General features: G+C 47.8%; 1 protein-coding gene across 5 annotated transcripts; it reads left to right on the top strand.

The window, feature by feature from the left end:
* The first annotated feature begins 15,198 nt into the window (after positions 1–15,198).
* Positions 15,199–69,021, top strand: PDGFRA (platelet derived growth factor receptor alpha). Of its 5 annotated transcripts, none has more exons than XM_043572626.1 (23): positions 15,199–17,921; positions 27,925–27,985; positions 29,705–30,022; positions 34,219–34,479; positions 35,529–35,659; positions 37,497–37,668; positions 37,761–37,950; positions 41,788–41,903; positions 43,242–43,368; positions 45,288–45,481; positions 46,243–46,337; positions 46,543–46,675; positions 49,080–49,184; positions 49,570–49,680; positions 50,529–50,682; positions 51,452–51,618; positions 53,923–54,038; positions 54,382–54,504; positions 56,589–56,700; positions 57,960–58,059; positions 58,176–58,281; positions 59,820–60,061; positions 65,910–69,021. In XM_043572626.1, exons 2-23 carry the CDS (start codon positions 27,937–27,939, stop codon positions 66,055–66,057), a joined length of 3,270 nt encoding a protein of 1,089 aa, XP_043428561.1. In that variant the 5' UTR covers positions 15,199–17,921; positions 27,925–27,936; the 3' UTR covers positions 66,058–69,021. The 5 variants fall into 5 exon arrangements, with proteins under 5 accessions (XP_043428561.1, XP_043428563.1, XP_043428562.1 ...); XM_043572628.1 differs by lacking the exon at positions 15,199–17,921 and adding an exon at positions 18,256–19,110; XM_043572627.1 differs by lacking the exon at positions 15,199–17,921 and adding an exon at positions 20,552–20,786.
* The last annotated feature ends 1,943 nt before the right edge of the window (positions 69,022–70,964 follow it).

The raw sequence follows: 70,964 nt of genomic DNA, 5'->3' as shown, positions 1-70,964 counted from the left end.
TTGGGAAGGCCTCTCCAAAGACTGGCTTCTGAGTTGAATTTTTGAAAGACTGGGGGAAAGAAATGTCGAGCAAGAGAGAACAGTGTCCTAGAGCCTTTGACAGCCCCCACCACACCCTGTAATTCTGGAGCGAATGCCTCCCGTGGCTCCTACATCAGCTATATAGTCCCCCGCCCTGCTGTAACCCTTACTACGCTTGGCTGCCCTTGCCTGCTTACCCGTCTCTTCCCCCATGAAACATACACGCTGGAAGTCTCTGTATCCCGAGCACCTAAGAGACCCTCAAGGGTTTACTGCTAGGATCTACCACTGATTACTCATTTTCTGAAATTAGATGTTTTACATAGCAAAATGACTACATTGAACTTAAAATACCAGTGCCCCGCAGAAATGCACATTTATATGGTGCTAAGATACACTGAACACACAGCTCATTATTTGAAACATACTTCTGCAGCTAAATCAGTAGGATTATTGGAGCCAAAGTAAACCTTTTAAATGCATATGTCACGGAGGATGAATGCCTTCCAATTATCTGGAAGTTAATATGGCATTTTAAATGAAAATGACAATAAATCCTACTCTTGTTCTCATCTGAATACTCTGTATTTTTCTATTCTACTCACACACAGAGAATGCTTAGCCTCGCCAGTCCAGTAGGGAAGGCACAGCACCGGTTGTCAGATGGGTGCTATTTGATGGAATAGACTATCGAGGAAAATCAGGTGTGCACAAGGGAGGCTGCACACATTTAAGAAATACACATTACCAACTTATAATAATTAGTGCATTTTCTCTCTTTTTTTTTTTTTTAGTGTTTATTTATTTTTGAGAGAGATAGAGACACAATGCAAGTCGGGGAGGAGCAGACAGACAGGGAGACACAGAATCCGAAGCAGGCTCCTGGCTCTGAGCTGTCAGCACAGAGCCCGATGCGGGGCTCGAACCCAGGGAACAGGAGATCATGACCTGAGCTGAAGACAGATGCTTAACCAACTGAGCCACCAGGCGCCCCAATCAACACATTTTCAAAATTCTTGCCAGAAATATTATTTTTCACATTATTAAATTCTGTCCCTATTGTTATTGAAACAGTAGAACATTTGCAGCTTATTTCTCCCTACCCTAAAGCTACTGGCTTTGAGATCTGAGCCAGCTGAGCCCCCAATTCCTATACTGCTCTGTAGGAATAATTAAGTCCCTTAATAATTTAATGTCCCTCTTGGGAGACATTAGGGTGCTTCCTGGGCATATGGAAGGCTATTTGATTTTGAAAAAAAAATTTACTTCCTAGAAAACCCAGACCTTCCCCCAGGGACTAAGTCATTTCTTCCTTTAGAAAACCTCTTTGGATGAACTTCAGCTCTGCTTTTTTTTTCCCCAGAGCCTTCCTGCTCATGAATAAGCTCTGGGCTGCTTGTCTAAGAGTTGCTGGTTCATCCCTCAGGTCCCTCTGCCTGTCCACTTCTGGCTAAGCTTGTCCAGGCACCCAAGTAAAGGCACCTTCCTTCAGTGGATGTCAAAACTCCACATTCAAGGATGATATTAAACATTATTTCACTCATAGTCTAAAACGGACTGGATTTATTCACTTGTTCTTTCAATAAACATTTGTTGAGTGCCCAGCCTATGCCAAGCACTGTCTCCCAGGTGCAGGGACTAGAGTAGTTTTCAAAGGAGACAGAGTCCTCGTCTTCATGACCTTTACAGTCTAATGGGACAGACAGAACAAAACCCAAAAAAACCCCACAGGGAAACAGAAATATGTAACTATAAACTGTGATAAGTGCTGTGTGATTAGTTCTGTGAAGGGAAGCACAGGAGGGAGTGGTCAGAGATCTCCACAGGACAGACTTTAAATAAGCGACAGGAAGGGTGGGAGAGAGGGTGGGACAGAAGGAACTTTTCCCAGGCTAAGGAAGAGGAGTGTGCTGGTCCAGAGGTGGGAAAGGGCTTGACAGATTTGAGAAGATCACTGTAGAAACAGGAAGAGAGTGATATCGGGTGACATTGGAGGGGTAGGCAGGGCCACTTTAAGGAATCTGGGTTTTCTTTTAAATTCATCGAGAAGCCTTGAAGGTCATTAAGTAGGAAGTGATATTGGTCAGATTTATGACAGCCCACTGTCCATGAAAATGACTAAAATGAAAAGACAGACAAACATCAAGAGTTGGAAAGGATACAAAGTGAATGGAACACTCATACTTTGCTAGTGGGGGCAGTGTCCCAACACATTGGGACATTGGCAGTATCTACTAAAGCATGTACATTTCATGACCCAGCAATTCCACTCCCAGGTATATTCCCAACAGAAATGGGTTCATAGGCTCACCAAAAGATAGGCATGAGAAGGTTTATAGCAGTATTATTCTTTTTTTTTTTTTAATTTTTTTTTTCAACGTTTATTTATTTTTGGGACAGAGAGAGACAGAGCATGAACGGGGGAGGGGCAGAGAGAGAGGGAGACACAGAATCGGAAACAGGCTCCAAGCCATCAGCCCAGAGCCTGACGCGGGGCTCGAACTCACGGACCGCGAGATCGTGACCTGGCTGAAGTCGGACGCTCAACCGACTGCGCCACCGAGGCGCCCCGATATAGCAGTATTATTCTTGATAGCTAAAAGCTGGAAACTATTCAAGTATCCAACAACAATGGGATGGTTAAATAAATGGTGAATTCATACAACAGAACACTTTCCAGAAATTAAAATAAACAAATTACGGGGCGCCTGGGTGGCGCAGTCGGTTAAGCGTCCGACTTCAGCCAGGTCACGATCTTGCGGTCCGTGAGTTCGAGCCCCGCGTCAGGCTCTGGGCTGATGGCTCAGAGCCTGGAGCCTGTTTCCAATTCTGTCTCCCTCTCTCTCTGCCCTTCCCCCGTTCATGCTCTGTCTCTCTCTGTCCCAAAAATAAATAAACGTTGAAAAAAAAATTAAAAAAAAAAAGAATAAACAAATTACAAGTACAAGCAACAACATGGATGAATTTCATTAACAAAATGTTTACTGAAAGGAGTCAAACACAGAAGAGTACACCCTGTATGATTCTATTTATCTATGATTCATATAGAATCTGTAATTCTGTGACAACGTTTTCAAGCAGGTGAAAACCAACCAATGGTGTTGGAAGTTAGGACAATGGGTACCCTTGGAAGAGGCTAGTGTAGAAATAGCAGAAGAGGACGTCTGGGATACCAGTCATGAGTGTGTTCATTGTATATAAAATCACTGAGTTATACACTATGGTTTGTGTTCTTTTTGTATATATGTTACATTTCAACAATATATATTTGACTTACATAAAAAAAATAAGAGTTTACATTTTAGAAAGAGTACCCTGACTGCTGTGTGGAGAATGGATTGACAGTTGGCAACAGAAGATGTAGAGAAACAACTGGAGGGTGAGTCCCGATGAGAGGAATCTCTTGGCACTAGTGGGGTGCAGTGGAGAGGGAGAAGAAGGGACAGATTTTAGATATTCGTGGAAGGTAAAATCGATAAAACTTGTTAATAGCCTGCATATGGGGAGTCAGGGAGAAGGAAAAACAAAGGAAACACCTGTCTTTGAAGCTTGGGCAACTGAGAAGATGGTGGTCTCGTTACCCGGGATAGGAAAGACTAGAGGAGAACCAAGCTTGGCTGAAAACCCATAGTTTGTAAATCAAGGCTTCCCAGCAGCTCCACTGGGTACAAGGCTGATCTCAGGGGAAGTGAAGAAGGTCAAAATGACTCAGAACACCTATAGCCTCGGGGTGCCTGGCTGGCTCAGTTGGTAGGCTGGGTAGGATGTGCAACTCTTGATCTCACGATCTTGGTTTCTAGCCCCATGTTGGATGTGGAGCAAAAAAATAAAAATTAAAAAAAAATAAAAATAAAAATAAAAACAACCTAAAAAACCCATCTACGGCCTTGTCAGACCTAAGAGATTCTGTGAAGAGAAAAAATGGGGAACATTCTCATTCACAATGAGATCATTTCTTCCCGGGATTTTACTGTCTGTTTCCAATCGCTCCCCACTCCCTTAGTTCTGGATCTAACATGCAAACTTCTGCCCCCGGGGAGGCCACAGGGATATCCCTATATTCCTCTCTCAGCCAGAAAGTAGAAAGTTCCCTTCTCTTCCCCTTTAGTCATAGCTAGCCGCAATGGAAGAAAAGACTTTTACCAGAAATAAAAGGAAAGGAACCCAAATGTCAGCCAGAGAACATGAAGACGGGAGGAAAGCAACAGTGTATTCTGAGTTGTCTAGGGTCTGGCTCAGACAACGGGGCGCTGGGTGTCTGTCATGCTGAAAGTGCTGGGTGCAGACAGAGATGTCATACCAGGCGAAGCTGGGGGGGGGGGTGGGCAGCTAGGACCCTTTATGGTGGGTTTTGCAGGCTGTGCCAAAGGTTCTGGAACTTGATCTTATTGGAGTTGGGACAGGCAGTTGGGATGCTGTGATCAGTCTAGAGGAGAGATGGGGAGACGGGCTAGTCAAGGATAATGCCCAGGCTGGAGGGACCTTTTGGACTGTGATATCAACAAGTGAGGGAATGCAGGTCAAGGAGCAGGTTTAGAGAAGTAGCTTGAATTGGGTCAGTTGAATCCTGACCTGGTGCCAGCTTACATCTTGCTTCCCACAAAAATCCCCATGGCTCCGACCACATCCAAGCCCCAACCCCGGGGACTTGAATGAATGACCCACCGCATTTGTTCATACGCTAATGTGTGCTTCTTAACACATCGATTTTAAACTTCTGGGGATAGCGTTCTATTTCTTGAAATTTCTTTGGTGTCTCTTCCTGGCCGCCTAACACCCAGCTTTGCACATAGAACGTCTTCAAAATGCCTCTAGAAGTTTGTGGCATTTATATAGTGTGAACCATAATAATAGGAAAAAGGCCCAGGAACATGAAAACCTACCCCACTCAGATTCCAGGAGGAAAAAAACACTTTACTTCTGAGTTTCTTGATTCGCAACTCTACCCCTGTTATGTCCACATAGACTCTTTCTTTTTTTTTTAATTTTTTTTCAACGTTTATTTATTTTTGGGACAGAGAGAGACAGAGCATGAACGGGGGAGGGGCAGAGAGAGAGGGAGACACAGAATCGGAAACAGGCTCCAGGCTCCGAGCCATCAGCCCAGAGCCTGACGCGGGGCTCGAACTCACGGACTGCGAGATCGTGACCTGGCTGAAGTCGGACGCCCAACCGACTGCGCCACCCAGGCGCCCCCACATAGACTCTTTCTAACTGCAAAGAGCATAATGGTGGTGGGGAGACCACTGCTGGGACCCGGGAGGGTGTCCGTTCTTCCCCTACCTGGGAATGACGGCTTGTATAAATCAGCAACCTCTCCTACTCAGTGTCTGTGTCACTGTTCCTTTTGCCCATGGCTGTGAGGGACATCGGATGAGCTCGCAGATTCAGGAACACTTTTGGAAGGTGGAAAATGGCATGGGAGCATGGGGGTCGCAACAGTGGAATAGAAAAACTGAACTGAAAGTGACCTGTACCTCTAGCGTCTGGATTTGAGAGTATCCGAAACACTGAAATGTTTTTCATCCACCCTTCAGGTAATATGTAGACACCGCTGGCCTTCATCCTCTGGATGGTAGGCGTGATGGTGGGGTAAGGATGAGCTATTTGCCACACAGCTTTAGAATGAAACTTATCAATGGTTGTGGACAGGGCTGTGCACTTTAGCCGAGCATCTTGGCAAGATCGCGGTGCCCAAAGACCAAATAGTAGGCAATACCCACAGTACCCATCAGACCGGCTCTTCCTCAGTCATCCTGGTGGGGGGGGGGGGGCAGGGAACTCTTGAATGGCCAATTCCACTTTCTCAGGTTTTATTGGTGGCTTGAGGGAAAGCAGACAGCACTCAGATAGGCAGATAAGATAACCACTATCTGAAGTGTGAGTCTGCACTTTTAAGTTGTCTTTTATTTGGAAATACATTCAATCTCATTTAAATAGTGGATCAAAACTTAAAGATTCAACTCTATACAGCTATAGACAACTCATTTTTTTAAGTGGGCAGAATAACATGTGAATTTAAAAGAAACTTTTTAATGTTTATTTTTGAGAGAGACGGAGAGAGAGACAGAGAGAGAGAGAGAGAGAGAGCGGAGGAGGAACAGAGAGAGAGGGAGACACAGAATCCGAAGCAGGCTCCAGGCTCTGAGCTGTCAGCACAGAGTCCGACGCGGGGCTCGAACTCACGGACCTCCAGATCATGACCTGAGCTGAAGCCGGATGCTCAACCAACTGAGCCACCAGGCGCCCCTATAATGGGAATTTTTACCTGCAATAATAGTTTAGTAGGCTAGGTATTAGGTTACACCATCAGAATTGTTGATGCATAACCAGTTTGGGACCCACAGAGACAGTAGTTAATTATGCCAGAGTTGTCAAATTTACCCCAGCTTCTGTCACTGGGAAATTCAGGTGACTCAGGGATCTTCATTTATAGAAGTCATTCTTTACCTTTCGTGTGACAGTCTGGCGTGTCTCTGATTACCACAAGGAGTACTGAAATACATCTGAAATCAAATTTACAATCATGCTACTGTGCCCTGAATTTGGTAGAAGATGGGTTTGGGGCAGAGTATTGAGTGCAAAGACCTGAAGTCATCCCAATCTTGCCTGAACTCAACTAAATTGGAAATAGGTATTGGATCTCAACGATCAAAATTCTTCTTAGAGATAAGTGTGTCTGTTGTTATCTGTGTCTGTAGTAACATGACTCAGCCATAAAAGCATGAGTGTTTTTTAATCGGATAAATCACTCTTGTTCAACTGGCCTGTTTCCCAAGCGAACAACGGGGCTCACCCACAGTAATAATATCAGGGTTTTCACAGGGCTGCCGTGGAAAACTATTGGATCAGAGATCTTTTCCTCGATGCCTGCCCCTTTCAGAGGGCCATTTCCATAGGAGAACCTCGGAAAATTAAATCTTTTAGCTCCGCAGTGCAGGACAGTCTGTCCAAACACTGTTCTTGTGGTAATACGTGCAAAATGTACTACGATATTCCTCACCGGCAGGTAAAATTGTTTCAGTGTCTGAGAATTCCAACAGTCAATGCAGACTAAATGTGATGGGGCACTGATATTTGTTACAGGTGCCAATTTTAGACCTTTTAATTTTTTTTCAACGTTTATTTATTTTTGGGACAGAGAGAGAGGGAGCATGAACCGGGGAGGGGCAGAGAGAGAGGGAGACACAGAATCGGAAGCAGGTTCCAGGCTCTGAGCCATCAGCCCAGAGCCTGACGCGGGGCTCGAACTCACGGACCGCGAGATCGTGACCTGGCTGAAGTCGGACGCTTAACTGACTGCGCCACCCAGGCGCCCCTAGACCTTTTAATTTGAGCTGAACTTAAGCGCAGGTCCTGAGTTAGCTCTCTGAAGTCCTCAGGCGCGGGATGGAAACTGGCTGTAGTGCTCCTTGCATCCTGTGCCCTCCCCCCCTCCCCCTTGTACTGACACACAAACCTTAGTGTTCTGAGGATGAGCCCAGACGGGGTCAGACCTTCGAGACGAATCTCCGGCTTGCTGAGGGCTGGCCTGGAACTGAACCAGTTTCTAGGGGTGACCGGGCAGTCTTAGGGAAGGGAGAGGCCCTGAGCTGGTTCCTCTCCAGAGTATTCGGGAACCCTTGGCTTCTTTTTCCGGCACTCACGTGGACTTGCGGAGTGGACTTGGATTCTGAGCCGGCCTCTTGCGCCCTCTAGTGGCGCAAAGTCACAGTCGGGCAGAGGTAGAACTCCGCCAGGGGTCTGGCTTTTCTTGCTTTCATTGGAGTTAACGACTTAGACGTCTACCAGTCAGTGAAGTCATTTCATAAATACACTCAGGGAGCAATGCAATAATTAACCAAATGCACACACAATAAGGGAACTGGTAACATTTTGTATTATCCTCGATGGGCCTTGGGTTCTCTGTTTTGTAACGCAAACTCTATCTAATAGGCTGTATGTACCCAGTGGATAATTGAAAACGTGCTTTAATCAAAGGCAATCATTCTGTCATTGTCAGCCTGTGAAACATTAGCTCAGGGAGTTGGATGACAGCACGCCTTCCTCTTATCTCCGCAAGACAGCCCCACCCTCAGGATGATAGAAGAACCAGGTTTGGCTTTGTCACGAATCTCCGTTATATTCAAATTTCATGATAGCCAATCTCAAGGGAGCGGAAGGGTCTCTTTTGAACAAGGACAATCCCCTAGATGAGTGTGTTCAATCATTCTGTGATTTGGTATCAGAAAGTTACCGTTCCTCGGGGCACCAAGAACTGCCATTTCCAGAAACAGCAGAATACGTTTTGTTGTCTTTCTACCTGCCCCAAACAAAACATTTCTCGTGGGACCTAACTTACTGAATGACTTAAAAATAATAGCAGAACATAGCCACTTTCCTCAAAACTGCATGCAGCTTTAAATAGCACCTCCTCAGGGGCGCCTCAGTTGGTTGAGCATCAGACTTTGGCTCAAGTCAAGATCTCACAGTTCGTGGGTTCGAGCCCCGCACCTGGCTCTGTGCTGACAGCTCAGAGCCTGGAGCCTGCTTCGGATCCTCTGTCTCCCTCTCTCTCTGCCCCTCCCCTGCTTGTCTCTCTCTCTCTCTCTCTCAAAAATAAATAAACATTTAAAAATAAATAAATATCACCTCCTCAGGGATGATTCCTTGAGGTATGGAACCAACTCTGGCTTCCTGTGATAGGCTCGTGGGTCACCAGATGACAGCAGAGCTCTTGTCACATCTGCCATTTAATCAGGGCCTGGTTTGTTTTCTGTCTGTCTCCCCCCAGCCCCCCAGAAGCCGAGCCCAGAGAGCAGAGGTCTTGTTTGTTTCTCTACCACAGCATCCCAGAGTCTCGCACCATGCGTGGCACAGGGTTGCTGAATAAACATTTGTCAACTGACAATGTCCTGAATGCTAAGGAGACAGGCCACAGAAGAAAGCTGGTTTCCATTCTTCTCTTAGGGCTATGAGGGACCCCTTCACTCATTATGAGCTGGAAGAATATATGCTTAAAGACTCAGCGATACCTGCTTGGAGGGTCGGGAACAGCCCTAATACCTTGGCACATTTGCAGCTATGGATATAGAGCAGGGCGAGGAGAAACTCAAGTTCTCTTATTAAATTCCGGAGTTAATCAGAAATCATCATCTCCTTGCCTCGTGGGGCTGCATCTCTGCCAAGGAAGGGCCTGGTGGTGGAAGTTGACCTAAACTCCGTGGCTGTTTACCTGCAGGATCGTTTTATTACCTCAAAATGTGGGCGTGAAGTTTACCTCTCGGCGAGGGCATCTTTAAAGCGGTTAAAAACCCGAACAAGGACGTAAGTATGTTAAGGATCTGGAGGCAGCAAAGAGAGAAGGCCAGAAGTGTGCAGACTGTAAGAATGTAATTAAGGGTAAGAACAGGACCCTAATGAGGAATGAAAATAGGAGACCAGGAGAAAGGGTGGGGGAGGAGAACTCATGCCTACTTCCTGTTGTTTCTTTCAGAGTCCTTTTTCTAGAAGCGCTGACTTTCCAAAGACAAATTGAGTGGGTAGCATGTCTGAATCGCGTGTTGTAAAACACACACACTCAGGTCCCACAGGAATGTTGTTAATGTCAGCACGTCAGCGGGGACACGTCCAGGTCTTGGTAGGCTTAATGGGGATGTCATACAGCTGTGTATGTGCTTCAGCCCTTCTATCCCCAGACAGTTTTCAGTTTTGAGTGAAGGTGATTGTAGCTAGAAGGAACAAACGCTTTCTGATTTTGTTAGTTAGCCTCAAGCTGGGCTGCCGGTAACAGAAAAATTCAAAATAAGAGGCGTAATGAGCTAGAATTTTGTTTTGCCTACATTTTCAAGAAGATAGTAGGGAGTCTCTCAGGGTTTGTTTGGAGCTTCACAGGTTGCAGACCTTCCATGTACTACACCATAGTGCATGGTTTCCATTTTCAAGGTTGCCTCATAGTCCAAAATGGCTGCTGAAGCGCCGGTCATACATCTGCTTTCCATTCAGCAAAAAGACCAGATTGAGAAGAACGTGCCCTCTACTATTAGGGACATTTGTTGGCAGTTGGACCCACAGCTTCAGCTCATCTGCCGTTGGCCAGAGCTTTTCTTCATGACCACATCTAGCTGCAAGAGAGACATGAAAGAAAGGTTTTGTCCCAGGAAACAAAAAAAATCAGTCTCAATTACTGAGAAGGAAGAGACATTGATTACTAGGGGACAGTATGTAATCTTTGTCACTGAAATCATATATATATATATATATATATATATATACATATACATATATATACATATATGTATATATGTGTGTGTGTGTATATATATATATACATATATATATATATATATATACATATATATATATATATATATTTTTTTTTTGTCCCTGGAAATGAGCTCTACTTCAGTCTCTCCAGTGCCTGGTAAGGGCTGGGGGTGAATGATAGAGGGCTAGTACCTGAGGATCTTTTGGACAAGAATCCGGCTTCAACCACGCTCGGGTCTTTTGGTGATTCAAATCCAAATGTGGATACAAAGGTACATCTAAGAGTGTGAATGATGGAAACAAGAATCTAGTATTGCCATTCATCTCATAATTAAAGCTCTCATGGTTTCATAGAATGTTTATCCCCATTCAAATACAAAGCCAGCAGATATGTTCGGCCACAATTGATACTGTTGGACTTAGATGGTAAGTGTAGCTGGTTCTTTTAATTCAATCAACTCCCATACAATCCATTGTCTGGATTCAGAGCTGAGAGCCGAATATTCAAGAGATAAAGATTGCCGGCTGTTCCTTCTCAGCTGCTTCTTTGCCCACCAGAAAATGTTGGGAGTTACCCAACACTTCGTTCTGGATTTTCGGCTCATTTGACTCTTGCCTTCCTCAAGTTTTGAAATGTATCATCTTTAGGAGTGGGCTCAATGTTTTCCTTCCCAAATTTGGTTCCTTTTGTTCCCCAACTGAGTCAACAACACCAGCTATGGCCTAAACCAGAGGCTTCACTACCCCCCCTTCCCCCCTCCACCCCAGCTGGGGGGGATGTGCATTCTATTTGTCCCTTTCACATTCACTTTCTTCAAACCCCTGCTGTTAACCCTGGGGCAAGGGAAGCATCCTCTCTTTGCCAGATTACAGCAGTAGCCTCCCTGCCTTCTGGCTTTATTCAGTCTGATCTTGCCTAAAATTCAGCTCTGTTCCAGTCTTGTCCTTCCGGAAACCAATTCTGGTACTTCCCTAACATTAAGTCCAGACTCAACGGGACCTGGAAGGCCCCAGGATCTGCCCTCCTTCTTGCTCCTCCCCATCTGGCCTTTTCCAAGTTCTGGCCATTCCAAACTTCTTTCCCTTCTGATTACCTTGTGCTGTCTCTCACCTCCAAGTCCCTGCGCATGAGACTCCTCCCCAGCTAGATTATCATTTCTCTTAGGTTCAAAGAGCAGATGTCCCTTCTCTCTAAGAAGTCCTCACTGGCCCCCAAGTTGGGTTAAGCTCCTCGTATGTGCTCCACATCGCTGTGCTCCTCTAAAATTTGCTAACAGCACTGTGGTGCAACTGTATGTTGAATTGTTTGTTCAACTAGCGTATAAACTCCATGAAGGCAGGGCTGTGTCCTTACCACTTGGCACAGAGTCTTAGGCATCTTAGGCTCAGTAAGAATAGGGGCGCCTGGGTGGCGCAGTCGGTTAAGCGTCCGACTTCAGCCAGGTCACGATCTCGCGGTCCGTGAGTTCGAGCCCCGCGTCGGGCTCTGGGCTGATGGCTCAGAGCCTGGAGCCTGTTTCCGATTCTGTGTCTCCCTCTGTCTCTGCCCCTCCCCCGTTCATGCTCTGTCTCTCTCTGTCCCAAAAATAAATAAACGTTGAAAAAAAATATTTTAAAAAAGAATATATTGCGTTGCATTGGAGCTCCTCCCAGCCCAGGCTGGAGATCCCAGTTGTACACAGGCTGGAGAGTTTGGGAAGGTTCTGTGGCCCAAGATTCAAAACTACTGGCTTCCCTAGCCGTCTGAGTCTCACAGAGAAATGAGTGTTGGTCCAGTGAGTGCTCTCTCGATACTCAGCAGGGAGGCTGCAATGGAGGAAACTTTGGTGGCGAGACAAGAATATTCTAGCAACTTCCCTGAAGGCAAGGACCCTATCCGTTCTGCTTACTACTGTATCCCCAGTGCCTAACAGAGTCAGACACAAGGCAGATGTTCAACAAATGCATCTTGAATCAATGAACCAACTCTCCAAAGCTGAGAAGAAATTCTGATTAGTGGACACCATGAAATTTTGATGAATTAAAAAATGAGAAAGTGGGGCACCTGGATGGCTCAGTCGGTAGAACATGCCACTCTTGATCTCTGGGTCATGAGTTCAAGCCCCATGTTGGGTGCAGAGCTTACTTTTAAAAAAAAAATGGAAAAAGAAACTCTTCCAAAACCAAGGTTAGGGGGAAGTCTGCTGGGGGAGGGTAGCCACGAGAGGTGCGTGCACGGGACACTTGGCCCTCCCAGGGGCATCCTCTCCAAGTGAGGGCAGGGCGTCAGGTGCAGAGCCCCACAAGACACCCAGAGGGTTCCCTCACGGATCCTTACCTCAAGGTCCCCATGCCAAGGCCTCCGCTTTCCTGCAGACCCTCTGGTTGGCGATGCCAGGCCTGTCTCCCATTTTTGGTCGCTCCCTTTATCCTTCCTGCCTCCCCCTCCTTCTGCCCTACCGCCCGGGACCCCCTTTTTTGGGGAGGACCTCAGACACTGGGGAGTAACAGCTGAGAATCCAGATGTGCCTCGCCCCCCCTTGAGGATACGAAATAGAAAACTAGACTGGCTTTCGCCCGGCTTTTGAGGCCAATCCAAGGGACCTGGCAACGGGCGCGACCGTCATTAGGTCTGTGAAAAAGCCCGAAGAAGGAGAACAGGGACATAATGCAGACCTTATGCCTATGTGTGCAAGTGAGGAAACTGAGGCTCAGAAACATGACCAGTCTTCACCAGATTACACAGTACCTGGAACTGGGACGGGGCCAGGCAGATTCTGGCAGGGCCGTGTGCAAATTGCTTACCCCCTCTGACTTTGTTTGCTCCTCTGCTAAACGGGGGTAATCTCGCACACCCCCCAGGGTTGCCTCAGGGATTAAATAGAATAATGCCTCGATTAAATAACGTTGCCCTTGGGGCGCCTGGGTGGCGCAGTCGGTTAAGCGTCCGACTTCAGCCAGCTCACGATCTCGCGGTCCGGGAGTTCGAGCCCCGCGTCGGGCTCTGGGCTGATGGCTTGGAGCCTGCTTCGGATTCTGTGTCTCCCTCTCTCTCTGCCCCTCCCCCGTTCATGCTCTGTCTCTCTCTGTCCCAATAATAAATAAACGTTGAAAAAAAATTAAATCCTTTAAAAAAAAATAATAACGTTGCCCTTATTGAAACTTATGTACCACACTTAATGTCCCTGTGGGACACGGGTCCCTGTGGCTTTCCACTATCACAACGCCTCTGCTGGATTTTTTTTTTTTTTTTTTTAACATCACAGGGTCTTGCTCTACTCCTGGGACTCCCAGAGGACAAGGCCCTTTCTTCAGTCAGCCTGACCTAAACGCAGCTGTGTGTTGGAAAGCTGGACACTCAGGCCCCTAATAAAGAGCAGACCTCCCAATCGCTTCAATGCCTCTCCCTCCCCTCACGTAGGGTTTCAAATTAAAAGTAACTAAAAGCTAAATCCTAAGGAGCAGAGGCAAGGGGGCGGGGAGGGAAGCCAAAAATATCCCGAGATGAAGGAAGTGGGGGTCTCTCCCTAGGAAAGGGTACTCTAAAATCCAGATCCAGGGAGGGGTTCAGTCCTACCACATCTTTCCCAGCTCTCAGGAGCGGAGGCCCGCCTGGGCTGGGCCACAAAGGGGATCGCACAGTCCAGGGGCCTCAGGTCCCAAAGCAGGCTGCCTGGTGGTCGTCAGCCACAGGGAACTGCTTTCCATTTCTCCCTGGACACAAATCTTCAGAGAGAGAGAAAGAGAGAGACCCAAGGAACCCAGAAGAGACGCTGCACCCTTAGCTAGCCAGCAACCGCCAAGGAGAGGAGGTGCGCCGGGGGTCCTGGACGGAGAACTGTCACCCCAAGTTATACACGCCAGTCTGAACCTTTTTGGAGAACTGTTCCTCCTCCTTTTCCGAGACCTGGGCCTCTCTGCATCCTGAGCGTGCAAGGACGCTGGCAGCAAGCTTCCAAGCCTCAGCTGGGGCGGACCCGAGGCAAGGGCGGAGTCCTTGCCCGGTCTCCCCGTGGGGACCCCGCAACTGTGCGCCACGTCCGCACGCCTCCCCTGAGCGGTCCCTTCGCGGGGCCCTGGGAGGCGGCTTTTCCAGGCGCTGGCAAGTATTGATGGCGGGGTGGGGTGGGGTGGGGGGGAAGGGGCAGTTAGCGCCGTTTTCTTTTTCAAACCACCAAACGGCCCTTCATTTTCAAACTACGAAGCTAGAAATGTGCCCCCGTCCCGTCGACTTCATTGGGGGGGGGGGGGTGGGGGATCATAAGTTTGTTTAACTGTGATTTGCACAACTTAACGGCTTTGATAACTACTACAACCCCAAGTCTTCTAAAGCAAAAGGGCCCTCTGAATTCCCGGAGGAAAGCAGAATTGGGGGTGGGGCTGGAGGGCGGGGGAGTAGAGGGGAAACAAAAAACCAGCTCAGCGGGGAAACGCCCCCGAGAGCCGAAGGTGTGCCTCCCGGCGTGGAGGCCGAGGCTGCGGAGGGGTGGGGGCCGCAGGAGCGAGCCCCGGGGCAGGGCAGGTGGGTGGGTGGGGGCGATTTTTGTTTCTTTTCAGGACCATTTTGGTTTGGTTGTGCGAAGTTTGCGGGGCCTTCTTTTTGATGGCTGGTTCTACTTCACCCCTTTTACACCCTTGCACCCAATTTTATGTCGCCTGCGGGCCTAGACGCGCGAGGCCACGCCAGAACGGCCATGCTCTCTGCCCCCCCCCCCACCCCCTCCCACCGGCTTTCCCCAAACTTCTCGACCCAGCTCAACTCCGAGTTAGGCCTCCTTCCCAGAAGGTTTCAGCAACCCCCCACCCCCAACCCCGGACTCCCGGTTTGGGGAGAAAATTCTCATTTTTAACCCCATGATGATCCCACAAGGAAGAGACACGAGAGGTTAAAATAAAAACCCGGGGGCGGGCTGGGACCTTCGCACAGCTGCCCACGTCCGCGAAAGTCACTGCTAGGCGCGCGCCGGGTGGCCTGGTGCCCCGCGGTGCCCGGGGCAGGAGCCGGGGGAGAGGAGAAAGGACCTCGTCGTCCGCCTTGGCCGGCGGCACTTCTGGCCCGCGGCCGCTCCAGGACCACCCAGGACCCCGGGCGCCCAGGGAGCAATCTGGAAGGATCTTAGAACAACAAGGGTAGAGTGCGGCTCGCCGCCCCCCCCCCCCGCCCCGCCCCACCCCACCGCACCGCCCGGGCTGACTACGCGGCAGACCCGTCCTCTCCCGAAAGCTCGGAGCCGCGGCAGAGGGCGGACGGCAAGATTCAAACCCGCCTATGAGCCGTGGGAGGCGCGGGTGGGTGGTGGCTGCAAGGGCAGGACGCGTTTTAAGGCACGAACCGCCTCTTTGGTTCCTCCCGACCACTGGGTTTATTTTGCTTTTGCAGGGGAAGCAGATGTTGACCTCTCTCCGTCTTTGCTCGGCCCAGACTCGGCGAAGTGATGCCCCAACCATTTGCTTCCCTGCGCCACCCCCCACCGGTGCGCTATCCCGGGAGTCAGCCTCCCAGGCCTTTAAACCTTCTGGAATGTCACACATGGAAACCTTTAGCAAATGTTTGTTAATGATCATAACAAAGGCATCATTCAAATTAGGCAGGTAATTACTACCAGAAGGACAACTGGGTGCTTGCTCACTTGCTCATGCGTTCTCCATGCTTCAAACTCGCGAGGAGTTACGACCCGAAGACACTCCCGCCCAGCCTGCTTTTCGGGCTCCTTGAAGCATCTCTGAAATGAACTGTGAAGTTACCATTTGTGGGCGGGGAGCCCTGTGTTCAGGAGACCCCGACGCGACCGGGCGGGCCCTTTCGCAGAGCCTAACGGGCCTTCCCGGGCAGCCTCCCTACTTTGTCTCCTATTCATTTGGGTAGTCGCTATAAAAACTTCGACTTCACTTGTTTTTATTAATGAGATGAAAGCCAGCACCCGCCTTGTCCATTATTCCGCACTCTGATTTTTTGGGGGTCGTGCGTCCCGGTTCATTATCTACAAACATTACGGTATCCTGTTAGCATTCCGAACAAGGGGCCGTTCATATATTTGCCTTCAATGATTTCCTGAAGGAACATGTGGAAGTAATAGTGTGCAGTGCAGTCGCCCGAACTGAAGATGCACGAGAGGCGGGCGCGCAGAAGAGCTGGGGGAATGGGGCCCCTAGCCCAGCCCCAGGCGTCTTCCCGAGCCTGACACCCCAGGACCCCGTCCCAGTTAAGCGCGAGATCCCTCGGAGCCCTTTTCGGTGACCCTTTCCTGCCGGCTGTTCCCTGTCCACCTTCCCGATGAAGGAGGTGATGCCTGTCCGACGTTCCAGGCTCAAGCTGGCCGCCCTAGCCGCTCCGAGAGTGTAGGTGGAGTGGGGGTGGGGATAAAAAACGACCCCCTCAATCCTACGGGAGGATTCAAAATTAGAGAAGGCGGGGAAGGTGAGCGCGCTCCCCTCCCCCCTCCGTCACTTGGAAGCCCCACTCGGCCCGGTCTGGTTCCTGGAGCGTCAGCGCCCCCTTTCCTTCGCGAGCAGAATCGTTCTCTCCCAGTACCTTCTCTTGCCTCGCGCCTTGGGCACAGGATTTGAGGCCCCGCTCAACCCCAGGGCGGCAGTAAGGGCAGCCCAAAGCGGCAGGAGGGAACCCGCGGAGGTGAACCTTCCCTGAACGCGGAGGTGGCAGGTTTTTTGCAAGTGATTCCTCGAACCGCCAAGCCCGAGCCTTTTTGTGTGCGTGATAGAAGCCAGGGCAACCTCGCCTAGATAACCCCCAAAACAAAGGCACGACAAGATAAGTGCTTCCGCGGGAGTAAAGGTCGTTCTGTCGGAGAAAGTTCCAAACCTACGCAGACCCTCGATTCTTTGTACCTTCTTTCAAACCCGTTTTCAAAGCAAAGCAAAACAAAAACAAAGACCATCATCTTCATATTGGACTCCACAGTTTGCCTGCATCCCATTTAAGGACTGGCAGCTACCCGGGATTTGCCCTAAAAGACCCCAGGTTCTAAGGACGCCACCGCTGGGAGACCTCTCTCGACAGCCCCCCTATGCAGTTGGGCTAGGAATTTCTACAGAAGGCACATTCTCCATTCCAGATGTATACTCTTTCTGGGCATTAACTGCAATTTCACGAGTTCTTTTTTTCTCTTTCAAAGAGAATGCAAAGCAGTATAGCAACATAGGAAAATATCCCCCTAAGTCAGGAGGCAAACTCATTCTGGAATTGATGGGCAGTTTGTATTTTCACGAACCTCTTTCCCGGCAGAACATCAACACCTCCCCCTTCCACCACCCCCACCCCATCTGGTCTGCCTCTCTCCGCCCCCCAGTTGTTGTCGAAGTCTGGGGGTTGGGGCTGGACCCCCTGATTGCGTAAGAGCAAAAGAGAGAAGGCGCAATCTGGCTGCGTGGAGAGTCAGAGCGCACGGAGTTCGAGAGAAACTTTTATTTTGAAGAGGCCAAAGAAGGGGGGGGGGGGTGCTTCATTTCCTGACAGCTATTTACTTAGAGCAAATGATTAGTTTTAGAAGGATGGACTATAACATTGAATCAATTACAAAACGCGGTTTTTGAGCCCATTACAGTTGGAGCTAGAGGGAGAAAAACAGGAGGGGACTACGGGAGAGGACGGCAAGCCGTGGACATACTTTTTACTCCATATGTAGGATTTTCATTACGCATTGACATAGGAGGAGAAGGTAAGAAAGGAGAAAAAAAAAATTATTTTTGTTTCTAGGAGAAGTACTTGATCAGGCCCTTTGGGCTAGCAGTGAAGTAACTTCACTCAAACTTTAGGCGATGAGGAAAAAAAAAAATGGAGTTGAATTCCAACTGTGTGTCCAGAGTCATTTATTTTGAATAAATTTACTTGGAGGAAAGATAACCATAGAGTTCGAAAGTCTAGGGATTAAAAAAAAAACAAAACACATTTTCCAGACCTATTTTTAAAAAGCAGTGTTTTTCTAACAACTCTACAGTCTCCCAAAGAAATTGTTATGCTTACATTTTTGAGGTTTCTTTTGGGGCTGGGGGGTGGTATCCGTGTATACCGGGACGAGCACCAAGTAATGCTGGGAGTGGGGGCAGAGGTGTTTGCCCTCTTCTTGGCAGTAGGTCCTGGAAGGCGACAGGTTTTTAATGAGTATTTTCATTCCTCGCCCGCGGTTTGGCGGGACAGCGCTGCAGCGGGTGGTGTGGAGCGCGGCAGGAGGACTGGGGGAGGTGGGGGGAGAAGAGCGTCGAGTGGGGCGCGTAAGGGGTTGCGAGGAGGGGAGGCGTGAAGGGCTCCGCAGGAGAGGGCCGGACCTTGGGTGGCAGCCGGGGGCACATGGCGCCGGCCGAGGGCGCGTAATTGCTGGACGGCGCAGCGCCGGGTGCGAGCCGGGGCCAGACTCAGCACAACCGTGGCGGCTGCGAGAGGAGTAGAGGGGGCGCGGACGTGGGCGAGGGTTTGGGAGACTCCCCAGCTGTTTGCAGGATCGGTGAAGTGAGAAGGAGAGAGGGCGCCAGCCCCGCAGTGCTCTGGCGTTGCGCGCCCTAGCGCGGGGGCGAAGGCGGCGCGGGCGGGCGGGCGGGCGGGCAGACGGTCTGGAGTAATGACAAACACATTTGGCCCCGAGTGAAGAAGTCGTCGTCGCCTCGCATTCCAGCAAGTGGGATTTGAGGAATTTAGAACTGCGCTCCAAGGGGCCCTCCTTGTGCGCTGTGGTCCCCACCCCCACTCGTCTCTGCGCGCCCCCTTTCCTCGGTGGAATCATTTTTGCAAAGCCCGGGGCTCTGCTGCTGCCCAGTCCCAGCCACAGGAAGGAAAAAAGGAAGATTGCCAGAGAAGTGCAGAACTTCTGGGGAAGTTAGGGACGACTTGGAAGGGAGAGATTTGGTTCCCAGGTAAGAGAAAGATCGTACGGGAACCGCCCTCGCCACCTCTCTCCAGGCACCTGAGCTCTGGACCCCCCTCGCGGGTCCCTTGCCTCGCGGGGATGCGTGGCACTCGCCGCCTGCACTCGCCCTGCGCTGCTTCATCCTCTCCAGTGCCTGTGTCTATTCCAGTCCTTGCGCCGGCCTCCTTGCCAGCCTCGGAGCCGGCTCCTCGCGCCCCTCCCTCCTCCTCCGTCTGTCCCCTTGGAAATCGGCTTTTACTTGTGAGACTAACTTCCCCCGGCAGCGCCGGGGGAACGGGCGGCATACATTTAGCTCGGAAACAACTGGGATCAGCGGTTCTGTTCGAAAAGGGTCGCAGCCAGCTCAGAGCAAGAGGGACCCGAGCACGGCTGCCCTAGGGGCGAGAAACCGGGTTGCCTGGCCAGGTGTGCGGGAGCTGCCAGTGCTCTGGCCAGGCGTCTCCGACGGGAAGCAGTGCTGGGCTGCCTGAATGTCGGCTGTGCGTCTTTCCAGCAGCCGGAGCGCCCGTCCCTCTCTTTGCTTCCTTAGCCCTGCTAAGACCTCGGGATTTCGGGAGGCTTGCCTGGAAGAACGTGCCACTCACTCCATCTCTCAGGGTGAGAGGCAAATCCGGGCTGGAGAGGGAGCGTGGATTGCCTTTATCAGGTCCGGACTGCCCAGAGCCCGGCCCAGCTGCCTGGAAAAGCCCTGGGCTGTGCCGTGTGGGAAATGGCTTTTTGGCTCCGCCGCCGAATTGCTCAACGTTTTGGACCGACTCGTCTCGCCGCAGTCGCTCCCAACCAGAACTAGGCAGCTTTTTAGAGCAGAGTGACATCGGGCAAACGGGGGAGACAATCGGCCGCACCGCTCTAGGGACTAACACCCCCCGGAGCCCAGCGGGCGTCTGGGCAGCTGGAGGGGAGAGGTACTGCGGGTTTGCGCACTTCATCCGCAGTCGTGCTGGCTCGGGTTTTAACATCCCTCACCTTTACCCGCATCTGCCCCACTAGGATCCTAGCGCTGCGGCTTTGTGTCCCTTCCCTGTTGTTTTCCTTCGCTCTTGGTTTCCTTCTTGCCACAATCCCATGATAAAGGGGGCCCTTCCACTGCTCCCGGACAGGCTAGGGCCCGTCCATCGTCGCTTTGACACCCTGGCTAGTCCCTGCTTCAAGGCTCTTGCACAGTCTCGCGTTTGGTTTGACCCAAATGTAGCTTGGGTGAGTCCCCAGAGCGGGTACGGGGGTGGGAGTGGGGGGGCTGAGAGAGGAGGTAGAGGCGGGAGGCACCGGGAAGGAGCGGGGAGCTGACCCTCGGCCCCTGCGCCAGTCCTTAGGTGGACCGAGAGGGACTCGAAGCAGAACGCTGGCTCCCGGCCCCAGGTCTGCTTTCCTCCCGGGGCGCGGACTGGGGAGGGGAACAGGGGGAGGGGCATCGATCGGGCCGGGCTTTCCAGCTGCAAACGCGTCTGGCGCCGAGGCGGGCCCGTTTTGTGCCTCCTGGGGACCGGCCGTGGGCGGCGCGCAGCGCCTGGACGCGTCCTGCGGACGTGGTGGCCAGCGCCTTCCTGCAGACTCCAGCGGGTGGGACTCCGTCTGGCCTCCGGGGAGCTGCGACAGGGTTACATGTTGCTGATGGACGAGTGGCAATTCTGGGGGAAAAGCTAAAAGCTCGGTGACTGAAAGGTGGGGCTCTCAACGTCCCTTGAATCTGGCTTCAAGGGGCCCACGCACAGCATCAGTCGTCGGGGTGTGAGGGGGGAGGTCCCGCGCGGGATGCAAGCTCTGGGCAAATTGCTTTGCCCCATTGCGCTCTAGTCCAGGCTCTGCCGGTCCATGTCTTTTGCTGAAGTGGCTCTGTGGCATTTCCTTTTGTTTTAAACTGAACAGTAAGCCAGGAATCGGCTCGAAAAATAGATTGGAGTAGCTAAAGAGGACCTTAGACTTGGGGCGCTCCCTCCCAGCCAACCGCAGTCTTCCCTTTCCCCTAGAAAGGGAAGCGAGGGGCGCAGGCGGGCGCGAGTGTGTGCTGGGCAGCGGGGACAGAGGCGACCATCGGGCAGGGGGGCGCAGGGGAAGCTGGGTTCTTGAAAGACGAGGGGTCGCAGTTTCAGCGCACCGCGGCCTTCTCCGAGAGCAGCTGCCCGCGGCCGTGCCGCTTTTGGGCCCATAGGAGGCGCTGGCGCGCGACTGTAACCCTAAACCCCCGGCCCCTCTCTCTCCACCCCGCCCGGCCCCTCTCCCTCCACCCCGACCGGCCCCCTCTCAGGTCTCAGCCGAAAACAATGCAAACGCCTAGCGTCGTGCCTAGGGCGCCGAGGCCGCTGCAGCTCTGAGGCCAGGAGCGCGACCGACAGGGACGCTAAACTCCGAGCGGGCGGTCGTCGCCACCAGCTCCGGGGCGACAGAGCGGCCCAGGGCGTGGGGGCGGCGGGAGGAGGAGCTGCGGGCGCCAGTTGCGGGGGCGGAGGGGCAGGAGGCTGGACGGTGCGGAACGTCCGCCGAAGGTGGTGGAGCTGCGGGGCAGGCTGCGCTGTCCGGGGACCGCGAGCCGGAGCCGCCGGCGGGCGGGCGGCCGCGCGGCCCAACCGGGTAAGATTCTCGGGGCTGCTGCGCCCTCTAGCGGCCTTCCGGAGCGCGCGCCGTCCCGCTCTCCGCCAGCCTCGCGCGCTCCGCGCCGCGGCCGCGTCGGAGTTTCAGCGCTGAGCCCGAGGGCCGCGGGCCGACTGACCTGGTCACCCTTCCCGGTGCCGGGGGCCTCGGATAGACGCCTGCAACACGGTGGGGGCTCGGGAGGCTCGGGGTGGGGGGAGACTCAGGAGGGGCGGGAGGGGGCAGGGGCAGGGTTTGGGGATAGGCTGGGGGCGTCGTAATGAATTAAGCGTGGGACAAGCGGAGGGAATGGAGGGGATAGGGTTCCGGGCGCTGTTAGGGGGTAGCCGCCGACTTTTGTTTTGAGGCCCCTCGCAAGGTCCGCTGCCGCGCGGGCGGCCCCTGGCTGTTTAGTCTTACAACTCTGCGCTATTGAGCCACGGGAACAGTCGTTTCCAATCAGCCGAGGTTCCCGGCCGCGCGGTTTCCCCGCCGGGCTGGTTTACGAGGGGTGACAATGGCCTGCGGACAAATCGGGCTGCGCGGCCCGGGCTACGGCGTCGCGGTCCCCACCCGGCGCGGCCCAGGTGGTGTCGCTTCTGCGGGTGGGTGCCATCCCCGGGGCGGGGACAGAGTGGGGGAAACAAAGCCCTGGATCACCCGAACTCCTCTCCAGTGGCTTCTTCTGCCGAGCCCTCTGAACCTGTGCCGCCTGGGATGGCAGCGCTGTTTTCCGGGGCTCCCGAGGCCCCGCTGCCCCAGCGGATTCGTTCGCAGCGACGGTGCTGGTGCCTGTCCCTCACCGAATTTCTCCTGGGGCCCCGCGGACAATTAAGCTTTTTCGGCCGCAGTTTCCCTATTCCTGTTTCTATTCTGTGGGCTCCGAACTGAGGTCACCACGAAACCTAAAAGTATAACCCAAGAAAGGAAGAGATTGGAAGTTAAGATTTGGTATATTTTAGCACAGAACTTGTAGCCGCATCTGTCTCCGTGGACCCCGGGACGGATGTCCTTGGACCAACAGTGTCATCTGCTGGTCGCACTTGAGAACTGCAACGACCCTCTGCTGGGGGTGGGGGGCGGCGGGGGGGAAATGGGCTTCGCGGAGATTCTAAGCAAGTTGCGGCATCGGGAAGATGCATTTTCTGCCTGGTAGACCCAAGCAGAAGATGATGACTGGTTTCCTTTTCCTATGAAGCGGCAAGAATCACGGGCTGAGCACATTTATTTTGTGGACCTTTGTGTAGTTTTTTCGCCTTAGTTCATTCTTTGCATTTGTGGGATGAGTCAAGTACTGACCTACCACATCTGATTATCAGAGCCGACCTGTGAAGAAGTTAGGCAGATACTTGCATATCCCCCCCCCCCCCCCGCTTTTTAAAACTATTTATTTATTTTTAAGAGAGAGACAGAGTGTGAGCAGGGGGAGGGGCAGAGAGAGAGACAGAGAGGGAGACACCGAATCTGAAGCAGGCTCCAGGCTCTGAGCTGTCAGCACAGACAAGAGTGGGGCTCAAACCCACTAATGGTGAGATCATGACCTGAGCCGAAGTCTGGCGCTTAACCTACTGGGCTACCCAGGCACCCCTTGCATGTCCCTTTATGAGTGAAGCCTTGGGGGTTGGGAGCTTGGTGACCTTGAGTTCGAGTGCCCTGAAACTTACTACACCCAGGTTATCCCATTAGGAGTCACACCAGTTTGGTGGCGATCAGAAGGAAGTGTCATTTTAGTGTCCCGTGGTTCAATATCTGATGCAGGAAGAGTAGAAAGGTTTATGAGCTCAGATTGTCCGGTAAAATGCTCCCACTTAAAAATACTCCAGCCAACACCCATCCCCGGAATGTCCGACGGAGCTCAGAGAGATCAGAACAACAAAACAGGCTCTGGTGGGGTGCAGATCCTGGCGAACACACCCTCCATGAAACGCCACCAATGTAGCCCAGCATTTGGATTGCCTGGGCTGACGTTACCAGACAGAACAGAACATTTGTCACGGGGAAAGAGCAGGATATGTAATTTTCACAGTTAGAATTAACTTAGAGCTGAAATTAACCGAACCTCCGAAATTTGAATCTTATAGCCGTCAGTGGCTTTGGGGACTGTGAGAGTCTCCTGTGGCCTTTAATCACGCTAGGGTGGGGTGAAATTCAGTATTCAGTGGCTTTGCAGTCGGCTACACTGAGCAGTTGGTGATCGGGAAGCTAGCTCTCTGGCTTTCTGAGAATAAGATCATGCTCTTACTTCCGGAAATAGTGCCCGTGTTCTGTTTACTCTCTAGCTTAGCATGTTGTCTTTGATTATGGAGTCTCACTTAATGGCTCTTTCACTTCTGTTTGCAGGGACAGAGGTGCCAAGTTGTTAAACAATAGCGGCTCCAAACAGATTTCTTTTTCTGTTTTCATGACTGTATATATAGGTTCCTGTTACAACAGCTTGGCTAGTTCATCGGGCCTTCACGGAACCCGAGTTTAGATCCACTTCTCCACTATGCAGGTGATGCAGGGCAAGTCGAATGACCCCTGGGCCTGACTTTCTCAGTATGTAGACGTGGAAGTCAGCCCTCTGACATCCCTGTCATCTAAAACATCTTCAGAGTCTGCAGGAGGAGTCCGTATAAAAACCCCATAGCTGCAGTTTTCAAAGCACTTTTGACTAAACTCTGAAATTCAGTCCTTATGATAATGTAGTAAGGCAAGCCACGAAGTCAGGTGTTACTAGTTCCCCTTTATGGAAGAAGAGCCCGAGGTTCAGAGAGAGGGACTGAGTGTCCGATGTGGGATGAGCCTAGTCCAGAGCCATTTCCATCATGCTTCTGAGAGAGGGAGAGAGACAAAAAAGTGTGAAGGAACCACAGGTCACTAGCCTGACAGTGAACGTGGCAGACCTGTCTTTCCCCTGTTTATTTCTCTAACTCTCGGTCTTGCTTCTTTTGCGTTGTGGCTATAGAGGTCGGAGGCTGAAACCCAACCTGTAGTTGGCACGAGAGATGGGATTCTGATTTTTTAAAAACCAGATTTGGATGAAGTTCCTCCTCGTGAAGTGATTTGTTCTTGCCGACTCCTAATATGCCAGGTTTCTCTGACATGAGCGTGACCTCACTTGCTTCCGTGCGCACATCTGACTTTTGGGCCAGCTGCAGGATAGAGGTTACTGATTGAGGATGAGCCTTTACACCCAGAGCAGGTAGAAAAGCGCCAGAAACAGCAAGCCGGCCTCCCAGAGAGTCTCATTGCAGGACCAATAGGCAGGGAGCCCTCCACCCTCTCGTGTTTTCCATTACCTCCCCATAGGGCACACACTGTGCGATTATTCACGAGTAAATCGTCTTGAGTTACCGATGAGTAACGACATGAAACTTCACAAATGCCCTAGGTTTCTAGCCAGAGAACTACGTTTATCAGAGAACGGAGTTTGCAATCTGCAGCAAACACATGTTGATTCTCAGTATTCGCATCATTATCGCTGGCTCGGAGGCCCTGTTTTCATTGCCCACTTTGTATGTCAGTAAATAACCCTCTCTGGCAACAGGTCTGCCGTATCTGCGTGCACAGAAGGAAATCTGGTGGGGCTGGGCCAGGGCAAAACGCTCCTCGGAGCCTGCCCTATAAAAGCAGCGAGCCCTTCTCTTAAGCTCGGGAATGCTTTAAAGATGCATCATTGGCAAGCCCTGCTAAAGAAATACAGGATATAAATGTGATAAAACCCAAGACATCAAGCTGGCTCTGGAGGGCTCCTTTGAAGTTCGCTAAGTGGATTATCAGTGGGAGGCTGATATTTATATGTACAAACATACAGGCCGTTCCTGCTAATTGTGGTACGTCAGGCTGGCCGGGCTGGCTCTGGGGCCCGCTGTGCCCGTCACCACAGCAGTGAGGAAACCCTGCAACCCCCTCCCCCCCCCCCCCCGGGCACATGCCAGGATCCGCAGAAGCCATCGGCGAGCCAGCATTGTGCAAATTGCATTTGGGTTCATAGCCCTGCAATTGTACTTCTCTCGCTGGGGTGAGCAGAGAAGGAAAGCCGGGCCCCGATTTGCATTAGGAAATAGTGTTGGGCGGGGGAAGGAGGGGACCCACAAGACTGAAACCCTGACCTTTCCTTGAGGGAGACCATATGGTGAATTGGAGAGAGCATGGCTTTTGTGTCACATAGACTTCGGGTTAGAATTCTGGCTTTATCACCAGCTGTGTGACTTGGGGTGAGTTGCTAAACTTCCCTGAGCCTCAGCTGGCCCTTCTTAAAATTAAATATGTGTCAAGGCTATTTTTTTTTTAATTTTTAATGTTTATTTATTTTTGAGAGACAGAAACAGAGCACGAGTGGGGGAGGCGCAGGGAGGGAGGGAGACAGATTCTGAAGCAGGCTCCAGGCTCTGAGCTGTCAGCACGGAGCCTGACACGGAGCTCGAACTTACAAACGGCGAGATCATGACCTGAGCTGAAGTTGCACCCTCAACCGACTGAGCCACCCAGGCGTCCCTCAAAGTTATTAGGTTATTATTAACAGACACGACACAATGACAGCTTTGGCTTAGTAAATACTTGTTTCTCCTTCCTGCCTTGGAGAGAACAGAATTATTGTTTTTTTCCTGTCTACCCCCACCCCCTACACACACCATGGTTACCAGCATTCTGCCTTTCACTCTTGCTTCCTCCTGGTAGAATTCATGAAGCAGAAATCCGGTTTGTGCATATGGGTCACCTTAAAGCAGAAATACGTGATCAGACTCGCCCAGAAATGACGAGGCTGTCATCTGCTGGATCTTTTCCAACCAACCAACCAACCAAACAAACAAAAACAAAACCCCACAAAACTACAGGCGCTTAACACGGGCATACATTGAATTTCTCTTTTTTTGTTGTGGTTGGTTGGTTGGTTTTAAGCCAATTTACTCAGGAATCGTGAACGCACATCTTCGTTTCCAAAGCCCATGGTGGAACCAGTTAAATCCCATGAACTCCTTCCCCTGCATGCTTGGGGTTTTGAGCAACTCAGGGGCCCAGTACATCCGCGGCCAAGGCTTAGGTGACTTTTTTATGGCATATCATAAAGCTTGCATCCCTGCCCGGGCCCCTCAGCGGGGCCTCTCCAGTTGAAACTTGGGTGCACGGTTCTTTCCCTAACTGCAGTCAGGTCACTTTATCAGTGATGTCATGTGGGCAGTGAAGGGGGAGATAAAATAAGGTAAGCGGGATGCGCATGAAAAGGAAGAGATAAGGAAAAGGGGGCCCTTTCAGAGGATCGCCCAGAATAGGCTGTTCGGTGGTTTCACCTCGGGGCTGCCCTGATCCTTCTTTAATGTTTCCCTGCTTTCCTGGTTTGTGTCTTCTGGACGTTCAGTTTCAGTGTCTCTCCCCACTTCTCTCTTCCCCTGCTCACATTTTGTGGCAGGAGGTTTGGAGTCGAAGACTCGGTTTCTGCAGCTACTGTCACCCGATTGTGAGAATCCCTCGTTGGTCTCTGCTGCATTTTATCGTGTGGTTTCCTGCGTCCTCGGAAAAAAACGGGCATTCAGTCATGCTTTCCTCTCCCGTGCCCTCTCCCTGCTTCACCTGCTTTACTGTGCCATCCACTCCCACGTCCTGGGCTCCGGGTGCCTTGTTTAGCCCCACTGAGGTGCAGCAGGCCCCCGGGGGAACGCGGGCCGGGAGCCCAAGGCCTGAGCCTGGTCCGGGTCTGTGCACGGCAGAGTGACATCGTCTAAGTGACGTTGGTTAGCGGGACTTTCACAAACCCTAGATCAGAAAGGCTCGTAAGTATGGGAGATATTTGTTGTAGCCCAGGCATCTCTTGCAGAGCTTGTAGCTGATGTGAGCTTCATGTACTTTCTGTAGCGAAACACAAAGCAAAGGACAACCTGCTTTGAGTGAAAACAGCTCCAGTTTGGAAGTTGAGTAAATAGATGTGCTCGTGTTTCACATCCTTAATTTAAATGGCTTAAAAGGAACAGTTGTCCTATACTCTTGGACGCATTCTAAGACCGTAAAGCAAGGCCTTTTGGAATTCGAGAGCCACACGCAATCAAAAAGGGTTTCAGCTTCAGGTGGTTTCCGCATGATCTTGGGGGTCCCTTCGGACCATGCAATGACCATTTTAACCATGAATCTTAGATCGAGGTGTTTTTCACTAAAACGATGCTGTTAACATGTTCCCTACTGCAAAGCACAAGAACGAGGCTTACCAGTCATTTTATTGGCTAATGCTGTTTCTGTTTGACTTTTGATTTTCCAGTTTTCCAGAATTATGGGGACTTCCCACCTGGCGCTCCTGGTGTTAGTCTGTCTCCTCACAGGTATGGGTCCCCGTTCTCCTCGAGTTCCTTGTTCTGGGGGAAGCCTTGCTTTCCAGGTTCTCTGCTCCGGGAGTGTTAGTACCTGTACTCTGCAAACACAGTCCACAAGAGCGAAGGAAAGCAGAAAATTGTGAGAAGTTATCTAGAATGACCACAAACCTCCAGGCCCTTCTGCTGTATCACACTAATTCCAGCTCAAAAAGAACACTCGCCAGTGGCAACTTTAGCGTATGTGTGATCCTGGCCTTGAATCGTGGGAGAAATAATAGCCTAAATTTCCCCACTGTTTTTTATTTTTCCTGGGACATGGATCTCCAGTAAAGGGGATCAGAGACCTTCACGAGTGGTCAAAAGAAATAAACAATGGAAACTTCTTTACAGGAAGTCATACCTGTCTTAAGTGGAAGATGCTTAAATTGCTGGAGAAATCTTAGAGCCGCCTTTTGCCTTCGAATCTAATTGGTAGCCTGTTTGACTCTTGGGTAATCTTACTAATGCTTTTTGGACCATTTGCTGAAATGCTTACTGGGAATTTTTAGTTTCCATCCAGATGTTTATACATCACAGATGTTCATCACGAACCCAATGTTTTTCTAGTCTGAGGAGTTAACTTAAGTCTGTTAGTGTCTGTAGGGCTTATCTATAAGGGCATGTTAGAAATGAGCAGTTTGGCAGTTCTAAACTCCAGCAGGAATATGCCGCCTTCAGGACAGAGGTGACCAGATCCACTTACGACTTCTGCCATAAGCTGCAGGAATCCTAGTGGGCACATAAGTGAAGTTGGGTGGGTTCCCACATTGGGCTCCAAAGGAGATTAAGAGGCCACTGATGAACAATTAAGCCATAATATCTCTTCTATCAGTTCTATAGACAGAGACAGCTAGGCTGAAATTTTAGGTTGTAAGATGAACCTAGAGTTTTCACTCTTGGACTTCATGTATTCTTACCTTTTTTTTTTTTTTTTAAGTTTATTTATTTTGAGAGAGTGAGAGAGAGAGAGATCAGGGGAGGAGCAGAGAGAGGAAGAGAGAGAATCCCAAGCAGGATCCGCACCGTCAGCATAGAGCCTGACATGGGGCTGGAACTCACCAACGGTGAGATCATGACCTGAGCCCAAATCAAGAGTCAGACACTTAACCGACTGAGACACCCAGGTGCCCCTGCGTATTCTTACTTTTTAAATTAGAATCTACATCATCCGGCTTGGGCTTCTGGGAAGTCATTAGAGAGAAGGCATGCCAGAGTGTCGTGAGAAATGGAAACCGTGTAATTCTTGAGCACAAATCTGCCTTGTGCTTTGTTCGGTCTCCCTGGTCCTGTTCTCATCCTGTTTCTTACTAAGGGAAACCTCCGCAGGGAGTGTGGACGATAAAGAACATGTATGTGCTTCAGCCTATGCCATCTTGGGATATTTTATGGTCACCCATGACCGTGTAAAATATGGAATTGGGATCAGATGTCCTCTCTCCATTTGAGTGTTTGGACGGGTGAATCTAGGGGTTGGGGGGGCGGTGCTGTTGAGGCCTTTGGAGCATTCGCTGCTCTCGGCAGATGCAGCGGCCGTTATAATGGGGGGCCTTTCATGGGCATCCAGGCTAACGGATTTTTGCGGAGAAATGGTCATTGTTCGTATAAGCTGCTACTGTTGTTTCTGTCAGTTCTCTGGGTGAGACTGTCCTTTCTGGCTGCATCCTATTCAGAGCATGTTTCCTTTTACAGGACCGAGCCTAATCTCCTGCCAGCTTTCATTACCCTCTATCCTTCCAAACGAAAATGAAAAGGTCGTGCAGCTGAATTCCTCCTTTTCTCTGCGATGCTTTGGGGAGAGTGAAGTGAGCTGGCAGTACCCCATGTCTGAAGAAGAGAACCCCAATGTGGAAGTCAGAAATGAAGAAAACAACAGTGGCCTTTTTGTGACGGTGCTGGAAGTGGTCAATGCGTCGGCGGCCCACACAGGACTGTACACTTGCTATTACAACCACACTCAGACGGACGAAAATGAGATCGAAGGCAGGCGCATTTACATCTATGTCCCAGGTGAGCTGTGGTGGGTCCCCTGGGCCAAGCTTCTGGCCCTGTCTCTCCTGTTAACTGTATTCAAGTTTTAAAAAATACAAAAATAATAAATATCTATTGGAGAAAATGTGAAAAACCACAAGAGGACGCACAACGGTCAAGGTCATTTGTGACGCCGTTACCGAGAAATATGTATCGTAAACATTTTGGAAGTGTGTTAAGTTTCGGAAATCATTTTCACTGTGGCACGTCTGTCTTTTTTTTTTTTGTCATTGTGCAAAAACAGCTGAAATGTACTCATTTCTGTTCAACCAAGTTTGACAAATATCTGCTGTTTATTTATTGCGTGTCAGGCACTATGCCAAGTGTTGGGGACGCAGAAATTAGGTAGGTCCTCTCTTGGAGCTGCTTGTAGTTCATTATAATAGCTTCCAAATAACCGGGCTATTTTTCAGATTGAATAAAACATATATTTACTCTTGATTAATTAGATGGGCTTTTTTTTTTCTTTTTAATTAAAATTTGGGGGCAAATTCCATACTAATGATGTTGTCTCCTGACCTGTGAGATGCAGACGGCAAGATAGGAGTAAGACGGGATTAAACACGCTAGGGTTTGATTAGGGGAGAAGCCTTGGGAGAAAATGGGGAGGGGGGACGCTGGAGAGCCTGCGAGGGCTCTCTGCCAGCATTGTACACGTGACTCCGAAAGGAGGAGAGAGAGGGAAGGAAGGTGGGGTAGATGAGTCGGGGAACTCTGTGGAAGGGAAGTCTGGGAGTCCTGCAGCCTAGGGAGCCCCAGTTCCACGCAGTCTGTGGCTGTGGCTGGCCACACCTCCGGAGGGCGTGGCCTTGGCTTGTGATGGATTTCAGGGCCTGCCCCCTACAGTGGAAGATTGTGTGGCTCTTTCTCACAGCAGCCCTGTGAATCAGCTAGGCTTAGCTATGAGCTTGAGGTTCATTTGGTTTACCACCCACCTGGCATTCCTCGTAAGGATCTAAATCTAAATCTGTATATATGTCTCTATCTGTATCTGCATCTTTGTCTATATCTCTATCTAAATCTATATCATGTATATCATGTGTATCTGTATCTATCTATATCTGTACCTATATCTGTATCTGTATCTATACCTTTATGTCTATATCCATATCTGTATCTGTGTATCTGTATCTGTACCTGTATTGGGTACCTGGGTGGTTCCGTTGGTTGAGCATCTGACTCTTCATTTCAATTCAGGTCATGATCTCACAGTTCCTGGGATTGAATGCCCCACCTCCAGCTCTTGCGCTGACAGCACAGAGCCTGCTTGGGATTCTCTCTCTCCTTCTCTCTGCCCCTCCCCTGCTTGCACGCTCTTCTCAAATAAACTTAAAAAAATTACATCAGTATTGGAGTGCCTGGGTAGCCCAGTCGGTTAAGCGTCCGACTTCGGCTCAGGTCATGATCTTGTGGTTCATGAGTTTGAGCCCCACATTGGGCTCTGTGCTGTCAGCTCAGAGCCTGGAGCCTGCTTCAGATTCTGTGTCTCCCTCTCTCTCTGCTCCTCCCCTGCTCGTGTTCTGCCTCTCTCTCTCTCCTTCAAAAATAAATAAAAACATTGAAAACAATTTTTAAATTACATCAGTATCTGTATTTATGTATTTGTACCTGTGTCTGTACTTAGATCTGTATTTAGATATACTTAGATAACACTTAGATTTCTACCAATATCTGTATCTGTATATATTGGCTTCTACAAGGATAGTTGTTAGAGGAAGGACCATGATGTTTTTTAAACATTGCATAGCAAAAATAAATAAATAAATAAATAAATAAATAAATAAATAAAAATAAACATTGCATAGCTAGTGCATAATGGTAGGGAAGCTGTGCATTTAAAAAAAATTTTTTTTTTCAACATTTATTTATTTTTGGGACAGAGAGACAGAGCATGAACGGGGGAGGGGCAGAGAGAGAGGGAGACACAGAATCGGAAACAGGCTCCAGGCTCTGAGCCATCAGCCCAGAGCCTGGCGCGGGGCTCGAACTCACGGACCGCAAGATCATGACCTGGCTGAAGTCGGACGCTTAACCGACTGCGCCACCCAGGTGCGCCGGGAAGCTGTGCATTTTAAAGGGAGCCGTAGGGGCGCCTAGGTGGCTCAGTCGGTTGAGTGGCCGACTTTGGCTCAGGTCATGATCTTGCGGTCCGTGAGTTCGAGCCCCGCGTCGGGCTCTGTGCTGACAGCTCAGAGCCTGGAGCCTGTTTGAGATTCTGTGTCTCCCTCTCTCTGACCCTCCCCCATTCATGCTCTGTCTCTCTCTGTCTCAAAAATAAATAAACGTTAAAAAAAATTTTTTTTAAAGGGAGCTGTGGCTCATGTGTTATGGATACCAAGTATATATCTTAACCTGAAATGAATTCGGAGTTTTGTTCGCTGAAATCTTTACTAACAAGGTTCAAGGATTTGGAACTCTGAACACAAATTCAAGTAATGGCAATCTTCGTGTGTGATTTAAAGGAACTAGAGCTAGAGTTCTTGGCCTTAAAACAAACATACGAATATTGATAACTCTTACCATCCTGTTTTGGCAGAGGTGAAATAAGGTGGTCTCCGAAGTACGTCTTCCTATTTTCCCATCTTTTCAAGTTTTTTTTTTTTTTTTTTTTTTTTTAAGTCAGCTACTCTTCTTCTCTGTAACTGTGGGTGCTTCATAGATCTAGACCCTGTTCACTTCTTTCATGACACTCTTATCTATCTGAACCTTCCTTCCTAACAATAAAAGGTTTTGTTTTAAGAAAAGTAGGTATTCAGAACTATCACCCCAGCTTTGTGCACACATAAATGCCCCTTGCTTTGAAGAGAATGGTTGGAATGTGGGCTTGTTAAAGTTATATATGAGTCCTGGAGTTTTGATCACCTAAGCTTGTCTAAAAATTCTTGTTCCTCCCCCACCCCCAGCACAAACATCACCCAAGTAGGCCCTGCACTGGTGTCAGTTAGAGATCTTTTTATTTGTAGTCGTGGGGAGTAAGGGGCCCTTCTGAAACTGATGTTTGAGTCTCTTAGTACTTTGTACCATGGTTTTCTTTTGAAAATAAAATTCTCAGGTTATGGAATTATAAATTTTATTTGTTACTTGACAGATTATTACTTATTTATTTTTAATGTTTATTTACTTATTTTTGAGAGAGGAAAAGAGTGCACACATAGGGGAGGGGTAGAGAGAGAGGGAGACACAGAATCCGAAACAGGCTCCAGGCTCTGAGCTGTCAGCACAGAGCCTGACACAGGGCTCAAACTCATGGACCACAAGATCATGACCTGAGCCAAACCTTAATGGACTAAACCACCTAGGTGCCCTATTGATAGATTATTTTTTAATAGACAACTTTCTGTATTGCTTTTCAATAATACTACCTATAGGCAATAAGAATTTTTGAAATCATGAATATTTTCTCTTGTTTTGAATAGACTTGATTATTGATCATGTTTTCAGTAGTGTTTAAATTTTGATTGCAACGTATTTATATTTATTACCAGTCTTTTTTATTGGAGTATAGGCAATTTAGCATTGTTCATACTTTATTTTTTGTTTTATTTTATTATTTAAAAAAAATTTTTAAATGTTTATTTTTGAGAGAGAGAGAGTGGGAGCAGACAGGGGAGGGGCAGAGAGAGAGACACACACAGGATCTGAAGAAGGCTCCAGCGCAGAGCCTGACACAGGGCTTGAACCCATGAACCGTAAGATCATGACCTGAGCCGAAGTCAGACACTTACCCAACTGAGCCACCCAGGTGTCCCCTGTTATTCATGCTTTAAAATCACCTTCTAGGGGCGCCTGGGTGGCGCAGTCGGTTAAGCGTCCGACTTCAGCCAGGTCACGATCTTGCGGTCCGTGAGTTCGAGCCCCGCGTCGGGCTCTGGGCTGATGGCTCAGAGCCTGGAGCCTGTTTCCGATTCTGTGTCTCCCTCTCTCTCTGCCCCTCCCCCGTTCATGCTCTGTCTCTCTCTGTCCCAAAAATAAATAAACGTTGAAAAAAAAAAATTAAAAAAAAATCACCTTCTAGCTGTGATGATGATTAATGTCAGCGTGGGGACAAGTCTGGATATATGTGAAGGTTGAATTCATACCTAATGTGACTCAGGCCAGCGGGATGATTTTTCTGTATATGTGTGTAAAGGTGAAGTTAATGCCTAACGTGTTTTTCTTTCTTTTCAAAACCACAGACCCAGACGTAGCCTTCGTACCTCTAGGAATGACAGATTATTTAGTTATCGTGGAGGACGATGACTCTGCCATCATACCTTGTCGCACAACTGATCCCAAGACTCCGGTTACCTTACGCAGCAGTGACGGGGTGGTACACGCCTCCTATGACAGCAGACAGGGCTTTAATGGGACCTTCAGCGTCGGGCCCTATATCTGCGAAGCCACAGTCAGCGGGAAGAAGTTCCAGACCATCCCATTTAATGTTTATGCTTTAAAAGGTACTTGTACCTTCTCTCTCCTCCTTTAAAGAAGAGTTAAAGGCAAAATAATTAGATGTATATATGATTAAAAAAAAAAAATCACAGTCCCTGGTGATGGAGACCCTGAATATTTGGGGATTTAGGACGCAAATATTTAGGACCCCACATTTACCGTACAACGTTAGGCTGCCCTCTGTGGCGATAATCATACTAAGTGTGGCATTACTAAAAACAAGTGCTTCTTTGCTACCGTAAGATTTCATATTTCATCAGTTGACTTCAAAATACTGTAAGGAATTCTTTTCTTGCATAAGCCTCTTACTGTTTTACCCACATTCCTGACCACAGAGGACCTAAAAACAAACACATACCTGTGGGGGGTGGATGCCTAGATTAACTTTAGTAACTTAAGAAAAGTGATTTTGATTTTGAGAAAAGCTTGTGATTACAGTCACGCCTTTGATGTGGGTGGTTAATGTGAATGGAGGGTATAATACACGTTTGGGGCAGCAGATTTATTGAACACTCACGTGCAAGAAGGCAGCAGCAGAGGGCCATTGGACTCTCGGTAAGGGCTTATTTTATGCCAGCACTGTGGTAGGTTCTAGAAAAGGGCTGAGAATAGCCGGGTAGGAGGGTGGGAGAGAGGAGAGAAAGGGTAGGGTAGGAGTGCCCCGAGCAGTGCTGGTCAGTAAAGATTGGTTGAGTAAATGAATAAATACATCTATAAAGGTGATTGCAGAAGAGGAAAGCCATCATTGACCCCAATGCTAAGGAAGGTGATGTTCTGTTAAATTGGAATTTACTTTTACTATCGTTACCGTTTTGTATGTAGGTATTTGTGTGTACGTGTGTATGTGTAGGTGTGTTATTTTATAACTATATGCCAGATTGTGTATGCCAACATAAAATCAAGGCTCCTGAGACTTCAAAAATTTCTTCTTGATCACAGTGGTTTGAAAATGATTTTTCATTTCTTTTTAAAAAAGAAAACAAACCCCAACCTTAGAAGATTCTAACTATACTGTGGATATTGAGGTCCTTGTGTTTATTCTTTTTTTAAATAGCAACATCAGAACTTGATCTAGAAATGGAAGCTCTCAAAACTGTCTATAAGTCAGGGGAGACGATTGTGGTCACCTGCGCCGTCTTTAACAACGAGGTGGTTGACCTTCAGTGGACTTACCCTGGAGAGGTGGTAGGTAGCTTCTGGGCTCCTGGTGGAACGGGGTGGGGCACAGCAGGACTCAAAAGACCCGTCACTGTCAGGGCAGGACATGAGCTTCTCCAGACCTCAGCTTGCCGCCTCTGTAGTGAGCCCATTTGTCTAGATGACTTTCTGGCTTTTCGGGCAATGGAAGAGGCTGAGACAAAAGCTGGACCAGACCCTTCAGAATGCACAAAGGTTGCACCCTCAGCCTTCTTATTCATAAGTTAGAAAGAGATAGGAAAGCTCTATGGCTACAACTTAACAACCAAAAAATTAGAAAAGCAAAAGGGGCTGGCTTTTACAATTTATGAACTGCTGAGAGAGTCATTAATTCCCATTTTCTTGGCTCCCATCCTTTTGGGTTTTGAGGCATTTGATAATGTCGATGGCCTGCCCCCTTTCATTTCTGCTTCTTTGCCACCCAGGACGCTGTTCTCGCTCCTTTTGGCCTGGTCTTTCTTTGCATGGCCTGCCTTCAGTGAGCAGGCTTAACTTGAATCATTAGGCAGCGATTGAGGAATGGTTGCTAAATCCCCAAACACTCTGCTAGAAGCTGGCCCATGCACCAGAGGAGGGAGGAGTGCGGACAGAATTGGGGAAAGGGGAACCACATGCCAGCTGTAGGTCCCTGGGGATTTACACACAGGGTCTCATTCATTCTGACGCATTGTGATAAGTGTACAAGAGAACCGTGTGTAAATGGCTGTGACTGTCCGACGGAGTGATGATCAACAGGGCTTAATGCAGCAGCCTCATGGGGAGCAAAAACCATGTATATATTTGTATATGATTATATGGGTATATATGGTTATGTGTATGTGTATATATATGTATATAATACATATATTTTTCCCCTTCAGTCCTGATTTGCAAATTTCTGCTCCCTGCTCTTTTTGGCAATTGAGAGCTTCTCTCCTTTTATCCATTTTTCTCCCCTGTGCTCTTACTGCCCCCTCCTTCCTTTCTCTCTGGGGCATCTGACCGGAAGTTGGGCATTTTCACATATGACCATTATCACATATCACATTTTCACCTGCTACCTTCACGTAGACCTCGTGCGTTGAAGACATTCATAGTCCGATATGTGTACCTCTTCCCTGAAACATGAGGCGTTTTTATTTTACCCTTCACACCTGATTGCCCTTAATCCTTAAAGCATAAGCATTTCTTTTTATTTATTGGAGATAGACATTTCCCCCCCACTCCCACCCCCAAACCACAGTACCTGCTGTTTGGACCAAAAAAATACATAAGCACAGTATTGCTTTGTAACACAAAGTTTTCATCAGATCACAAATCATGCAGGTTTATTATTATAATATTAGAACATTCAGAGAAACAGAGGAAAAGCCACTTCCCAGAACATCACCGTTAATATTTCAGGGAGACAAATCCTTTCAGTACTTTGTATACAAAATACATGTGACCATTAATGGGTATTACGCTTTAAATAGTACTTTGTTAGATCCTTTTTCCTTCGGCGGTATACCACAAACACCTTACTGTGCCATTGAATGTCCTCTTAAAACATGATTTTCTAAGGAGTTAGCTTAAAAAAAAAATCTTTCTTGTCAGACTTTATTGTTTAGAGCAGTTTTAGGTTGACAGTAAAATTCAGTGGACGGTACAGAGATTTCCCATATAGCCCCTGCCCCACGCATGCACAGCTTCCCCCCTTATCAGCATCCCTACAGGGTAGTACATTACCATCTGGGAGTCTATACCGGTGCCCCGTCACCACCCAGAGTCCAGACTTTCCATGAGGCCTCACTCTCAGGAGCTAGCTTTTTAAAGTTGGTTTTCCTCCCCTTCTGCCGTATTGTAGAAAGGCAAAGGCATCACGATGCTGGAGGAGATCAAGGTCCCGTCCATCAAACTGGTTTACACTCTGACGGTCCCCGAGGCCACGGTGAAGGATAGTGGAGATTATGAATGTGCTGCCCGCCAGGCCACCAAGGAGGTCAAAGAGATGAAGAAAGTCACCATTTCCGTCCATGGTACATTCTGCTTTCTAAAATGTCAGTCGTCCGGGCTGCTCAGGATCGATCATGTGGTAATCGTTACTTAATGGAAACTCTTCCCTGTACAGAGAAAGGGTTCATTGAAATCAAACCCAACTTCAGCCCGTTGGAGGCTGTCGACCTGCATGAAGTCAAACATTTCGTGGTGGACGTGCAGGCCTACCCCCCTCCCAGGATATCCTGGCTGAAGGACAACCTGACTCTGATTGAAAATCTCACGGAGATCACCACCGACATAGAAAAGATTCAGGAAATAAGGTAAAGAAACACCCTTCCCACGCATGCCTGTCCTTTTTATGGTGTGTCTGTAGACAGAGCGAGGGTCGTGCGTGTTTCGCAGCACAAACCGAGAATCAGTCTAGGAGATGTAACAAACCAGCACGGGAGACCCTTGAAATCAGGTACCTTCGGTGGTCACGTTGCCATGTGGTAATACTATGCTGGTAAATACTTAACAATAAAATAAGAAGAAAGAACTGAAAAGCTCTGTTCCCAATGAAAGACCGTTTCCTGCCTCCGGGAAGGGATGGAGGGAGGAACATAAAATTGGACCCGCTTGGATTGAATACATTCCATGGCATCCCCCATCTGTGTGGCAACTAGACATGTTGGTGATTCCAGTGACGAGGCCATTATCACATAAACCTACATGAAACAAAACATCACTGGTTTAATTTGAAACACATCTGCCCTAGCGGGGCCTCCACAGGAAATAAGGGTAGAGTCTGGCCAGATTTGGTTTGGAGAAAATGTACAACGACTATAGTTTGGATCCCTGCCCTCTGATAAAATAGTATACCGCTCTCATCTCTTAACTAGGGGTGGAGTTAAGTCACCTCAGCCTCAGTTTCCTCGTCTGTAATGTAGGGTTAATAATACCTTATTTTTAAATTTTTATTATTTTATTATTATTATTTTTATTTTTAATTTTTTTATTAATTTGTTCTACTTTTTATTTTTTTAAATTTACGTGCAAATTGGTCAGCAGATAGTGCAACAATGATTTCAGGAGCAGATTCCTTAGTGGCCCTTAACCCATTTAGCCCATCCCCCCTCCCACAACCCCTCCAGTAACCCTCAGTTTGTTCTCCATTTTTATGAGTCTCTTCTGCTTTGTCCCCCTCCCTGTTTTTATATGATTTTTGTTTCCCTTCCCTTATGTTCATCTGTTCTGTCTCTTAAAGTCCTCATATGAGTGAAGTCATATGGTTTTTGTCTTTCTCGGACTGACTAATTTCACTTAGCATAATACCTTCCAGTTCCATCCTGTAATTGCAAATGGCAAGATTTCATTCTTTTTGATTGCCGAGTAATACTCCATTGTATATATATATATATACCACATCTTCTTTATCCATTCATCCATCAGTGGACATTTGGGCTCTTTCCATACTTTGGCTGTTGTTGATAGTGCTGCTATAAACATGGGGGTGCATGTGTCCCTTCGAAACAGCACACTGGTATCCCATGGATAAATGCCTAGTGGTGCCATTGCTGGGTCGTAGGGTAGTTCTATTTTTATTTTTTTGAGGAACCTCCATATTGTTTTCCAGAGTGGCTGCACCAGCTTGCATTCCCATTAATAATACCTTATGTGCTTCAAGGCAAGGAATTAGACCTGATGACATTTTGAGGCCCCTCGCAGATTAGTTTTAAGCTCTGATTAGAATCCCAGGGCAGAAAGTACATCTTGAGGGACCAGCTACTTCCACGCTGTGCCGTCCTCAGAAACCATCCTAGGGAGACACAGGTCAGTCCTCGATTTCCAGTCTTCAGGGAAGAGGGGAAGAACCCTTCTCGTCCGTTCACTTAATCTTGGGATTTGCTTTCTTCTTCCTGAACTAAATCCCATGTGCAGTTGAGAAGTGGTATCTGAGAAAAAGGAATTTTACAGCCTCTGTGGAACAGCGATGGAAAAAGTGGTGAATACCGAATCTGGAAGGCTTTCTGATGACATGAAATGAGGGTGTGCAAAGAGGTGGGCAGTGCTAAACTTTCCATTAGGTGTGAGGCCAGAGAGGAACAGGGTAATTCTGGCACAGCTAACACTTAGACGCTTGTAGGAGTGCTATACGCGAGCCATAATCAATAGTAATGACCGAGCAAAGCTCACCAACAAGAGGTTCGGGAAAGCTGCCTGTCGCAGTGATTCAAGAGTCCCTCTAGGACATACCACTGTTCCCATTGTGGGCCAGGGACTGTGAGGAGGGAGTGTGAGGTCAGGGTGTCTGGCTTCCTGAAGCTTAGAACCAGTGGATCCACCAGTTTTCTTGGCTGAGCAGGTGTAGGCATTGAGTGAGAGGACTGTTCGGTGACGCGTAGCCAGGAGCGCCTGTGGGGACTCACTCAGGAAGTCCAGGCCTGAAGCCTGTCCAGTATGGTGCAGCAGAGGAAAAGCCAGCCCAGTGTGTGCTCTTGCCCCCCGTGCTGGTGCCCAGCACCTGGGGCTAGACGACTCAACGTTTACAGGGTACTTCTGAGCCCTCAAGATGCTTTCACACATATAATTTCATTTAACTGATTCTGAAAGTGACAGTGCGCTATGCATACAGTTATCCCATGCTACACATAAGGAAGCTGACGCATGGAGAATTGCAGTAATGCCCAAGGTCTCCTCGCTTCCTGACCAGCGCTCTCCCCCTTCCATCCCGTTGCCTTTTCCTGCTGTGATGTTTTATAGAGAAGGAAAAGAAATCAAATGGGCCAGTACTTTATTGATGTACGTACATAGAGCCAAATGTCATTTATAACACACGTAAGAAGTCTTTAGGGGAAACTTCCCTTTAGTAAAGTATGAAGAAATGGAGTTTCTTAATGTATTTATTTAAAAAAAAAATTTTTTTAACGTTTATTTATTTTTGAGACGGAGAGAGACAGAGCATGAACGGGGGAGGGGCAGAGAGAGAGGGAGACACAGAATCTGAAACAGGCTCCAGGCTCCGAGCCGTCAGCCCAGAGCCCGACGCGGAGCTCGAACTCACGGACCGCGAGATCGTGACCCGAGCTGAAGTCAGACGCTCAACCGACTGAGCCACCCAGGTGCCCCTTAATGTATTTATTTTTAATAGGTGATGGAATCTTGTGCATTCAAAACATTCGGACATCAAGACAGTGCATTGTAGGAAGCCTCACTCCGTCCTGTCACCATTTTCCCAGGTCCCCCTGCCTCCCCACGCGGAGAAATACCTCTATTAGTTTCACTAGGTTCTTCTGAAACCTTCCAGAGTTTCTTTAAGCAAATACCAATGAGTAAGAATGTTATACCCTGGTGACCTCTCCATATGAGTTTATAGACCATGTCCTCATTGTTTCTTCCAATGGTGGCCCATTGTTTGGCTGAACCACCTAAATGATGGATATGTAGGAGAAGCAAGTGTTTTTTAAAAGGTAAACATGAAGTTTTTTTTTTTTTTTTAAAGGGAAGTTGGTGGGATATGTCTACTTTCATTCAGAAGTCAGGCCTTACCAGAGCTGATCAGTGTTCTAGCCACATAAGCTATCCCTCATCTCAAGATGTCTGGTCTTCTGTTTAAGAATTAAGTGTCGGTGGCACCTGGGTGGCTCAGTTGGTTAAGCGTCCGACTTCACCTCAGGTCATGATCTCACAGTTCGCAGGTTCAAGCCTGGCTCCGGGCTCTGTGCTGACACCTCTCTCTCTGCCCCTTGCCTGCTTGCACTGTCTTTCTCTCCCTCAAAAAGCAAATAAACGTTAAAGAAAAATAAATAAAAGAAAAATAAAAGAATTAAGTGTTGGGGTGCCCGGTTGGCTCAGTTGGTTAAGTGCCTGACTCTTGATCTCACCTCAGGTCTTGGTCTCAGGGCCATGAGTTCAAGCCTGCGTTGGACTCCATGTTGTGCATGAAGCCTACTTAAAAAAAAAAAAAAAAATTAAGTGTCTATAAGTCAGACCTTCAACATGTAGAAAGTGCACCGAAGATCCCAGAAAAGTGATGATGTGGTCAAGAAAATAAGTTGTTTTTCCTTTTTTTTTTTTTTTTTTTACAAAAACAAAATTTAAATTGAATGTGGTAACTGCTTGAATGGCTGGAATCTATTTGGCTACGACCTGCTGAGACAGAGTGCTTTTCTTGTCAGGTATCGAAGCAAATTAAAGCTGATCCGTGCGAAGGAAGAAGACAGTGGCCATTACACTATTGTCGTCCAAAATGAAGACGACGTGAAGAGCTATACTTTCGAACTCTTAACGCAAGGTGTGTAAGGGCGGTACAAAGGTAATGTCAGCTCAGGGAATAAGTGCACGGGTGTCCCCCAGGGAGGGTTTGGCGCTATTCGCCCAGGTCGTGGAGAGAAAAGCAACACTTCATGGGAGGAGCAGGGGGTGTAGATGTCACGTGTCAGGGAAAGCTTTGTTGGGCTTAATGAATTCACGCAGTTCTGGGAAGTTCCCGGCTCTGCTCTGAAGCACCCTGACTGGGGAATTCCTAGGTTACAACACCACCTGCTTCTCAGTCTGGCACCTCCAGTTCTGGGAAGAGGAAAATGATGCTTTTTTTTTTTTTTTTTTTTTTTTTTTTTGTCCAGATGATCTTTAGATTGTTCCGGAGACTTTTGGCCTTTTTGCTTAGCTTCCTTTGAAGATATTGGACAATAGCCCTTAGCAGGAGGGAGTGCCTGAGTCTGTTTACGTTCAGGCTCAGCACCTGTTTACCTAGGTGCCTACCGTGTGCCAGGGACGGTCTTAGGTGGGCTCAGTTGACCCTCGCAGTAAATCTGTGATGAGGTGTTAGCATATTTCTAGTTTGTTTGACCACAGGGGCGCCTGGCTGGTTCTGTTAGTAGAGCATGCAGCTCTTGATCTCGGGGTCATGGATTTGAGCCCCACATTGGGTGTAGAGATTACTTAAAAATACAATCTTAAAAAAAATCTAATTATTTGATGATGGATTAAAAAACGTCTTTTAGGGGCACCTGGGTGGCTCAGTCAGTTGAGCGACCGACTTCAGCTCAGGTCATGATCTCACGGTTTGTAAGTTCGAGCCCCGCATCGGGCTCTGTGCTGACAGCTCAGAGCCTGGAACCTGCTTCGGATGCTGTGTCTCCCTCTCTCTCTGCCCATCCCCCACTCATGCTCCGTCTCTCTCTGTCTCAGAAATAAATAAACATTAACAAAAATTTTTTTTTTGATCTTTAAAACGTAGTCACATTCCACAGAGGCACTTTGGTAGATGCTGCTTTAGATTATACTCTAGCTGAATCCATTAGTCAAACCCCAAGCTGTAATACAATTTTAAGAGCCCTCTTTGCCTTTTAAGCCAAATAACCACAGGGGCTTTTTGCTTTCCTCACTCCGGATTTCAAACACCACAGGGTACAAATCCCCAAACACTGAAACTGTGAAAATGCTCTTAACCAAGTGGGTCTGCCCGAACTGGAGCATTATTATTATGCACATAATTGCTTTCAGCCCCTTCTTGGGCGGTTACTTGCTCTGTAGGTTCAAGTGCCACATGGACAAGTTCTGAACTTGTGTTTCACGGGAGTTCTGGGACACAGGCCACCCCGTTCTGATTTCTTTTCCCTTCTTGCAGTTCCCTCGTCTATTCTGGACTTGGTCGACGACCACCATGGCGCCACCGGGGGACAGACTGTGAGATGCACAGCAGAAGGGACACCTCTTCCCGATATCGAGTGGATGATTTGCAAGGATATTAAGAAGTATGGAAACGAGATGTTTCTTTTCCATGTGTGGTCAGAATGTTTCCTCCTTGATAGGAAGAACTTCAAATGCATTTTCTTTCCCTTGCTGGTCATTTTCTTGTTTTTTTTTTTTTTTTTTTTTTTTTGTTGTTGTTGTTGTTTTTTGTATTTGTGATTCTTACCTGGCCTAAGTCTCATAAACTACAAGGTAGAGTTCGAAACCCGGGCCCGGTCTGCACATGTGCACGTTATGTATGCGTGTGCATTTGTGTGGTCGTGAAGAGACGTAAGGAGAAGGTCCGTGGCTCTCACCAGATTCTCAAAAGGTCCCTCATCAGAAAAGAAGATGGGGGCGCCTGGGTGGGTCAGTCGGTTAAGCATCCAGCTTCAGCTCAGGTCACGATCTCACGGTTCCTGGGTTCGAGCCCTGCGTCGGGCTCTGTGCTGACAGCTCAGGGCCTGGAGCCTGCTTCGGATCCTGGGTCTCCCTCTCTCTCTGCCCCTCCCCTGCTCACGCTCTATCTTTCTCTGTCTTTCAAAAATAAATTTAAAAATGCTTACAAAAATTTAAAGAAATAAAAGAAAAGAAGAGGAATTTAAAGGACTACAGCGATAAGAGGATTTTTACTATCCTGGACCACTTCACCTTTGACTTCTTATATGGTGAACTTTATTTGGTAGCTAGACTGGCATGGGAAGGTAAATGAAAATATCGCCCACGTGACTGCTCACGTCATTTGCCTGCCTGCTGTTTGGCAGGAGTTACCCCACCGGTTCCTCCTGTACCCCCCAGTTGTGAACCTTCCATGATGGGCACTTGAGCGACATGGTCCCACTTTGACCCGTGGTGACTGGTTGCGTTCAGAAGCCTTGCCTCGACTGTTTCTGCTGGAGGCTGAGACTCCTGGACCTTCCCCTTCTCGGGGCTGAGAGCCTGGATTTAGATTTTGACGAAAGCTGGAACCTAGCTCTGGTAACTCAGCCAGGGATCACTCCAAACCTTGCGACATCTTACGGGCTGTTGACAGTGCAAGTGGAGAGAAAAGGACGGAGCCAGGCTTTGTCAAGGGGTGGAAAATGGGGACAGTGAAACATTATTTTCTTCAAATTTATTTATTTATTTGCGAGAGTGAGTGGAGGAGAGGGGCAGAGAGAGAGGGAGAGAATCCAAAGCAAGCTCTGCGCTGTCAGCTCAGGGCCCAGCGCAGGACTCCATCCCACAAACCATGAGATCATAACCTGAGCCTAAATCAAGAGTTGGACGCTCACCCGACTGAGCCACCCAGGTGCCCCTAAACATTCTTGAGGCGGAACTATACCGTTTGCGCATGGGGTCAAGACTTGGGATTGGTAGTTATATTTGATTGAACTTATTTCTACCTCGTGTACTTCCTAACAGTCAACTTTTTTTTTTTAATTATTTTTTTAAATGCTTTTATTTTATTTTTGAGAGAGAGAGAAAGGAGAGAGAGGGAGTGAGTGCGCCAGGGAGGGGCAGAGACAGAGGGAGACAGAAGATCTGGAACAGGCTCCAGGCTCCATGCTGTCAGCACAGGAGCCCAATGAGGGGCTCAAACTCACGAACTGTGAGACTATGACCTGAGCCGAAATCAGATGCTTAACCGACTGAGCCAACCGGGCGCCCCTATTTTTTTTTTTTTTTTTTTAATTTAAATCCAAGTTAGTTAACTTGTAGGTTGACCTATGTGTACGTTTCAACAGTTACCTTTCATTTATCCACCTATAGGTTATTCTCTCTTGGGCGTGTGCAAACAAGTTTTAGCGTTATTATGTGCATAAAATGAGAAAGTCAACCTGTAGCACCCCCAAATGTAGGCAAGGTCAGAACTGCTTGCCACCTTAGAGGAGTCTCACTGCTTCAGTCACCTCCGTTATCCCGATAATTGGCTCTACACTGATGTCCTCTTTCTCTCCAGATGTAATAACGAAACTTCATGGACGGTTTTGGCGAACAACATCTCGAACATCATCACGGAGGTCCACCGCCGGGACAGGAGTACTGTGGAGGGCCGAGTGACGTTCACCAGAGTGGAGGAGACCATCGCCGTTCGATGCCTGGCCAAGAATCTTCTTGGAGCCGAGAACCGAGAGCTGAAGCTGGTGGCTCCCAGTGAGTTGCTCTTAGACGTCAGCCCAGCCCTTCCTCCCTCAGCCAGAACTTTGAGTCCCAGATGGGGTTCTAAAGGAATGAAAGCCCCAAGGCAGAAATTCAGCTCCGAATGATCTCAAAGGGCCTTCTCTGGGCATCCATATGGGAGCCCTTTTCTTTCAGATTTTGACCCCAAACTGCATCTCGCAGAAGCATCCTAGGCATTGTGCTTGTCTAACAGGATAGCTGCTCAGTCTCTTTAGTCTGAGGGGGGGAGGGGAGGGGTGGTGAGGGGGAAGGAGGATCTTCTGCCTTGTTGCTCCTTACAACCCTTGAGACAGGTTGAATTCTTAAAAATAATAATAATAATAATAATAATAATGAAGCCAGAAGTGATAGAAACACACTGCAGCCTTTCAAAATAAACTGAACTTACACAGCGTTCAGTGTCATTTGTCAGTCTTTATATTCCCAGTTCACATTGTGTCTAGAATGTTAATGCTGCGGCACCCTTGGAGGAAGTATGGCATTTTGCGCAGTTTTGTGCACTTTCACAGAGTTGATTGAATTTTGTCCCTTTCTCTGCTAAGGGAAGAGACTGGACTGGTTTCATGAGCGTAGGTGATGGAGAGATGCTATCGCCCGTCCCTAAAATAAGCCAAGCAGCCTCCTGCTTTTCCACCAGCGGTGTGAGAGTTCCGGCCCAGGCACACCGCCCCCCTCGCCTTCCTGCGCTCTGGCACATTTGTGCGAATTCTTCACCATGCCTCTTTCTCCTCCAGCGCTGCGTTCTGAACTCACAGTGGCGGCTGCAGTCCTGGTCCTGCTGGTGATTGTGATCATCTCCCTCATTGTCCTGGTTGTCATTTGGAAACAGGTAGATATTTTCTTCAGAGAACGAAAGATACGAACAAGGAGCAGCACAATCTCGTTCAGTGCTTGGCACAGAGAAGGAGCTCAGTCGTTACGTGTTGAACGAACGTGTCGCTCGGTCCTACTGTGTGTGGTCGCCTTGCTGTAGTTAAGCTTTGGTGCCTTTGGACTTTGGTAATTCACCAGCTAGTTGTCCCGGTCTTTTACAGAAACCGAGGTATGAAATTCGTTGGAGGGTCATTGAATCGATCAGCCCCGATGGACATGAATATATTTACGTGGACCCGATGCAGCTGCCTTATGACTCTAGATGGGAGTTTCCAAGAGATGGACTAGTGCTTGGTAAGCGCCTACCCGGCTGATCTCCCAAGACTCCCTTTTGATTTCTACGTAACTTTACTTTTTATAGCCTTGTGCAGGAATAAGGGATCTGGGCTTGCTTAGCAAGAACTAGGCAATGGAAATTGGCCGTCAGAAGTATTTTTGTCTTGAAAATGAGTTAATTGCATCACCGCAGTAGTTTTTGGGTTTTTTTTTTTTTAAATCTTGTCCTGTAGCAAATTATGGTTAAAGAAAATTTTACAAGAGGAGAAGAGAATATGAGGAGGTCCTGCCAAAGATAACAATCAAAATGGCTTTGCTTTGGGAATGACACAAATTGAAAATGAGGCGAATTTCGGTGACTGAAAAGAGATGAGAAACGAATGAGGACAACCACAAAGGGTATTTTAATCCAGTACATTCTGAGGATGTATTAGATACTTCTTTAGAATATACATATTTAATAGGTACTTTTTTGGGGGTGCTCGGGTGGCTCAGGCAGTTGAGTGTCTGACTCTGATTTCGGCTCAGATCATCATCTTGAGGTTCGTGGGTTCGAGCCCTGCGTCGAGCTCTGCGGTGACCGCCTGGAGCCTGCTTGGGATTCTCTCTCTTCCTCTCTCTGCACCTCCCCTGCTCTCTCTCTCTCTCTCTCTCTCAAAATAAATAAAATAGGTACTTTTCAAAGCAGAACGTGTAAAAATAATCAAGCCAACTTCTCAACTATTGCAATCTTGGGCTGAGACCAACTACATGAAGCTTTAGTCCAAGGGTTTTTTTAAAATTTTAAATCATATTCAGAATGAATGAAAACAAGACAAAGACAAATGAAAGAGCTAGAAGTTGTGTCATCAGGAATATGCTAACGGTATGTACTTCGGAGGATGCCAGAGGCAGTGTTTAATTATCCACTTGTCTCATTCCAGAGTATGGCAAGGTTAGGTCTTCTTAGAGACTTACTTAAGCTGAAATCAAATATGGTATCCTAGCTACTTCCAAGTTCAAATATTACAGCTGGGAATTTAGTTTTCTTTATTATCTCTCTCTGCTGCCAGTCCCACCCCACCACCACCCCCTAATTTTACAAAATGGAGCGAGGAACTTAAAGTAATAAAATGTGGTGGAAAAGGGCGACATCCCTAATATGCTAAGAGGCATTTCTATGTCTCTCTCTGCTCCTGTGTATTTCCAGGTTGCTAGGGAAGCAGTACCTTTCCGGGTGCAGCTTCCGACAATGAAAACATTCAGTCAGAGTTGCTGCTGGCCGGGCTGCCTGGGTGGCTCAGGAGGTTAAGCGTCCAACTCTTGACTTCGGCTCAGGTCATGATCTCATGGTTTGTGAGTTCAAGCCCCACCTCGGGCTCTGTGCTAACAGTACAGAGCCTGCCTGGGATTCTCTCTCTCTTTCCCCCTCTCTCTGCCCCTCCCCTGCTGGCACATGTTCTCTCTCTCTCTCTCTCTCTCTCTCTCACAAAATCAATAAACATTAAAAAAAAAAAAGAGTTACTTCTGGCTATTAGTCCCTTATGAGCTGAGTCTTTTCCTGGTTTGGCTCTGCGTGGTGGGGCTGGCCACTCTGGGAAGCATTCCTTTTTAGACTGCGAGCTCTTTGGGGGCACCTGAGTGGCTCAGTCGGTTAGGTGTCTGACTTTGGCTCAGGTCATGATCTTGTGTTTGTGGATTCAAGCCCCGCGTCGGGCTCTGTGCTGACAGCTCAGAGCCTGGAGCCTGCTTCCGATTCTGTGTCTCCTTCTCTCTTTGCCCCTCCCCGCTTGTGCTGTCTGTCTCTCTCTCTCTTTCTCTCTGTCTCTCTCAAAAAATAAAATAAAACCTTAAAAAAAGATTTAGACTGTGAGCTCTTTAAGAGTGGAGACAGCAGCTTCCATTTCCTTTTGCTCCCAGGGCGTGTTTAGCCTTTGTTGTGCCTGGGCTTTCTGACAAGCAGGCAGCTAGGACACCAGCCTGAAGTTTACTTCGTCATTCCTCGGAATCAGCGATATCTTGAATGCTGCAGTCTTTCCAGTGGATAAGGACTTATTGATGCAAAAGATGCCTGTGGAGAACAGAAGGGTAGCGAGGCAGGGGGTTTTGGGTGAGAGCCACAGAAAACGAGCACATGGGAGCCTGCAGTCTGGCCCAGCGCTGGAGCTAGCCGACAGGACGCTCACCGCAGGGAGAGCTGCACCCTCCTTATTCCTCCCTGCGTTTTCCTTTTCCTTGCAAATGTTATTTGACAAAAGCAATCGTGCTAATGTCCTTCCCCGGGGGTTCGGTGCTGGTCTTGACATGGTGACTAGGAGGAATCATTATGCTTACTCCACGCTGGAAGAATGCCCCCGCTGTGCCCCCGCGAGCGCTGGCCATGGGGACTAGAACTGAGGGGACGCCACCGTCTGCCTGAGTTCGTGGTTCTGATCGCCCACAGGTCGTATCCTGGGATCTGGTGCGTTCGGGAAAGTGGTCGAAGGAACTGCCTATGGATTGAGCCGGTCCCAGCCTGTCATGAAAGTAGCAGTAAAGATGCTAAAACGTAAGTGCCCCATCCTGGGATTTCTTCGAAAATGGAGATAGTAAGTGAATCGCTCCAAACCCCACAGCCAGTAAATGCCAAACTTAGGACTAGATCTTGGTTCTTTCGACTCCAGGTTTCATGGGTAGTTAGACTCTTTTCTCAGTCGGGTTATTTAAATTATTCTTGTTGCCTGTACGTTGGAAAATCAAGAGTTGTTATTTTTGGTGACTTCTTTTTTCCCTGAAGACTTGGGATTAGTTATCAGAGTCTAGACCAAGTCACTATGTGTTTCTCTTTTAGACCCTTTGCTAAATGACATCCAATCACAGGATTAAAGCCACGTTGCTGGCTTTTTCTGGGAAGTAAATCAGTTGAACTGATACGTGATTTATTTCTTCAACAGCCACAGCCAGATCCAGTGAAAAACAAGCTCTCATGTCAGAACTGAAGATAATGACTCACCTGGGGCCCCATTTAAACATTGTGAACTTGCTGGGGGCCTGCACCAAGTCAGGTAGGTTTCCTGACCTGGGGGTAGGGATCTTTTTTAGATCTATAGTTGGGAAGACTGCCCAGGATTTTTTTTTTTTTTAATGTTTATTTATTTTTGAGAGAGAGAGAGAGAGAGGTGCAGAGAAAAAGGGGAACAGAGGATCCGAAGCAGGCTTTGCACTGACAGCAGAGAGCCTGACGCGGGGCTTGAACTCACAAACTGTGAGATCAAGACCTGAGCTGAAGTCAGACGCTCAACCGACTGAGCCACCCAGGCACCCCCTTTTTTGTTTTTGTTTTTTAAAGTTTACTTATTTTGAGGCAGAGAGAGAGAGAGAGCCTCCCAAGTGATCTCATGACTGTGAGATCATGACCTGCGCAAAGTCAAGAGTCAGATGCTTACCTGACTGAGCCACCTAGGCTCCCCTGTCCGGACTTTTTTATTTTATTATTATTTTTAATTTTTTTTAACGTTTTATTTATTTTTGAGACAGGGAGCGACAGAGCATGCACGGGGGAGGGTCAGAGAGAGGGAGACACAGAATCCGAAACAGGCTCCAGGTTCTGAGCTGTCAGCACAGAGCCCGACGCGGGGCTCGAACTCACGGACAGTGACATCGTGACCTGAGCCGAAGTCGGACGCTCAACCGACTGAGCCACCCAGGCGCCCCTGTCCAGACTTTTTCAAACCCTCCTTCTCTCCCTGCAAACATGCCCACAAGTAAAAGTCCGTGAATGGAGTTGCCTGGATTCCACTGAATGGAAGCTCATTGTTTTTGAGCGATATCTCTCGCCAGCGCGCACAGCATTTCATGACTTTTCTCTTCTTCATTTTCATACCCATTTCTAAACTGGCCTTGGTTCCCACAGGCCCTATTTACATCATCACGGAGTACTGCTTCTATGGGGATTTGGTCAACTATTTGCATAAGAATAGGGACAGCTTCCTGAGCCGACACCCAGAGAAGCCAAAGAAAGAGTTGGACATTTTTGGGCTGAACCCTGCTGATGAAAGCACACGGAGGTGGGTGCAGAGGGACACGTTGCTGTGAATCGTTGTGTTACAAGTGGGGAGAACCCACGTCGCGATAGAAGGCACGTCTGCAGATCCGGGGCCGGCAGGTGGCAAGAGTCCAGCTCCCCTGCCCGTCATCCCGTGATGGTGACATGTGCCGGTACATCCCATGACACGGTGCTGGTGTTTTGGACCAGATATCACCTGAGGAGGCCTAACTGAGAGGTTTGAATGGAAGCAAAAGTTGGACTCATTCTGGGGGCCAGTTTGCTGTTTTTGTGTGTTCCACTTAAGACCCGTAATTGCAGCTATAAATCAAGCCAGTGGTAGTGATCGTAACTGCAGGAACTTACAGGTGGCTATAAAGATCTCTGTAGATTTCAGGTTCCGTAAGATCGGAAAGTACAAGTTCCCTTTGTATCGAATTACTCGACGGCCACCAAACTGGCACTGAATTTACGGAGTAGCAGGAAACGTCTGCCCGAGCCGTGTGGTCGTGCGGTCCGGGTTTGTGGCCTGTTTATTGTAAAACGGAGCAAGAATAAGGACAGACACACCTGAGTAGATGACCCGTGTGTTTGTGATTACTGATTAATGCTCATCTACCAGACCACCCCACGTGAAGGGTACACACTGGTTTTGCTTTTGCTCACCCCGGCCGCCCCCCTACTCACCACACTACCTTGCACGCGGTAGGCACCTGGTCGTCCCCTACTGAATGTTGAATGCCCACCCCCGAGGGGCACCCTGAATCAGGTTTCTTTTTCTGTTTTTACAGTTACGTTATTTTATCTTTTGAAAACAATGGTGACTATATGGACATGAAGCAAGCTGATACCACACAGTACGTCCCCATGCTGGAAAGGAAAGAGGTTTCTAAATACTCGGACATCCAGAGATCGCTGTATGATCGCCCGGCCTCGTATAAGAAGAAATCTACGTCAGGTAAAAGTGTCAGTGTGTCCTCTTTGCCTCTTCTAGTGCCTTAACGATTCAGATATCCCCTGCTCTCCGCAAGTTTTGTTCGTGCCACTCTGCTTTTATGAAAGGCCCACGTGAGTATTTGTTTTCACCTGCCGAGAGAAACCAATCCAAAGAGGATTTGCTTCTTTGCTTTATGCCATTTTGGCTTGCAGAGGGTTTCATAGGCATGCTCTACTTTCGGATAGTGGTAAATTCTCAGAGGAAGGTGAGCAGGTGGGGTAAGTCAGACTGTGAGGCTGTGGTCCCTAAATGCAGGTTTGCACAAGTGGGTCTGTGACGTGTCTTCAGAACTTTCTGGGGTATGACTTGAAAGGAAGAACAAGAATAAAGACGAACTTAATGCAATGCATTTTCATTTACTTGAAATGTAAAACTTCTAAGGAATTATTTATTCTGATATAACGATCTTCCTTTTTTTGGTGTGTGTGTGTGTGTGTGTGTGTGTGTGTGTTTTAATGAAAGTATGGGGTTAATTGATGTTTTTTTCCCCCCTCAGTGCCCTTACTTGGTAAATTTAAAAGTTGGCTACCTTATATTGGTTCCCAATAGTATTTAAAATTTTTTAATCACATAAGTCTCTGATATCGATGAGTTCAGTAGCCCTTGCTTTTGGCTTTGCTAATATCCACTTTGTGACAGAAGCTGGAAGGTAGACAATTTAAGGTTATATTTTCTGACAAGGGTGTTGAGTGTTTGTACTGAACGTTGTTTGAAGGAAGATCCCATCTAATCTTTCAAAACAGATGAACATGTGGCATAGTGGCATTGATTTGTGAACTCCAGGGAGCCTAACCGATGCCCATAGCAGATGGACTGCCCCACTACTGCTGCGGGGAGACCCTTCCAGGTCCCCGTCTAATCCCAGGCTTGGAGTGGGGAGGACGTCCTGCTGGGTCTGAGGTTGACCAGTCTCTCGATTTTGTGTTCCTGGGCCTGGGCCCTCCCCCTGGTCAATGCCAAAAAGTGTTGAGCTGCCATGGAAATTACTTTGTAAATCACTGATATGCTCTGCATGCTTGCGGGGTTCTTCAGTGAAAGGTACGAATCCATTTAAAAAAAAAAGAATGTGCTTGTTTTGCAAAGCTCCATACATGAGAATATTTTCCATTGCTGCAGTTCCAAGTTCCATTCACTCCTCATTGCCAAATGGGGGAACTTCCAAGCCCTTTTAAAAGATTAGCCAATGAGAGCTGTCGGAACAGTGCTTCCTCTCCCCTCCCGTATTGTTAAAAATAGTTTACATTGCTTCCCAGGCTGGACCTGGCTCCAGATGTCAGGGGAACCTGATTCATGCTCAGCCCGGGCCCTGTTGGCAGGCACGCCCCTGATTTCTGGCCTTCTCCTGGCTGGCTGGAAAAATATGAATGGTTGCACTACTCTTCACTTGCCTGAAAGCGTTCAAAAAGAAATGAGAACGGCTGGCCTAGATTACCTCCTTCCTCGAAAACCCTGGGACCCTTCCAGAGGGGACTAACTGGGCAAAGTGGACAAGTTGCAAAAGGAACTAAATGCAGAGTCAATGGCACTGACCTTTAAGATCGTTCCCTCTAGTCTGACTGGGGCTTGCTTTAATATAGGAAAGAAGCCAAATACTATGAAGGTGGCTTTAACAAGAAAAGACAAAGGCAATTCTTAGAAGCTACTTTTTTTTTTTAATGGTCATTTATTTTTTAGAGAAAGAGAGACACACACACAGAGTGTAAGTAGGGGAGGGGCAGGGAGAGAAGGAGACACAGAATCCATCCAAACGAAGCAGGCTGTAGGGTCTGAGCCGTCAGCACAGAGCCTGACGTGGGGCTCGAACTCACAGACCGTGAGATCATGACCTAAGCCAAAGTCAGATGCTTAAAGGGCTGAGCCACCCAGGCACCCCAGAAGCTACTTTTTCGAAGGGCCCTCATGTATATTCATCACGTAAGACTTAAAGGTGACTATGTGACTTGCTAACTAAGGTTGAAAAAAGAAATATAGGAGGCAAACAACAAAATATGTGTGAGACCCCATTAGACTGGTCCCTGTGGACACACACACACACACACACACACACACACACACACCAGATATATATTTCTGCAGGCATATTTCTTTTTAATGGTAGAACCTCTGTGTGGTTTGCATCCCCACCTGCGAGGTCTGGAAACACTATAGGAAAATAATTTTAGATTTGTTCTTTGGACAAGCCTGCGCAGCCCTGTGAGAGAGCCCCCCGTGGGTGACGTTTCACGCTGTCCTCCAGCACCAACACACTTAATTCCTTTCCTGCAGACTCGGAAGTCAAAAACCTCCTTTCGGATGATAACTCAGAAGGCCTGACTCTGCTGGATTTGTTGAGCTTTACCTATCAAGTGGCGCGAGGGATGGAATTTTTGGCTTCCAAAAATGTGAGTATGTTCCTGGAACGGAGTTCTCTGTAGATCCGGGCCTGGAGCGTGGTAGGCCTGGCAGAGGCTTGTAGCAACGGCTGCCTGCTTCTCCCTTCCCTTTCCCCGAAGTGTGGCGGGACGTCCGGTCTCGTCAGGTGCCTACTCTGCTCCAGAGCCTTCTCCTTCATGGGGGTGGCCGGGATGAGAGCCTGCAGGCCGTGAGCTCTTTGCTCCAGGACAGCCTCCCTGAGGTGTCCCAGGCAGCCCCAAGCACCACCACCACGAAGTGGCCAACCTTGCAGGGGTGAGGTGGTCTGGTGGCAGATGGACAGACTCTGTTGTTTCTTCCCTTCCCACGCAGTGTGTCCACCGGGACCTGGCTGCTCGCAACGTCCTCCTGGCGCAAGGGAAAATCGTGAAGATCTGTGACTTCGGCCTGGCCAGGGACATCATGCACGATTCAAACTACGTGTCCAAAGGCAGCGTACGTGCTCTTTCCCCCCGTTTGACTCGCTCACCTTTCCTCACTGAAGCTCTGAAACTAGGCACTGCTTCTGGCCATTCAGTGTCCATATATGTTGTTAAATATTAAAAAAAAATTTTTTTTTAATGTCTTATTTATTTTTGAGACAGAGAGAGAGAGAGAGAGAGAGATTTTGAGACAGAGAGAGAGAGAGAGAGAGAGAGAGAGCATGAGCAGGGGAGGGGCAGAGAGAGAGGGAGACACAGAATCTGAAGCAGACTCCAGGCTCTGAGCTGTCAGCACAGAGCCCGACGCAGGGCTCAAACCCACGAATCTTGAGATCATGACCTGAGCCAAAGTCGGACGCTTAACTGACTGAGCCACCCAGGTGCCCCTTAAACATTTTTTTTAAAGTTAATTTATTTATTTTGAGAGAAAGAGAGCATGTACGTGTGCATGTGCAAGTAGGGGAGGGGCAGAGAGAGAGAGAGAGAGGGAAAGGGGCAATCCCAAGGAGTCTCCATGCTGTCAGAGCAGAGCCCAACACCAGGCTTGATCCCATGAGATCATGACCTGAGCCGAAGTCAAAAGCCAGACGCTTAACCGACTGAGCCACCAAGGCGTCCCCAGCGTCCATATTTTAATGTGGAGCCCACAAGATTCATGAATGGGCTCCTGGGACCAATACGGAAAGCACAAGGTCTGCAGCCAGACTGCCTGGGTGTGAGTACTGGTTCCAGTGCTTACTATTGTGGGGATTTGGGGCAAGTGACTTGACCATTCTGTATCTTGGTTTCCCTATCGGTCACAGCGACCTGATAATCGTACCCATCTCCTGGGTTGCCTTGGGTGATTCAGTCAGTGACTTTAAGTTAAATGCTTAGGGCAGTGCCTGGCACATACGAGCCCTCAGCAAGTGTTAGCTATTAATGTGTAGATCATGTGTGCCTGTGCACCTGCATTCATTTTCAAAGAGAGCATCTTTAACTTTTATCAAATTTGCAAACGGTGTCTGTGACCCCTAAAATGTTGCGACCCTATGAGTTAATAGATCTTAGAAGCACAGTTTCCTTAAAGATGGTCTTTCTCCCCACCCTTCTACCTCTAAGCAGATGCAGTGATTTAGGATACATTTTCCACTTGTAGGGACAATTCCAAATCACCCCACTGCACTAGTTGTGAGACAGCATGGGGTTGCTGTGCCCGCCCACAGAAGGCCACTGGTCTGTGTCCAGGTTCCATGTGAGACCAGCTTTAGGTACCCTGAACAAGTCAGTGGACTTTGGTGGAGCCAATTTCTCACCTGCCTAAAAAGTTGGGGCGCCTGGACGGCTCAGCGGGTTAAGCATCTGACTTCAGCTCGGGTCATGATCTCACAGTTCTTGGGTTTGAGCCCCGCGCTGGGCTCTGTGCTGACTGCTTAGAGCCTGGAGCCTGCTTTGGATTCTGTCTCTGTGTCTCTCTGCCCCTCCCCCACTTGTGCTCTGTCTCTCTCTCTCTCAAAAATAAATAAACATTAAAAAAAAAAAGTTGATGAATCTGTGATCTCCCCATGAATTTCAGAAGGCTGAAGGTTGCTAATGTGGTTACTTCATATTGTATATCTGCTTCAGTCTTAGTATTTCGACTGGAGTTTGTACAGCCTCCCAAAAGAAGCGGCAAAATTATCATAACGTCATATTTATAGTGATAGGAAATGAATTTCTTAAAATTCAGTAATGTAATTGGTTCTCAGATCACTGGATGTGTTTTGAATTTTGTTCCTAGGAACACCGGCAAATAGGAGAGACTGGTCCAGTCAGGGGTTTTGCTTTTTGGGTAAAACATTCAGGATTAAATATTTTCAAATTTATTCCTTGGGAGGACCTAAGAGGCCACATCAAATATCCATCATTCATGAAATATTTATCGAGTACCCACCAGGTGCCAGGCACTCTCACGAGGGTGGAGAACACAGCCCTGGACAAAAAAACACAGGGAGATACTTACATGGACAAGGTTCTCAGTGCAAGTTATTATTAGTCCAAAAAGGACCCCTACTGTTTCCGCTGCTGTGGGTCATTGGTGCGTATGCTGGATTTAATTTCCTCCCTCCTTCCATGCAGACCTTTCTCCCCGTGAAGTGGATGGCTCCTGAGAGCATCTTCGACAACCTCTACACCACGCTGAGTGACGTCTGGTCTTACGGCATTCTGCTCTGGGAGATCTTTTCCCTTGGTACGGGCCTCACGTCTCTGCTCGCTTGGGTCGTTTTGGAAAAACACTGGGAGGGAAACACTGTGTTTTCCAGGCTCCAGGGCGTTAACAATGTTAAGATACCTGCTGTGAGTCAAGTGCACTGCGGCAGATTAAATCACACATTGCACACTTCCGGTGTCAGGAGTATGCCCGTGCAGACAGCCAGGAGTTTTGGGGGGCTGCACACCCTCACGTCTGGCCTTTGCCCCCCCTATCCTTTGGGCTGTGCTAGAATGACTTTCTCCCACTAGAGATGTTCCTGAGGACACCCACTCCCCAGCTGCTTTTTCACGGGGTCTTTGGGTTAAGTGGGTTCACCAGTGGTGATCGAGGCTCAGGTGAAAAGAAGTGTGGCCAGGAAAAGAGTGTGATTCCCCTTCTTGGTCATCTCTCTGGAGGAGAAGAGCCTCCTAGTCATTGGGTTCGTCAGTCACCAGGTCCCAAACAACACAGGTACCCTGTGCTGCCAGGTGAGGGCCCTGAGGGAAGAGTGATTCATGACCCTGACCTCTGACAGTTCATCTTGGATAAGATAAGACTTACACATAGCAATAAACGGGGTGGTTCTGATTAAAATTGTAATGGAAGAAGAAAGGGGAAGGAGTTTTGGAGTAGTTTTGGAAGGCTTTAGAGAGGAAACTAAGCTTGTTTTGACTGTGGCCATAAAAACGGAAATGTTTCATGAATTCTGTTATCTTAATGTGGTAGTAAAGGGTTTCTTCCTGCCTGGTCTCCTTCTTCGATCCCATTTGTCCCTGCTTGGATGTCAGTGCATCATCCCGGTGTGTGGCTTAACTGAGGCTCACAGTCTACTAAAAGCAGAGAATCACCTAGATATTTCAAGCCTCAGCTTTGACTTTTGCTCTAATTATTGGTGAGAATGATTTTTTTTTTTAATTTTTTTGGCTTTAGTGATTGAGAATTTCTCTTCCTTTTCTGTTTTGCTTTGTATGTGTAGATCCAGGGATCAGACACATTGAAAAACACTTGTGTGCTTTTCCTAAGATGTAGCGTCTTTGCCTAGGGTGTCTGGACTTGACCAACCCAGAAGTCCTGGTTACCTTTACGATTCCGGGCAAGCCTGTGAAGTCAGGGAGATGGTAACCCTTCATTTCCTTGCAAGAACCAGAAGTTCAAGTGGGGACCCCCAAATGTGTTCTGTAGGTGCTGTATGACCCCGAGCGTCTCAGCAGTGTAACACACGCTCGTTAATCCTGGTTGTTCCCTTTGGTTTTCAGGGGGCACCCCGTACCCTGGCATGATGGTGGATTCCACTTTCTACAACAAGATCAAGAACGGGTACCGGATGGCCAAGCCTGACCACGCCACCAGCGAAGTGTGAGCCCCCTCCCCATCTCGTGCGCCTTGCGTTCACGCCCGGCGGGCGTGTGGGGTGGGGCGGGGGTGCCCTGACACTCCTCCCTGTGCCCACTCGGAGTTGTGTGCTTCCGCAGCTATGAAATCATGGTCAAGTGCTGGCACAGTGAGCCGGAGAAGAGACCCTCCTTTTACCACCTGAGTGAGATTGTGGAGAATCTGTTGCCGGGACAATATAAGAAGGTTTGTCTGGGCCCCTCCAAGCTGGGTGGAACGGCATGGGCAAAGGGAGAAGTCAAGAGCAGGCAGTCACGCGAGCGAGCAGCACAGTTCAACGCTGTTTTGAAGGAACGTTTCCAAAGGGGAGGAAGATTGTTTGATCCAGTGGCCAGGGCTTTCATGGCGTGCTCCCCCGGCCCCTGGTAGCGATGATGAATGAAAACCCTCCCCTCTCCTCAGGGCTCCCCTTTTATCTCAAGTGTGCGACACCTGTAAGCACTTTATTCTCCAGATGTTCGAGTATCTGAAGCTACCGTGCAGTTAGAAGTCTCAGGGCATCCACAGCCATTAAATCGCTAATTTGAATGCACTTAAATCCATGTGAAATTGGCTTCCACCAGCTGACTGGAAGGAACAACCTCAGCTGTTATCTGTGGCTCCAGCTGGTTTTTTGCGGAATAGGAAGCATTGTTCAAAGGAACAAATGTAATTTCATGGAGCCAAGCAGGATATGTTAATAAATGAAACAACTTTCTGCCGAGATGCTGTGAAGGAGCCCCAGACACAGTTGTATAATCAATGCAATTTCTAAGATTCAGGTTCGTCAGTATGTAGAGTCTTCATATCTATTGCTTGCCCTTCTCATAGAGGAGCAGCGTTAGGTCGTTGCATGCTGAACTGGGCGTTAAATACTTGTGTCTATTGATTATCTCCCTGCCCGTTACAACCCCCATAAGTGAGGCAATGAGGAGGCAAAAGGAAATTAATGGTGGCTCAGTCAAAGATGCCCTGGCTGGTTAAGTAAGATGTATGGGTGGGAAGAGACTGGAATTGGTCTGGAAAAGTGAAGTCTTTTTAGATGCAAGTTCTGTAAGTTTTGAGTTAGATTTCTCCAACGTTTAAGGGTCAGGAAGGCGTCAGGGGTGGTGCTTTCAGTGGAAGTCCTTGTCCCCTCTTATTGAGACCCATCCAAGCCCTGAAGAGACTATGTAGTGGGACCAGAAGGCTCCCCGCTAGTCCCAGAGAAGGGAGTGTGTGTGCATGGAGGTGGGTGGGAACACAGTCATAGCTGCCAACTCAGTGAAGGGGTTCATTGTATCTTTTTTTAAACAAGTTTATTTGGAGAGCGACAGAGAGAGTGGGGGAGGAGCAGAGGGAGAGAGAGAGAGAGAGAGAGAGAGAGAGAGAGAGAGAGAATCCCAAGCAGGCTCAGTGCTATGCGGGGCTCAAACTCAATAACCGCGAGATCATGACCTGAGCCAAAACCAAGAGTCAGTCGCTTAACCCACTGAGCCACCCAGGTGCCCTGGGGCTCATTGTATCTTAAGGAGAATGAGAGATCCCATTGGTAGGATGGCAGGAGATCTCTGCCATCAGTGGTCCTTTCCCCGTGTCCCACATCCCTGGGATGTGACAGTTGACAGCTGACTCTCCTTCAGTTGTCTCAACCCCGCATCTGTGTGGTAGCTTGGAAACACAGACGGTTAAATAATAGTTCTGAGCGTCCTTTCGGCAGTTCAGTGGGTGACACTTGGTTAACCACGTGAAACGCATATCTGCAGAGCTACGAAAAGATTCACCTGGACTTCTTGAAGAGCGACCACCCTGCCGTGGCGCGCATGCGCGTGGACTCGGACAACGCCTACATCGGCGTCACCTACAAACACGAGGAAGACAAGCTGAAGGACTGGGAAGGCAGCCTGGATGAGCAGAGGCTGAGTGCAGACAGCGGCTACATCATCCCTCTGCCCGACATCGACCCTGTTCCTGAGGAGGAGGATCTGGGCAAGAGGAACAGACACAGGTAGGGCCTCCTGCAGAGCTCCCCTCCGCCCCCCAGCGCACCTGAAGGAGGGGAGCCATTGCCCTGGCGACATCAGTGCATCTGTTCGAGGGGAGCGGCGGCAGAGCCTCCGAGGGGTCTGTTTCCTTATGTAAATGCTTCCCAGATGCTCCTCATACCTGCCCCGTGGGGCTGGGGGAGGTATAGGGCAGGCAGGGTGGAGAGTCTTTGACCGGAGTCCTTGGGTGTTTTGATCAGACTGTCGCAGCCGCTCTGATTATTGAGGTACTAGAAGCCTCTCTTGCTGTTTTCTGCACTGGTCATGGAACGGAGGAGAGAGCTGAGAGAGAGGCCAGACTGGGCTATTGGATGCTTCATAGGTGGATCTTACCCCTAGCTGTAAGCTCGGATCACCTGGGGAGACTAGAAAACCGATCTACGCACATCACCCAGACCAACGAGTTAGAATCTCTGGGAACGGGACCCAGGCGCTTCCTGGCTGATTTGTTCTTCCTTTTTAACTTTGTATAATGGAAGACTTCTAACGTGCCCGACTCAAGTTGTACAGTGACCTATCAGTTAATCTGTCACCCAATTTGAGCGTGCATAAACTCATGGCCAGAATGCATGAATCCACTACCACTCTCCTTGGGTTATTTTGAAGCCAATCCTAGACATCGTGTCATTTCACCCATAAATATTCCATCATGGGTCTCTAAAAGATAAAGGCTCTATTTAAAAAATGTTTTAAGTGTATTTATTTTGAGAGAGACCGAGAACGTGAACGGGGGAGGAACAGAGAGCGAGGAGAGAGAACCTAAACAGGCCCTACGCTGTCATCGTGGAGCCTGACCTAGGGTTCAGTCTCACAAACTGTGAGATCATGACCTGAGCTGAAAGCAAGAGTCAGGTGCTTAACCGACTGAGCCGCCCAGGCCCCCTATGACTCTATTTAAAGAAATAACTGGAGTTATTAAAAATAACTTATGATGCCATTTTCTCACCCCTCCCCCACCAATTGACAATAAATTGTCAGGAGCATCAGATATCCAGTGGTCAAATCTCCCGGACTCTCTGATAAGTATTATTTTGCATTTGTTTTTTTCTAATTGAGACGGAAATTAAGAGTGACCCATGGCCTTTAGTTGCTATGTCTCTATGCATTTGTCTTGCCTCTTTTTACCCACTTTGCATAGTACGTGTGAAGGACCTGGAGTGTTTGGCCGTCACGTTCTCACGTTCAGAATTTTGTTGATTGCATCCTGTAGTGTGTCTTCATGTGCTTTATCTCCTGTATTTGTTGTAAACTGGTGGTCTAGAGGCTTGATCTGACTCAGGTTAGATTTTTTGGCATGTGTGCCTCAAAGATCGTGCTGTGTCCTTCCGTCGGGAGCTGCATGCTGTCCAGTGGCCTCCCCTTTTGTGACATCAACAGCCATTGTTGATCATTACCTGGATCCATTAACTTACGACCAAAGCGATGCTAATACGCAGCCAGGACTAGAACCATTGGTTTGAACGTCCAGACGAGGGGACTGTGTCTTTGGTCTCCACTGTCTTTGCAGGGTCCTTGAACAGAGGCAGGTGAAAGTGATGTGTCTCCTTTTTCCATCTTCATTGAGGATGTTTTTCTCCCTTCTTCCTCTTTTGGTTAGCTACATGTAATTATTTAGGCAGAGGCATATGGCATTATTATTTTGGAGGCTTGTGATTGTGACATCCCTTGCTGTTGGTGTGAACCAGGTAATTTAAAAAAGTATAATTGTGTTTTTTTTGTTTTTGGAATGGGTTATGAGGATTGGAGATGGCGCAAAGCGCTCTGACTTACCTTTGCAAAAATACGTTTGTGTTGTTTTAGCGAAACGTGTCTCCAGCTTTTGGGGATCTGTGGTAGCCCTTGACCCCAGATATGCCATCCATTTGGTTGTTTTGTATTTGGGGGCTCTGAATAATATTTCAGTGACAAAAAAGTTTTGCTTCATTTTTTTCTTTACTTATTTATTTTGAGAGAGAGAGAGAGAGAGAGCCAGTGAATAAGCTGGGAGGCACAGAGAGAATCTCAAACAGGCTCCATGCTGTGAGCTTAGAACCCAAATGGGGCTCGAACTCACGAACCGTGAGATCATGCCCAAATCAAGAGTTGGACACTTAGCCGAGTGAGCTACCTAGGCACCCCAAAAGGTTTTGTTTTTAAATTAAGTTAGAAAGTTGTAGGGACTTTCACCATTCATGAGTTTGAGCCCCTTGTCGGGCTCTGTACTCACAGCACGGAGCCTGCTTGGGATTCTCTCTCTCCCTCTCTCTCTGTTCCTCCCCTGCTCTCTCTCACTCTCTCAGAATGAATAAACTTAAAAAAAGAAAGTCGTATTGATAAATAACACAAGAAAGGTACCCAGAACTTTTCTAGGTGTATACCAGGCTGTAATGCAGAGTTTGACATATTTTACGTGGAGAGAACAATTCTAGTTGATAGAAAGTGGTTGTGTTAGATAATTAGAACCTCTGGAAGGGCAATACATTTGGTCTTCTAATTGTGCAGAGTATGTCCCAAATGACTACACCAGGTCAGGTGAAGCTGTGGTCCTCACAGATGGGCTGAGCACGGGGAATGTCTTGGTTAGCCTGGGCTGCCATAACACAATACCGTAGACTTGGGGGCTTAAACAATAGACATTTATTTTCTCACAGTCCTGGAGGCTGGCAGACCAAGATCAAGGTGTTGGCAGGTTTGATTTTTCCTGCAGCCCCCTTCCTTGGCTTGCAGATGGCCATCTTCTTAATGTGTCCTCTCATGGTCTTTTTCTGTGTGTGTATCACAGGTGTCTCTTCCTCTTACAGGGACACCGTTTCTATTGGGTGAGAGCCCCACTTTAATGACCTCATTTAACTGTGATTACCTCCTTAAAGGCCCTATCTCCAGAGATAATCACAATGGGGATTAGGGCTTTCACATGTGAGTTTTGTGGGGGTGGGGAGGGGGACACAGTTCAGCCTATCCTAGTGAAGGGGGATCCCAGGGCTGAGATGCTCTAGGTCTAGGAAAGCATGATGATCCTGTGGAATCTTCTTGGGCTCAGGGGGCTTGGCCTCGGGAGGGGAATGGGTATGAGAAAGACTGGGCCTTGCTTGCTATAGAGGGTTTGGGGCTGCTGGGTCAGGGATATCAGGAGCCAGGCCCTGGGCCACAAGATGGGCACTGTGGCTTGGGACTCAGAAGTAAGCCCAGTCATCAGCTTTAGGACCACCATGAAGCCTGGCAAGCTGCAAGGATGATCTCGTGCCGAGTCTCTGTGGAAGTTAGCTTCCTCCACGCCCATACCCTTGCCTTCCCTCTGTGAGGTAGACTGGCCGAGAGAGGAGCATGTCAGGCCCAGGAGAGTCAGTGCAAGGGGAATGACTCCACTGTAGGACTCAGCTGTAGAACTTGCCCCCAAGGAGGGGACCTTAGTCCAAATCACAGCATCTAGAGCAGTCTCATAAATGCAGGTCCTGGCTGGGTTAGGGCCATCTCCAAAGGTTGACTCCGGCCTCCAGCTATTGGCCAGGGCCCCATGAACCGGGGCTGGCTTCCCAGAGAGAGAGGTTGTCGGGACAACATGGTTATCAAGACCAGCCAAGTGGACTTGGGGTTCACAGTGAAGCTCCAGGACCAGGGTGTAAGCCGAGGGGAGGGTGGAGTACAAAGTAAGAACGGAGACAGAAGCTCTCAGTCCTAGGGAAAGGCCCAATCTGTGGGGTTGTGAAAAGACACCTCAGTGTAGCCACCCTGCAGGTTCTAAGAACTCTCCAGGCCACCTTTGGGATGGATGGCAGCAGACCATTTCGCATGGGCTTCTGTACGCCAGGCTCAGTTTTCTGCCTGGAAACTGAACTGACCTAGAGAGGAGGGGGAGAGGCAGAGGAGTCAGGCCTGGCCCTTCGGGAAGGAAACAGCCAGCAGGGCTGAGAGCCCCTATTGGGCACGTGTGTGAGACTGCTTCCTCTGGCTGGCCAGCCGATGGTATGGTTTCTGTGTTATGTCTACAGTTCCAGCTCCACGGTGAGAGCAGACCGTCCTGCCTATCAGCAGATAACCTGCTTGTGGCAAAAAGATATATATAGAAATTTCGCAATCCAAGGCAGGATAATGATGAGGCGGTAAGAGTTCAGAGACAGGAAGACAGGGAATCATGACGGGCTAGAGACTAGGGAGAATTATTTTTCTAAAAATCTTTGTGAGAAATTTTAAACGTTCAGAAAGATTGAGTGAATCCATCTACCACTTAGCTTAGTAGTTGTTAACATTTTGCCATGTGTGGTTTATCTAACTATACACATATATGCATATATACGCATATATACATATATATGTATATATATGTAGTTATACCTATGTTGTGTCTATACATAATATATAATAATATGTCCTACATATTCTTTTTAAGTTTATTTTGAGAGAGAGCGAGCACATGTGTGAGCAGGAGAGGAGCAGGGGGGGTGGGGGAGAGAGAGAATCCCAAGCAGACTCCACACTGTCAGTGCAGAGCCCAGCGTGGGGCTCGATCTCATGAACCATGAGATCATGACCTGAGCCAAAACCAAGAGTCGGATGCTTAACCGACTGAGTCACCCAGGTGCCCCAATACTACATATTTAATAACATATGATATGTAAATATACATGTACCACATACACACCCCTACTTATTTTTCCTTGCTAAAACATTTGAAACTCCTGCGAACATCTGCTAAGAATAGGATACTCTCTCTCTTACATAATTATAACAGCATGATCACATGTGAGAAAATTAACAACTGTTTCCTGATATCTCATATTCAGGCCCTAATCAGGTAAGGATCTGAGTGATAACAATAATAATAGTAATAACTAATATTTATTGGACACTTAGTATGTTGTAGGTCCTGTGCTCAGTGCTTTATGGTTATTACCTTATTTAATTTCCCTAACAGATAGGAATATTGTCAGGTACTATTGTCATCTCATTTTATTTAATGTAAGTTTTAAAAAGTTTTTATTTACTTATTTTGAGAGGGGGTATGAGCGGGAGAAGGGCAGAGAGAGAGGGAGAGAGGGAGAATCCCAAGCAGGCTCTGTGCTGAAAGCAGGGCTCGAACTCATGAACTGTGAGATCATGACCTGATCCAGAATCAAGAGTCAGATGCTGAACTGAATGAGCCATCCAGGTGCCCCTGTCATCCCATCTTATAAGCCAGGGAACAAGTTCAGGGAGTTAAGTGACTCATGTGACTCCCACAGCTACTAAGTGGTGGGTGATTCCAGACCTAAGGCTTTTTGACGATAGAACGCTCCCTTTCGGCCGCTACTCTAGTGAGTAAGGAGCCTTCACCCGCCTTCATGACTGGGGCCAGGGAACGTGGGGGGTGGGTATAAAGAGGAGGGGGAGGAAGGCATTCCAGGGGCGTGGGGTCAGATGCTGACAACACCATTTGGGTGCTCGGGAAATTTCACAGCAAGGGACTGGCTGGGCTGTGGTTTGCAGCTGATTTCATCCCCCTCTGTCTTTTGACCAGGCGCTGCTTACTCTCTTTTCCACTAGGACTGGGTAGGGAAAGAATCGTGGCAGCGTGTTAGCAGCTCTGCTGAAAGATTTGACGGGAGTGAAGGAAGGCGGAAGGGTGAAGGTGACCTGGGGGTTCTTGGTTTTCCACTGGGCCCCCTGCAGTGTGGTGGATGATGAGTAGCTGTCTGGCTTGGTGGCAGGATCTTGCCTAATTCGGTGGCCAAAGGATCTTGCAGAAAGAGCTCCTTTGCCTTTGGGGCGGGGGCGGGGCGGCCACCTTGGTCACACAACTGTGGTCTCGTCGGTCTGTACCTGGGCTTAACCTTTCCTATTCTCTCCCTCCACCAGCTCGCAGACTTCAGAAGAGAGCGCCATTGAGACAGGTTCCAGCAGCTCTACCTTCGTCAAGAGAGAGGATGAAACCATCGAGGACATCGACATGATGGATGACATTGGCATAGACTCCTCAGACCTGGTAGAGGACAGCTTCCTGTGACTGGCAGATTCAGGGGGTACCTTCCACTCTTGGAGCCACCTTGGATCCCTTTAAGAAAACCACTTTATTGCAATGCAAAGTTGGGGAGGAGGACTTGGACGATGTGTAAAGAGAAGTTCCCAGCCAAGGGCCTCAGGGAGCCTTCTAAATATGGATGAATGGGCTATTTCGGAATGAACTTTCTTAGCGTTGCCCTTGCAATGCTTTAGTAGCATCTCAGCGGTGTGTGAAGTTTGGAGATAGATGGACAAAGAAATAATAGGCCACGGAAGGTGAACTTTGTGTTTCAAGGGCATTGGTGAGAGTCCAACATACACGATTTTTATTTACGAGAAAACTCCAGCATTGTAATTATGTAAATAACTCTAACTGAGGGTGTGTTTAGATTTCTATTAACTGCTCTGGACTTCTGAAGAGACCACTCAACCCATCCATGTACTTCCTGCTTGAAACCTGGTATCAGTTGCCGTTGAACTTTCCTGGGAAGTACATGCAAAACCACTTTTGAACCTTAAAAGGTACTGGTACTATAGCATCTTACCTTTTTTTTTTTTTTTTTTTTTTTTTTTTTTTTAGTGTTAAAGAGATAAAGAATAATAATTAACCAATCTTGTTTACTAGATTTGGGTCATTTAGAAGCCCAGCCACTCATTTTCATATTGTAATCTACTGTTATCAGTAATGCTACATGTGTAATGTGTAACACGTTTTCCCTACAGAGAAAGCACAATTAAAAAAAAAAGATTCTTACTAAGTAGGCGACAAGCTTGACAGTTTGTGACATTTATATCAAATAACCGATGTTTCTCTATAAAATACGGTAATAGCTTTAGTGGATTAAATTTAGTTGAACATAGAGAACAGTAAAAGTAGTGTCTTCCAGGAAGTCAGTGTTTTTAACTGTGTGCCGAATAGGTTCCCTAATCCGTTGTACTAAAAACAATTAACTGCCCTCTGAAGTAATGGGATTTGAAAGAAACAAAACCCCGAAATCCTAAATGTTCGCAATCTAAAGGCATCAGCCTATGCCTAACATGACTTGTCATGTTACTACCCAGTGGAAGATACAATCATCGGTAAAAAGACTGGATTTGCAGAGGTCGTTTTCATGCTTGGTGATAACTTTGGTGGATCCCCAAATCTGTGTTTTAAAAATTTTACAAGCCCTAGAAGGGTCAGAAGGATGCCTGGAATATCAGCCCCCTTTCTTTCATCTCATACCCCAAAGAGAAATAGTTTGAAACTGTGAGAACATAAAGGCATTATTTAATGAATACTGCATGCGCATTAGCCTGGATCCTTGGTTCCCAAATGGGATCGCAACTGGGAACACCAGATTCTAGGTCCCCACCCCAGATCTTCTGAATTATTAAGTCTGGTCAGGAGTAGGAACCTGTCTTTTTATAAACTCCCTGGCTGTTTTGATTAGCCAGGTTTGGGCAACACCAGCTTAGGGTACAGGAAGTTGCCATGGGACACAGATAATTTGAAATTTGGAACTAGGCTAGAAGTCAGCCATGCAGGAAGCCTACCATTTAAGTCCTTGGCTTTGGGTCAGTGACGTTTAATGCCATATATGTGGCCATTGCTGCCCTTAATTTAACTTTCCAGTCTTAGCTGAGGCTGCGAAAGCAAAACCTTGGTTTAGCAGGTCTTTCCAAAAGTAAAGACATTGCTCCCTACTGCATGGGGGACCTGAACTTGCCACCCAACCCCGCCCCCAGCCCCCCAGAGGCATGTACAAAAATGATGCGATTCAGAGTGCCAGGTCTCTGTATAACCAGATTAATATTTTGGTGAAAACAAACAAAAAAAAAAACCTAAAAAGTTGTGCTGAAATTTTGGGGTGACATAGCAGGACACATTGTCACCTCCATCCAAACTGTCAGACGGATTGGGGTGGGTTCATTGGCATTCTCTGCGCTACTGCTTAATTGCTGACACCATATGAATGAAACATGGGCTGTGATTGCCGCAATCACCGTCCGTGCTCCTCGGAAGAAGTAGCAGCAGAAACAAGGTACTTGACTACCTAGTGGTATGATCTCAGTGCAAGCCCCAACTTTCTTACCCACCTTTTTCATACCAAGTGTGAAGACTGAGCCAGATTGGCCAATTAAAAAAGAAAATCTGACTAGGTTCTGTAGAGCCAATTAGACTTGAAATACATTTGTGTTTCTAGAATCACAGCTCAAGCATTCTGTTTATCGCTCACTCTCCCTTGTAGAGCCTTCTTTTGTTGGTGCTTTGCATTTTGACGTTCCTTTGAATTTTGTGTGACATCATGGGGCTGGATGAAAATTCTCAGACAAGCAGGTTCCAGTCCTAATGAATACTCCCACCTAAGTTTTTGTGTGACTGCATCTTATTTTTTTTAACAGTATTTTCATTGTATCACAGACTTGTTTCCTTTTTGGCCTCCTGCAAAATCCCCAGATGAAAATTTGCCAATCCTTCCTGCTTTCTGTTTTTATGAAGACAATCAAAGCTGGCCTGAGAAACACAATTTGTGACTTTTTTTTAAAATGATCAATGATGTCCTTAAAATGTGGTCTGCCAATCTGTACAAACGGTCCTATTTTTGTGAAGAGGGACGTGACATAAAATGATGTTATACATCAATATGTATATATGTATTTCTTTATAGACTTGGAGAATACTGCCAAAACATTTATGACAAGCTGTATCACTGCCTTTGTTTATATTTTTTTGACTGTGATATTCCCCACAGGCACATTAACTGTTGCACTTTTGAATGTCCAAAATTTATATTTTAGAAAAATAAAGAGAAAAATACATAAGTGTTTCCAAAACAGTGGTGTGGTGAATGTTTGTGAAGTAACTCAATAGGTAGGGTCTACTGATAAAAAATGTATTACAGAACGCCCCATTCGTGTTTTTGTTTTAAAACATGTAAATGAAGATCTTTATATTTCAATAAATGATATATATAATTTAAAGTTACGCTAAGGTCCCAGCATTTTTGTTTTTAGCTGAATCACATAAATTAAAGCAATCTTGTTCAATGCGCTTTCTGAGCAGTATTTCAGTAGGGCTTCATATCGTGGTTTTGATGAAACCAATGGGAAATTTAAGATTTAAACGTTATTTGAGTGCGTTAGTTTTCAGACACAGCGTTTAACTTAAAGATAACCGGCACTTGGCTCATCCTCAATCCTATTGTTTGTTTGTTTGAATAGCATTTTGTTGCACCGTGTTTTTCTCCCCCGCAGGAGCACAGGAGCGCATTTGCAACATTCAAACATTGTAGGTGTGTGTGCTACGAGCGATTAAAGGCTTTCTTCACTATATCTTCTTCCCTGTCCCTGTCCGGGTTCCCAGAGGCAGAATTGCATCTTTCATCTTTCCACTCTCCTCTCCGTGCATCTGCTTATGTACCCGTATCTACATCTCTATTTTTGCTTCATGTTTTACCTAAACGGTATTTACTTTACGTAACGCTTTGTAAAGTGCTTTTTTCCCCTTTTTTAAAATCGGCTTTATTTCCTACAGCAGTTTTAGGTTCACAGCAAAATTGAACAGAAGGTACGGAGGTTTCCCGTATACCCCCTCTCCCCACTCATGCAAAGCCTCCCCTATTGTCAGCATCTCCCACGAGAGTGGTACATTTGTTCCAATTGATGAACCTATATGCATACATCATTATCAGAGCTTATACCGCTCTTCTCTTTTAATGCTATGTTTTACAGAGCTCTGCGAGAAGTACATATAGATAGACCTCCCTCGATTTTTATCAGCTATATAGTTTCTCATTATGTGAATGTACCATAATTTATGCAATCATGTTCCTATAGGTGCATTTATAGGTTCCCATTCTTCGCTACAGAAATGACTTCTTGAATAGCCTTGTGCACACATGGGAGTGTCTTGTTAGGGTAGAATCCTGGAAATAAAATTGCTAGGCCAAAGGGTGTGCGGAAATAAATTGATGTTAAGCCCAAGCCTTCACTTCCGACTGTCACAGTAAATTTTGGAACGGGAGTCACCTGCTTTGCAGATTATTTTATTAGCCCTAGTTTTCTTGGGTCTCCTTTACCTCTCATTGCTCGCTGTGAAGTCGTAAGTGTCAGGAGGGTGTCAGTTTTTGCACTCTGAGGCATGCCGAATCAAACGACATGGATTTACAAAACAAAAATTGTGTAATTCAGTTTATTTTCTTTTAAAAAAAATTTTTTTTTTACATTTTTTGAAATTTATTTTTGAGAGAGAGAGAGAGAGAGATACAGAGCACAAGTGGGGGAGGGGCAGAGAGAGAGGGAGACACAGAATCTGAAGCAGGCTCCAGGCTCTGAGCTGTCAGCACAGAGCCCGATGTGGGGCTCGAACCCACGAACCGTGAGATCATGACCTGAGCCGAAGTCAGTTGCTTAACTGACTGAGCCACCCAGGCGCCCCTATTTATTTTATTTTATTTTATTATTTTATTTTTTTTAATTCAATTTGTTTTCAATTTCCGGTTATGGAAATTGATTGTTATTAATAATTGGAATATAGCACCCTATTCCAACAGAACTCCTTCTGGCCCATATTCAATCAGCCTGCAGATCAAAGCACACCTCCTTGGAGTTAAGTTAGAAGATGTCAATGTAGGCCGAGTATTGGCTCTGCTTCTGTTCAGCCCCAGAAGGGAGAGGGATCATCAGGAACAATAATCCTACTGATTAAACAATAGCTGCCTAATCTAGCATCCACACAAGGCGCTGAGCCTGCAGAGAGATCTTTCTGTTCTCCTGTTTAACGTATAACTCTACCTCTCAATATAGTGTAGACAACGCGGCCTTCTTTATCCCCTCGTGATGATAAAAATGACTTTTACTATTGGAGGGTTTTCCAGCTTTTTCAAAGATCCTGTTCACATTCACTTCTTTTGATTCTCAAGATGGGAT

This window comes from Prionailurus bengalensis, chromosome B1 (genome assembly GCF_016509475.1).
Source record: "Prionailurus bengalensis isolate Pbe53 chromosome B1, Fcat_Pben_1.1_paternal_pri, whole genome shotgun sequence".
Classification (NCBI taxonomy): domain Eukaryota; kingdom Metazoa; phylum Chordata; class Mammalia; order Carnivora; family Felidae; genus Prionailurus; species Prionailurus bengalensis.
This window is presented reverse-complemented; position numbering and strand designations above follow the sequence as displayed.

Bases quoted from the DNA above. Each gene is read 5' to 3' on its own strand.
- PDGFRA (XM_043572626.1), top strand. From the start codon at position 27,937: ATGGGGACTTCCCACCTGGCGCTCCTGGTGTTAGTCTGTCTCCTCACA. The intron at 37,669-37,760 runs GTACATTCTGCT...TTCCCTGTACAG, and splicing joins AGTCACCATTTCCGTCCATG to AGAAAGGGTTCATTGAAATC. The intron at 46,338-46,542 runs GTAGATATTTTC...GGTCTTTTACAG, and splicing joins TGGTTGTCATTTGGAAACAG to AAACCGAGGTATGAAATTCG.